Source organism: Toxotes jaculatrix, chromosome 1 (genome assembly GCF_017976425.1).
Source record: "Toxotes jaculatrix isolate fToxJac2 chromosome 1, fToxJac2.pri, whole genome shotgun sequence".
NCBI lineage: Eukaryota > Metazoa > Chordata > Actinopteri > Toxotidae > Toxotes > Toxotes jaculatrix.
In genome coordinates, this window is record NC_054394.1 from 9,849,411 (window position 1) to 9,919,902 (window position 70,492).

At 39.9% G+C, this 70,492-nt stretch overlaps 3 protein-coding genes across 3 annotated transcripts; all 3 read left to right on the forward strand.

Annotated features, from left to right (window-relative positions):
* Positions 1-2,810: 2,810 nt before the first annotated feature.
* On the forward strand, positions 2,811-17,039 carry mmp2 (matrix metallopeptidase 2). The gene is made up of 13 exons (XM_041035688.1): positions 2,811-3,118; positions 3,342-3,568; positions 4,651-4,799; positions 5,613-5,741; positions 6,484-6,657; positions 7,302-7,475; positions 8,291-8,464; positions 8,788-8,943; positions 9,117-9,243; positions 12,971-13,107; positions 13,750-13,909; positions 14,204-14,313; positions 15,610-17,039. Exons 1-13 carry the CDS (start codon positions 2,963-2,965, stop codon positions 15,711-15,713), a joined length of 1,977 nt encoding a protein of 658 aa, XP_040891622.1. The 5' UTR covers positions 2,811-2,962; the 3' UTR covers positions 15,714-17,039.
* An 802-nt stretch (positions 17,040-17,841) lies between these two features.
* lpcat2 (lysophosphatidylcholine acyltransferase 2) lies at positions 17,842-27,202 on the forward strand. Its single transcript, XM_041050578.1, has 14 exons — positions 17,842-18,115; positions 18,496-18,638; positions 20,657-20,874; positions 21,298-21,410; positions 21,744-21,804; positions 22,179-22,237; positions 22,694-22,728; positions 22,935-22,989; positions 23,431-23,513; positions 23,718-23,843; positions 23,967-24,120; positions 24,902-25,000; positions 25,559-25,700; positions 25,897-27,202. Exons 1-14 carry the CDS (start codon positions 18,005-18,007, stop codon positions 26,073-26,075), a joined length of 1,578 nt encoding a protein of 525 aa, XP_040906512.1. The 5' UTR covers positions 17,842-18,004; the 3' UTR covers positions 26,076-27,202.
* Positions 27,203-32,966: 5,764 nt separating this feature from the next.
* On the forward strand, positions 32,967-57,265 carry slc6a2 (solute carrier family 6 member 2). The gene is made up of 15 exons (XM_041050451.1): positions 32,967-33,137; positions 33,564-34,042; positions 35,681-35,812; positions 37,330-37,567; positions 42,737-42,875; positions 43,178-43,312; positions 44,043-44,146; positions 46,005-46,129; positions 46,253-46,365; positions 48,218-48,346; positions 49,220-49,319; positions 50,051-50,151; positions 53,822-53,989; positions 54,999-55,070; positions 55,368-57,265. The coding sequence occupies exons 2-15, from the start codon at positions 33,745-33,747 to the stop codon at positions 55,389-55,391; spliced, it is 1,878 nt and encodes a 625-aa protein (XP_040906385.1). The 5' UTR covers positions 32,967-33,137; positions 33,564-33,744; the 3' UTR covers positions 55,392-57,265.
* The last annotated feature ends 13,227 nt before the right edge of the window (positions 57,266-70,492 follow it).

Consider the following 70,492-nt stretch of genomic DNA (forward strand, 5'->3'; position numbering starts at 1 on the left):
TTAATTACATGAGTTTGTATGGTGCAGGACCAGAGCGAGCATATTGCAGCTTCGCACAAAGTTGCATTTGTAACACGTGTAGAAATCTCCCGATCAAACTAAAAAGAAATTGTTTATAATGAAGGTGTTGTGTATAAATTTTATGTTGTGGTGTAAATGTTGAAGAACAAATCAGATGTACGAGTGTAAAGCATTCCATAAAACCACGCTTGTGTTTAAATCAGCTATCTCTGCAACAAATACAAATAGAAGAGATGCATTTGCAATCAACAGCAACAAGAAACACCTTTTTTTAAAAGCCAACACATCAAATCACACACACACGCGCGCGGTGAGGTGTTCCACTCTAGACAAAGCTTAAGCATTCAACAGAGGCAAAAAAAAAAAAAAGGAAAACAATTTACATGCAAATCAAACCTTATCATCTCAATCCCTTTATGCCACTTTCGCCTGCAAAATTGCATTCATATGCACAAAGGCATTCAATTACTGTAGTTGTGGCTCAACTTTTCACATCTCAGCATTTTCTATTTGGAGAGGCAGGCCCATGTACATTTAATAGGTAGCCATTCTGTTCTCCAGCTCTGCGAGGGATCACTGCGAGCGTGTCAGTTAGAGGAGATGGCAGCATGTATCAGTGCATGAAATAAAGCTCCTGCTCCAAAGTGACAGGCCCTGGATATTGTTGGCAAATGGATGTTAAATTCACTCTGCAACCACCAGCAGCAGCCCCGGCTATGAAAAATTAACTGTACTCTGGCTAAAGGGAAGGGAAATTGCTTTGCTAGATATACCACAGAATCATGTTTGTGAACTATCCATCTGTCAGATCTCTTTGCAAAAAAAGTCCTTCAGCTCTCTCTATTAAAGAGTCCACTCTCATATGGTGTTCAGAGCAAACCAGTACGAGAGTGGAAACAAAGACATGTCAAAGAGAGTTAGAGTAAATCCTAAATCTGCACCGTAGACAGCAACTCAGTGAAGAAGACCGGCTCCATGGGCGTCAGAACAGACAGAGATGCTGATCTTATGTCAGCCAACAGAGGGCAGTGATACTGACAGATCTGTGCTGCACCCTCAACCAACTCAATCAACACAGCTAGTCTCAAAATTTGTCTGTAGTTCAGCAGCTGTGAGTCACTGCACAGTGATCTGAATGTAGGAACTTGTTTCACTGACCTCTGAGAAAGTGATGAGTCAGTGATCTACAGCATGATTTCATGCAGCACATGATAATTAGTTCATTTAACATAGCTCCACAGAGTTAGGTAAAGACAGGGGAAAAACGTATAAAACATCTGTTTAACTTAAGTTTAATAGAAAATGAATAAAAGGTGAGTTAGCTAATGAACAGAGATGCTCACTGCATTTACTGTGCATTCTGGAAACATTCTTGGAAGCCCAGGCTCCAGTGCACTGGGATGATTCTGGTAATATTTCATCTGCAAATATTGATGCCTCTAAACACTGTTTTTTTTTCTTCTTCTTTTTTGTTTTTCAAGCACACACATTAAGTGACAGAAATATCTTTAGTTATCTCACAAGGTTTGACATGATTTTCAATTGCATCCTTTTTGGTGTAGGTGTAAATAAATAGTAAAATAATCACACATATTTAAGAACTACATATAAATCATGGTGCAAAAACAACTTTTAAAAAAAATGTTAAGTGTTTGTGGTTTTATGGTTACATGTGATTCACTGGGCTCTTTTTCAACCCGATACCGAGGGGAGTTCTCACGTCCTGCCACCAGATGTCAACATAGCACTTTGAATGTGCTCTTGCCTGTCTACAGCTGGGTGTCGCTGTGGTACTGGGCATGTGATACGCCATATGACATTTACATTAAAATTTTAGTTTTGTATTCCCTTTCCTCCTTTGAGGATCCCAGTGCCCAGGAGGAAAAAAAGATATTGGTCCAGTTTAAGTATGAAAGAAATGAGCAACATGTCGTCAGTTTCTCCACCTAAATTGCATTTCAGCAAAATGAAGCAGGCGTCATTATGATTTCAGGACCATATTGTGCCTGCAAGGGGGGGGGGGGGGGGGGGGTTTCCTGCTATGACACAGTAGGCCTACTAAGGACACATGTGTCAGGGTGAAGCAGGGACACGGAAATAAACAGATGTGAGACACCCACTTGCAGTCATTATAAAGCCATTTGCAAACAGTGGTGTGCACATAACACACAAAACAGAAACAGAAGTTTGTAGGATATTATTTTAACTGCAGTATGTTTGAGTAACGGACAAACAAAAACTAAAAAGTGCACACCTGCACATCATGCAAACTAATCAATAAGGAGTCACAGTGTACTAATCTCTCAGTGTGTGTGTGTGTGTGTGTGTTACAGTCTATCTAGGGGATACAATCACGCAAAATGGCAATTTGGTCAAAACACAGCGCAGTATCACATTAAAAGACGCAGAAAATTGGATTTCATTGGCAAGTCTTGATGACAAGTATACGAGGTGTTGAATTAACGTGACAGTGGAAAAGAACAGAGGTTTCATTTGTGGAATTATTTGCTGAGATCACTATATATATATATATATATATATGCAGGTTTTGTGTGTATCAGCATCAGTCAGCTGTCATGTCCGGACATTATGCCCTTTAGTCCCTAGCTATCCTGCTGAAAACTCTTCTTTTATTCATTCCATGTTTCCAATAAAAACAAGAGGGAGTAAGAAATGAGTAAGCACGAAGTTATTCCGGTGTTTGTGGGCTCCCCCGCTCCTCTTTCCCAACCTGGAGACTGCGCAGAAAGCGTCGGGGGAAAAAGTGCATGTGCAAGCAGAACTGAGAAAGTTCATAGAGCCGAGGTGCAGGATGTCCCGTTAAGGAGAAAAAAAAAATTCTCCAGAGGAGCAGAAGCAACACAAGCGGACGGAGTGGAAGGATCGCAGCCCCGGAGTAAACGGCATTTACCACATTTAAAGATACTGTTAACCGAGGAAAATGAGTTTTCCGACGATATTTAGTTGTCGTCGGGTTGTTCTCAAATTGTTTTTGGTTCAGTTCATCGTCTTTCAAGCAATATATGCTGCCCCTTCGCCTATTATCAGGTTTCCTGGAGACGATACTACCCCCAGAACAGACAAAGAAGTTGCTTTGGTAAGTTTATTGGTTGTTTTTCCTGAAACTATGTCTATGTGTGTCAGTCAGCAGTATACGAAAAGTTTTTACTCGTGACGTATAAGAGTTGAACTTCTGGGGAGTAGTTTGCACATTATTATTTATTTATTTATTTATTTATTTATTTATGTATTTATGCATCGGACTAATTCATAGAAACGCTTACTCTAAAACCATTTTCATATCCACTTTTCTCTTCTAGCACTATCTGAATAAGTTCTATGGATGCCCACAAGACAGATGTAACCTTATGGTGCTCAAAGACACACTGAAGAAAATGCAAAAGTTCTTTTCTCTGCAAGAAACTGGAGAGATCGATGCCAAAACTGTGGAGATCATGAAAAAGCCCCGCTGTGGCGTCCCAGATGTGGCCAATTACAACTTCTTCCACAGGAAACCCATGTGGCAGAAGAAAGACATCACCTACAGGTCAGAGAAATAACATTACCTACACATCTCTAAAGAGGCATTGGATTATCCTGCACTTTCAAGTGTTCAGTTAGAATTCCTGCAGAGGGGCATTTTATGATGGGAGTGGGCCCCCAGTTCATTCTGACTCTCGATTATTGTACTCAACTAATGATATCATGGAAGTTATTAACAGTATGGCCTATACAAAAAAGGTAATAACATTACTAACAGACCCAGTGCCATACATGCACGTCATGTATTGCATCAGGGTGTTATATATATCAGAATATATGTCACAGAAGGATAAAATAACTTGATCCCAGCCATCTACTGCCCATAAATCAAAGCACAAGTACTGAGAAAAGAAACTTAGAACATGTCTGAGTCACTCAATAACACTACAGTCTACCAGTTTGAATCTTATTCCCAAAGCAGTGTTTAATGAGTGCAGAGAAGTATAAATTCAAGGCCAGAGTCTGTTTGCAGGCAGGGCCACAGCTTGGCCCTGCCTGACCCCCCCCTCCCAACCTTTTCCACAACCCCCAGTCCACCCCACCCCCATCTACACAGCCATGAGGCACTTGCATCTTGTGTCTTGCTAACACTAGCATTCCTACACAGTATGTGTCAGGTCTTTTGTTTTTGTTCTGTTTGAGGTTTACAACAATGTGGAATTGGTTTATTTATATCAGCGGTTTTGTGTGCCCTGATCATTCCAGCCCGTCTGCCTGTGTGTTTGTAAGGAAGACTGCAAGCCAAAGACAATAACAACTAAGAGATCTCAGACTGTTTTTAGGAGAAGGCCCATGCAGACAGGCATATCACAGAGTTTGTGGCTGAACATTGTTTCGGTTAGCATTTTTACCAGATGACTCATATACTGTTACTGGCTGGCTGTAGCTGGATTTAACTTTTCCATGATCCTAAGTAGAGAAGGAGATGATAGGTCTATGTACCTTGCAAAATGTGACACTGGAAGACTTTCTTGATCACACTGGCTTTTTTTTTTTTTTTTTGTAGTTACTGTGATGAGTTTTGATTTTGAATTTTCCCTGCTTGACTTGGTTTACAACCAAACTTACTTTCTGTTTACCCCGTAGAATTCTGGGATACACTCCTGATCTGGATGAGGAAGTCATAAACGATGCTTTCTTCAGAGCCTTCAAAGTGTGGAGTGACGTCACCCCACTCTCATTCGCCCGCATCATGGACGGAGAGGCTGACATCATGATTAATTTTGGCCGCAACGGTATGCCATGCAGACAGACAAGAGACTATGTAGATGCTTGCGATACTTGCAAAATGCCGTACTTAAAACACAACTGCAGTGAGAGTGCATGCCTGCAACTCAAATTTCATTAACAGATGAAGTTTATTTTATAGAAAAGTGAGCCCATGTGCCCTCAAATAAACCCTGCTTACTGTAACTGTCACATTCTGATCTCCAGTCTTGGGGAATGGGAAACAGCAGTGAACGCCCTTAAAGGTTCTTTCAGTTCTTTCATGACCTTAACTGGGCACAGGAATGATATCTCTCGCAATTTAAGCAACTTATTATAAAGTGAAGTTGCCTTCCACATCCAAGAGGAAAATAGACCCCAAGTTTAGAAACAGTTGAACTTCTCACTGCTGTGTTGACTAATGGCGAAGGAGCAATAACACACACTTTATTACAGTGACTCTACCCTGCTATGTGTTCAAAACAACCATTTGATATTTACTCACATAGTTAAAATATCCCTCTGTCTGGCTGCTGCTGACCCCGTTGAGAAGCAATTCAGCAGTTATGGTGGAACACAAACAAAAACCACCCACCTCAGAGGATCTGAACTGTTGTTTCAGCAACAAAAATATTAAGAAATATCTGATGTTTTAATAAACACACAGATGTCACATCAGAATGAATTTCTCCCACTGTTGTTTTTCTTTAAAACAGTTTATCTTGCCACTTAAGCTACTGGTGTACTGGCTAACTAATATCTGGACCTGTTGTTGCCTGTTGAAAAATTGTTGAAAAATTGTTGCCTCTTGATTCGTTAATATTGAATGATGCCATTAACAGAGCACGGAGATGGTTACCCCTTTGACGGCAAAGATGGCCTCTTGGCTCATGCCTTCGCTCCGGGGCCAGGAATTGGAGGAGACTCCCACTTTGATGATGATGAGCAGTGGACACTGGGAGAGGGCCAAGGTAATGGAGAAACACTGTTTGCAAAAACACAAAAGTGTATTGCAAAAGCTCCACCAATTTCCACTCCAGCTGTCGCAATATAATTTGTTCCAGTTTGTTTAGAGATAGATGGAGTGCAGTGTTTTATTCAAAACAAATTAAAGGGGCCTCTGTAGTACAGATGATGAGAGTTTAATTTTACAGCTTAAGTACTGATCACTTGAGATGACAGGACACAAATTTTGACATTGATAATACTAATATGACTTCCAGATACTTTGTTTCGAATGTCTGAACTTTCTGGCAGTCAGTACGGCAAATCTCAGCCATCTGGAAGCTGAATAGAAAAAAAAAAATCTCTATTGCCTGCATCTAGATTTGCACACATTGACCCAGATAGTTTTGTGTATTTCCCATTATTCACATCCTCTTGTCTGAATTAGTAAAAGTAATCTTTTCTTTCATATCAATGCTTTTACAAGATTTATACTAAAGCTTATTTCTTATACAAAACCTTGCTTTTCAACTTCTGACCATTTTTGAGTGTCATCCCGTAGTCTAGGAAGCAACTTGTTTCTGTTTAGTTCAAAACAATATCAATGTTAACTTGCAGGAACTTTAAGCGTGTTTGAGTAGATGGTCTCTCATACTGAACACCATGCCACCTTTATATGGATGACAGTAATGCAGCGTGTTAAAGAATTACGGTAAACGAGTTGTATCATCGACAAGCATCGGCCTGATCATTTTATCTTTTCAACAGTGGTGAAGGTGAAATTTGGCAATGCTGACGGAGAGTTCTGTAAATTCCCCTTCCTATTCATGGGCACCGAGTACAACAGCTGTACGTCCCAGGGCCGTGATGACGGCTTCCTGTGGTGCTCAACCACCTACAACTTTGATGAAGACGGCAAATATGGATTCTGCCCTCATGAATGTAAGTTTGTACTAAAGCATCTTACTGAACCACAAAAACATGAAGTCGTTTGGTAAAAAAGAGTGAGTGCAAAGTCATACTTCATATCAGATTATTGCTATATTCAAAGCTGCTCTGCTGAGTTTGGACAGAAAGAAAGTAGGTTGGATCGTGAGCCAGGAAACTGTTGTTTTTTTGTTTGGAGTGGAGTATGGAATATTTCTTTTCCAAGTTACTGCCTCAATTTAGAACACTGGGCTTTGTCAAACATTTTGTTTATCTGTGTTATGTTGCTGTCCATGGTACTAACATGATCACATGCCCATTACAACAAACTGCCAAAGTACACATGTACTAAGTTGTTTTGTATGATGAGAACACAACTGATGAGGACTGTTTGTGCTGGAGCCATCTGTTCTTTTAAGCTTTTGTGTTGATGTAAAAACAAAACAAAGTTCAGTTCCACATGTTAATTATAGTTTATCTTCCTCTCTGAGCACCTTTGTCTTAAATCGTCACGCCCTCCAGCTGCTTGGTTGCTTGTAGTGATCATGTAGGAAGCGGAGCTTTTTCTTTCTGATCAATTATTATTTATTAGGCTAGGTTATTAGGTTTTCTATAATATCAATAATCTATATTTCAATTTGTTTTCCTTTCTTCTGCAGTGCTATTCACCCTGGGTGGAAACGCAGAAGGCTCTCCATGTAAATTCCCCTTCACCTTTCAGGGGGAGCAGTATAACGAATGCACCACCCAGGGTAGGGATGACGGTTACCGCTGGTGCGCCACCACTGAGGACTATGACCGTGACACAACCTATGGGTTCTGCCCTGAAACTGGTAGGTGGTGTCATATACTGTCTGCTATGTCAGACTCGTCACGTAATAGGATACTTCCCAGCAAAATCCCAAGTAAAATCCTTTTCTGTCGTAAAGATGCTCACAGTGCATGGGTGTATACCGGTGTATACATTGTCTTCAGTTTAAGTGTCCAGTTTATGTGTGTGCATGACTGCATTTGTGCATTTCACTGTCTGTGATTATTTTGATTTGCACTGTATGGTGCCCCTCCGTGTTCTGGTCTACGGGAACCTTCCAGTTGGGGTTTGCATTCTTACTCGTGGTCTGCCGAACGGCTGTGAAAGTATTTTAATGTGCAGTGGCAGGGCTTATTTTCCATTCTGTCAGTGGGAATGGTTTAAGGGCTGAGGTAGTGTAGTGGGGAGGGAGAGACAGTGAGATAGACAGACAGAGGTACAGCCACTGGGGCTTTCATCTGGTTCTAATTGATTAGGAATGTAGCTTTGTTGTAAAGCCTTGTGCGATAGCTTGTGCTGAATAAGAAATGATTTTTTTTTCCCTTTAAAACAGCACAAAACCAGTCTTGCCAAATTGAAAATGATCTCTCTGAAAGAAAATCAATTTGGGCGGGTGCTTTTTGGTTTCCTGCCCAGTGGATTAGTTATTGATGTTGTGTGTGTTGTGTCAGCTGCTTTCATGATGTTGTTTTCAACATCATCTGCGTTGATTTCATAATATAATACAATCCAAACTCCTCTGGAGAAAAAAAAAAATTGGCATATGAATGAGTTCAGATGAACTAAGTTCACTGCACATTTCACTTTTACAGTTCTACTTTTTGTTTCCCCCTCCAGCGATGTCAACGGTGGGAGGAAACGCAGAAGGAAGCCCCTGTGTCTTCCCCTTCACCTTCCTGGGAAACACCTATGATTCCTGCACCTCATCTGGACGCAGCGACGGCAAGATGTGGTGTGCTACCACCAAGAGCTATGATGATGATCGCAAATGGGGTTTCTGTCCTGACCAAGGTATAAAGGCATGGGCCAGTAGTATTTGTGGACACTTCTTGCTGTAGTTGTGGGAATAGCAGCCAAGTGGATATGCCACAAAGGACAAAGCAATGAGTGCAGACAGTTTAGATTATTTCAAAAACTATGCATTAACCCTTACTAGTTTAAACAACTGCCTGTCAGTCAGAATTTAGTGAATTGAGGTTTTTATTTATTGTGTAAGTTTTTAAAGATTCATTCATTTTGCTCATTTGATTTTGTCGACCTTCAAATGCACCATTTCTGATGTGAAATGGTGCACGTTAAAAACATGTGATGTTCATTGTGTCACGTGTTTTCAGGCTACAGTTTGTTCCTGGTGGCAGCCCATGAGTTTGGTCATGCCCTTGGCTTGGAGCACTCTCAGGACCCCGGAGCATTGATGGCCCCCATTTACACTTTCACTAAAGACTTCAGACTTTCTCAGGATGACATCAAAGGCATCCAGGAGCTCTACGGTGAGACGAAATATTATGTGTGGCTAGTTTCCCGGACAGGGATTAAGTCTAATACGAGAACAAAAAAAAAAAAAAAAAGTTCTCACTATTAGAAGCCAGGAAAGATTAATGTACTATGAGTGCGTAATTGCTCCCTCAAAGATGAAATATTCTGGTAAATCTTTTAAAATCAGGTGTGCCAACAGACAAGCCTCTGCCTCCAACTCAGGGTCCAGTCACTCCAATGGACATCTGTAAGGAGCCAGTTGTCTTTGATGCTGTAGCACAGATCAGAGGCGAGACCTTCTTCTTCAAGGACAGGTAATCACATCAAACAAGAAGTCCTAACATTGTTTTGACCGGGAACTAGACAAGTGTGCATGTGCCACATTAAAACTAAATGTGGAGGGAGCACAAACAAGTAATCCACCCAAAATCCAAAGCTCTTGATCATGTTGTTTGAGTGTGCTAGCTGCAATGTTTTCATTAGCTCCATGTTTGACTTTCTCAAAACTTGCAAGCACTGCCAAAGTCTGGCTGAATTTCCTGTCTGTGATCCACGGGAAGGACGACAAACAAAACCCAATAGCCCACTTCAGTCTACACAAGTCTATGACTTGTGTAAGAGAAATCAGGCAGCCTACACAAGTTGTATTTCATAATCATTTCCCCTCAAACAATGAGCAGTTTGACATGAGGTTTCCTGTTAATTACTGTTTCTCATATTGCAGTCTTGTGCCACTTGAAGATTGTGGTTTAGATGCTTGTTTCGTGATGTGACAATTAGTAAGAGGGAAAAACAAACCATTCCTCTACACATGCAGTGACAACCAAAATAGTTATCAGTCATAAACGCAGTCTACAGTTCTCTCCTCCACCGGCGCCAGTGAATCCAAAAGTCTTGTAAGATTACTGTGTGCCTACTGGCTGACCCTACTTAGAAGAGGAGTTTCGTGAAGTGCTGTGGTTTGGTCTTTGTGAGTCAGTACGTTTTCCCGCACAAATGGGAAAATTTTCAACAACAGCTGAAGCTTGTTACAGTCCAATTCTCACAAGCGTCACTTAAAACAAAAAAAAAACAATAACGTGGGAAAAGGAAGCGATAAAGAACACAAATAGCGTCTCTGTTAGTTATGAGGTGTTAACATTTCTAGATGTGCTGCGAAATATCAACTCCTTGCAATTTCAAGGTTAACAGAGCTGTATATCTGTCATGACCATTTTGGAAAATCATCCAAAGTAAACGAGCCAGCAGACCTCCGTACCAAAGAGTGTAGTCTTTCAGTTCGCCTGGTCTTCCTCCCCCGAAAGCCTGGGCTTAGAAACTGGGAGAGACGAGCCGCAACCCTGCTCACAAATACTGCTTTAATACAGAATTACTTTCACCTTGCTGTGGTTCCTTTCCACACATTCACAGTAATCGACAGAGCAGCGCATGAACTTGCGGGGCGCTCTGTGGACCATGAAAGTTTGGCCCAGTTCTTGGAAATCAAGCTGCTCTGAAATTTAATCCCCTTGAAGCTTCAGACGGAGTTACAGCTATGAAAAAGAAAGATAAACATACCTGATCATCACCTGTGCTGTTCTATGATTGTTAATAATGACATACAGATCCAAACATGCCATCTAGATCATTCTAGGGTATCAGTAGTTGGGATTTTCATTATGTTCCCTATGCTGTCTTTGAATGATGGGACTACACCACTCCTTTCATATCTGGCCTATTTCAACAGATGCTTAAACTATCATAATTCATTGCAACAGTTTGTTCAGCAGTTCACTGAGTTTGTTAGCTCCTGTGTGTAATCTTAAGTCTTTTTACTCTTAGATATTTTCAAGCAATTATTCATTTGATATGCCTCGAATTTCGGTTATTATATGAAAATGTGTCAGTGCTCAAGAAGACTATGAGCCACTCATCTGAATTCTCTCAAGGCACTGGAGTGAACGTACAGTACACTATAACTCTCCAAAGTCTGAGATTAGTGAAGTTTCAGTATGGGCCTGTTGTTCTGACCTTCACAGTGACTTATTGAGTTGCCTGAAGGCCATGTCAGGCGTGTAAGCTGCAGAGCTCTGGTACAAACTAAGCTTTGTAGCTTCAGAGAAAGTGCGGTGCCCTCTGGGCTCTAGGGATAATGCTCACTTGACTCATCCATTGTACAAGTGGGATCACCCCACCCATTTTCTGCCAGTTCAGCAAATTTATGATGTAGGATAAAACTTGACATGATGCAATGAGCAATGCTTGTAGCACTCCCTGAGCTCAGCATTAAAGTGTGTCTGTCTGTCTGGGGGCTTAGGGGGAAGGCAATTATAAAGTCTGTCTCATAGAAACAATTTGGCCAACCCACTAATTAGGTTCCTTGTGTATTTATGACTGTAATTTTACAGAACAAATATCCACAGAAGTAACTCAAGCTCATGTGCTTATATCATAGCATGTGGCCACAGCCAGAGACTGTTTGCAATAGACAGCATTTCCTATAGTTGTCATCCTTAAGATTTCAGTCATGGATGATCTGGAAACACGTGGATTCGAAGGTAACAGAAATCAGCAGCCACTTTGACAGAAAAACATCAGAAAAACAGACTGGTGTATTCTTTTACAGCACAACCAAACATTCTCACATTGTTTTTGTAGAGAAGTCAGTCAAGGCAAGTATTTTTCCACACAGCAGCAGGTCACTGTAAAGTTTGTGACCTTGCTTAGGGGTTTGAGTAATGTAGCCACTGACAAAAATTTCCAAAAATGACTAGTTTCATTTCCTGGGACTGCTTCAGAATAAAAGACACCATTTTCTGCCACTTTTAATGTGAAGCAGAGAAAGTAGGAAATATTTCATGGCATTAGTAATGATTCAGTGTGACTCTAATGGTGTAAAGAACAGTAAATAATGAAGCTGTTACAATAACATAAAATTAACATAACAATCTGAATTTAGAACACACACTACCGACAACGCCCTATCAAGTGCCAGCTGGCCTCTCCACCAAACCTGCCACCCAAACAGGTTTCCACTAGTCAGCAAGGAGACATATACATGTAGGATTTGTTGTGGGTGCTTGAGTTAAACACAGTGTGTTTTTGTCAGTTTAAGGCAAATCACATACATAACACACAGCCATTTTCTAAGGCATCTTATGATTTGGATTTCTGAAAGTATAAACAGTTTCCTAACATAAATCTTGCCTGGGATGCAGAATCTTTAAAGAAACTTAAAAAGAGCATCATGACCGCTGATATTTCTGTAAGAATTACATTCCTGTTGCATCGTAATGCAGTGCAGACCTTTAACATCAGCCTGCTGTAGCAAAGAGGTATAACATTACTGTGTTAGCAACAGATGCAGGATGTATGGATTACTACTTGGTTTGACACCTTAGCAATTATATAGTTATATATTTAAAACAAAACTACTAGAAACCAATGGCTGCCTGAAAGGTAAGACCAAAAAGAATCTAAAACATTACCAGTGCTTTGGAAAAATCTCTCTGTATCCTGTAAGTCTATCTTCTTTGCCAGCCACTTGGGCAGCTATTTGTCTTTTTATTGACTAGATACAAAGAAAAGAGAGGAAAGGATAACATTTAAGGTGTGACACGAACTTAAAGCCCTTGAGATATTGTTGGTACATGACTTAAACTCTTGGAAAGTCTTATCTTCATTTTATCATTATCACAACTCATCTTTGCAATTGGTAGATCTTTCTCTTTTTAAAAAATAGGTCAGTGGAAAAGAGTTTGGGAAGCTGCCGTTGTTGTGCAGCTGTGTATTGGAAATCCGGGCAAGATGGGTCTTGTTCCGCTGGCGTCGGCAGCCTTAGTCCTAATGAGAACCAGATGCTTGTGAATCAGGCCATTGTGGCTGCCTCAGCCAGTGAAGCACTTGCACTAAAACTCCCCCCTCTCTCTCTCACACACACACACACACACACTCTCCCCACCTCCTCACTGACCCCCTCTACCCTTCTTTTACTCTCACTCCCATTTCATCCCCAGCTCATCTACCTTACGATCGCTTATGCATTCATTCTCTGTCTGCCAGGTTCCTGTTCAGGTCAGTCAACTTCAGAAGCAAGCCCAACGGTCCAATGCTAGTGGCCACCTACTGGCCTGACCTGCCTGCCAAGGTGGATGCTGCCTATGAAAACCCAGTGGAGGAAAAAACAGTCTTCTTCTCAGGTATGCTGGAGAAGACGAGTAAACTGTGAAGAAACAGCTGATGTAAACCTTGCTCAGTATTGATGCTACATCACATGAACTGTGCACCCTGGTCACATCATCCCTGTGATTCTGTGGTGATCAGAGAAGCAGATAGTTCCACTTCCGCGAGTACTGAAGAGGCATTTTCACTTTTTTAACATTTGGATGCGTTTCCCTTAAGGGTCAAGCATTTCTACGAACTGAAACACTAGGAGAAGCAGGAGTGTTGGCTGAGCACTCTTGCGTGTGGTGTGCACTCTCAGGAAACTTGAGATGTTCCACCACAGTTATTAGTGGTTTATGATGCGTTCCTTGCATTTTACTAATATGACAATCTTCCTGAATACTGATGAGATTTACATAATATATTTGTCAGCTTTGAAGACATTACCAGCAGAGCTGGTTTGGATATAGGGGGAGATTTACTACCTGGAATGGTAAAGAGATGACCTCACACTCATGATATGACATATATGGTTAACAGATTTGTAGGATTATGGGATAAAAATTTCTTTAACAGTCCCGTGCTAGAAAAAAACAGTTACCTTCCATCTGTATTACGAATGTCTTCAGTGTTATTTTAACCACAGTTCTACTTTTCTGCTTTCTTTTTCCCCCCAGGCAACGAGATGTGGGTTTACAAAGCAGATGAGTTGGAGAGAGGTTACCCCAAGAGGCTCTCCAGCCTTGACCTTCCCGCTGACCTGCAGCAAATCGACGCTGCCTTCAACTTTAGGAAGAACAGAAAGACCTACCTATTTGCTGGGGACAAATTCTGGAGGTAACGTATTCAAACATTTCTGAGCCTAAAACCTTTGTCTGACACACCCTTGCTTGTGCTGCTGTTGTCATTACCTCTTATTGCAATTCTGGGCTACGTCTGGCTTCAGTTAGTGTTTAGTGTGACATAAACTGTTCTGTAAACCACAACAGCTCTGTTAGCCCTTGCACAACATGGGAATTCATAGTGTTGAAGACTAACTGTTTTATCTCCATAGAAAAATGAGTGGTGAGTGTTTTTGTGTATGAGAGGGATCTGACTAAAGGATGCACTTTTACTGTTACGTTTCTACAGATATGATGAGGACAGGAAGAGAATGGACCCTGGCTTCCCCAAACTTATTGCTGAATCCTGGAATGGCATCCCAGACGGCATAGACTCTGCCTTCAGTCTTAATGGCATTGGTGAGTGGGGGAAAAAAATAAATAAATAAAACAAAATGCATATATATATGTATATGACCTCATTGAGGACACTACAAGAAATGTCAGAGGATCACCAAAGTTCATCTTGAGGGGGACATGAATTCACAAACCAAATTTGATGGCGATCCAACCAATGGTGGTCAAAACATTTAACTGAAAACTGCACATCAATTTCATGTTGGCGCTAGATGGAAAGTCAGAGGAACAAAAGAGTCATTCGGATCCATCCTTTGGCAACCATGACGAGAAGAGGTGACAATAACTGTGTGAAAATAAACCAGAATTTATCACTGTTCCGGTTGTAAATCAAAGAATGGACACAAAATTGCAAAAGGCAAGAGTTTTTCTGGCTGTTGTGCTTCGATTATAACATGACTGGTGCTCTGTGCGCTAGTTCGCTGCAGACTGACTTTCCTTCTGGTAAGATTGTAGACAAATCCAATCGGCTCAATCAGCAAGTCTGGCACTGTGCCTCTGTCAATAAAAATCCTCATATACCAGAAGCCAGCAAGCAGTGGTGATGCCATCTAGCCAGAAGAGCTGTTTAGAGGAACTGACTACACAAAGAAAATAAAGTAGAAAAAAGGCCAAAGGGAGTAGTTCTGAAGTTAGGGAGTCATCTGTGGTCTGACGTTGATAGAAGGAGACAGTCAGTGGGAGAGCAGTTGCTTTATATCTCTTACTCAATGCTTGAATTTTCTATGAGTGAATAACACATGACGGGCTGTGTTCACTTTGCTTGTTAGTGAGCAGATCATTGCAGTGCAAATCAAATCCAGTCTGTGGTGATGAATTTTAGGCAGGATGCTGGTAAACTTCCTCTGAGACTTGACACTGTCAGCCATGTATCCTTGGGTTTAGAGGTGTAGATTTGTGTCTATGGCAAGCGGCCAGGGATTTTTCCATTACTGCTCTCCTAACATACACTCAGTACTGTAAGCATCACATAGCCCCTTCCCCACACCGTGAACAAACAAATTTATATAAAGAAAGTCTGTTCCCCTCCACAGAGGTGCCTCTGTATACTTCCTGATTAGCATAATTCAGAGAGAAAGAGAGAGAGAGAGAGAGAGAGAGAGAGAGAGAGAGAGAGAGTCCTGAGGCCTGATTGAGACTGATTATACTGTTCACCTATATGCTTTTATTAGCTGGATTATTTTACTGTGATTACAAGGTAGTTTTTCCCTTGTTTTACACAAACTGTATTTCACGCTGAGGAAGACTAACTTAAACAAATATTTTGAACACTGTGTCCATTGTGCTTGCTTTTAACAGATTACAGCTACTTCTTCAAAGGCAACCACTATTTCAAGCTGGAGGACAGCAGCTTGAAGATCGTCAAGTTGGGTGAAGTCACAAAGGACTGGCTCGGATGTTGAGCATTTCCAAAATGTCTCACAACTTGCAAATTCCTGTAATGATGTCTGGCCTCATGAGGACATTGCTATAGTATTGTACATAACTTGAGGTCGCCGCTGTGCACACTGTTGTAAGTTTTTATCCTGGCAACTATGCACGCTTCTGTGGGAGATATGTCCCTTCCGGCCTGTATAACCAGCCTCCAGCTTTGTAGAAAGTCACCTCGGGACCTTCAACACAGGCTGAACATAGGCAACTGGATATTTGCTATATTACTGTGTGATATTGACATTGTATTTGTTATGCTGATGCAGATCTATTACAATATGTACCCCCTGTTTTATTGTTTTATAGTTTTTTGTCTTCTTTTTTAAACTCAGACATCAGGTATGTCCACACTGCATTAAACGCAGTGATATACTGTGCTGTGAGATATTGCCGTTTTATGCAAATTTGATTCTGAGAGGCTGTTTTACACCATATGAGGAATTCATGTTGGCTTAGAATGACTTCTTTGTCCAGTGTACTAAGTGCAGTTTTATAAATGTATCAGTTTTAAGTAATTAATTTTCTCATTGTTGAGCAATACATTTGAAAAAATGAATTTGCACAATGTGTCTGACCGAAAATGGTGCTTTAGAGATTGCTTTTGCATATAGTCCTACACACACACATATATATATATGTATTTACACAACTTATATTCAGTGTAACTATGTCTGATGGGACTACTTAGTATCCTCTGAATGTCAGAAAGTAGTATTTGCAGGCACACATTATTCTTCATTTGGTTAGCACTTTTTATAGGACTATACAAGGGAACTGCATAAGATGGAGACCAAATTATTGTCATGGCAACTCCATGTTGCATTTCCCTTCACTAATGGTACAGAAAGATTAAAGGCACAGGTTGCCTCCTGAGGCTGTATAGGTTTGCTGCATGATGGAATCATGACAAGAGTACCGCAGTAGTATTGTTTAATAATCTTATTTTTGTTTGTTTGTTTGTTTTTTTATATTCTCTTTTCTTTCTTGGGTTGTAGCAATACAGTCAGTGTGTTTTGTTGTTTTTAATGCTTGTGCACTTTGTTACTGTCATCAATAAAGATGAAAGATGGTCAAAATTATTTGGAACAGTGATAAACAGAGGAAGAGCTCCGTATAATTTGCAGTGTTGTGGGTTGGAAACAATTACAGGCCTGGTAAATATAGCAACCAAATACTAAATAACTATGACAAGAAAAGGTTTCAAATCATTTTCTTCCTGATAAAGTATACCACAATGTACAAGTAACCTATTACAAGTAAAAGTCCTGCATTCAAGTAATTAGTAAGTATTATTAGCACAATGTACTTGTTTCTAAAGTAAAAATACTCATGTTGCAGTAATGATAAATATCATTTGATTACTAACAGAAGAAGCCTGTAAGCAGAGCTCTAAGGTCTGAGCTGGTTGTGGTGGAACAGGTTTCAGCTACTTTGTAAACTGCTGGTGAATTCAATCTATAACAATGCATGGCATTTTATGGCCTGGACATATCTTTTCTGTGGAACATATAAATTTGCATAGTAACTAGCAGTAGTAAAACAAATGTAATGAAAATAAAAAGCACGATATTTCATCCCAAAATGGAGGGAAGTGCCTAAAAATCGTACTCAAGTACACCATTTGCACCTACATGCTCTTACTTAGTTTCCATCCCTGGAGAGAAGCCAGGGCTGTCTTTCCAGGGCATGGTCAAATGAGATTTTCTTTTTAATGAAACTGCGCCATCTTGTGGGCTTTCATGTGAGCTTATAAACAAACATGTCAATGCACCTTATTATTCTCTTGATATCGGTGCTCATTCGCTAAATGTGCACCAGCTCTAGTATCTTAGGACCGGTGTATGTCCTGGGTGGATTTATAATCTCTTTGTTTATCAATGAGTGATTGCCCTGTGTATAGCCTGTGACAACACCGGTCTGCCTCTTTCTTTCATGTGATCTGTGATATTAATTAAAGATAGGTGTATGGGATGACAGCATCCTTGATAATCGTGCATAGAGGGTTCACAGGTTGTAAAAACCGATGAAAATTCGCCGACAAATTCACGGATCGGAACGCGACCCCCGCTGCACCCATGTTGGAGGTGGAGCTTCAAACGCCAGCCCGGTTCCGCTCTCGCTGGTGTGTGTCTGCCCTCGCCAGTGCGATCGTCCGATACGGGGAGGAATGAAAGAGCAGGGCCCCCCCACTGAGGAAGTGAGATGATAACATAACAGCAACCAGACTACAACATTCGTCCGCGTCTTCACTCCCTGGACCGCGATGCCGCCGCAACGAGTATTCGCCCTACCGAGGCAACAATCTCTGCTCCTGCCTGCGGTCATCAACCCGTTTGTGCAGGACACAAAACTAACCAAAGCTGCTATCATTAAAGTGAGTATGGTATTATAAATTTAATGGACATGCTTTTGAAGAATGGTCCACGGTCATGGAAACACGGCGCACACCGCAGTGTTTCATCCGATGTGTGAGATTACACCCACTGGCTGCGGTGTCAACCAGGGCCTATAATCTTCTCCAACCAGGCTTTCACAATCGGCTTGCAACGCCTCGTTATATGCGGCACAAACAATAGGAGCCCTTGTGTGCTTTCTAGAAAGCCGTTCAGTTGATGTGGATTTCCACAATGGTGCATATTTCTGCTCTGTGGAATGTTAAAAGCCAGGCTGTAGTTGACTCTGACAGCAGCCTTCCCTTTATGGTATGGGCCTACTCTTAACTGATAGTGTATGTATGTACCCCTCTCCATGCAGTGTGTCCTCCTGGGAATCTTCCTGGTCCCTCTTCGTGCCATCCTGCTGTCCCTGGTTCTCATGGTGACATGGCCAGTGGCTGTCATAATAACCTTCAGGCATCCTTTGAAAGGAGCTGTGGAGCCAATGACAGGCTGGAGACGGTAACTAGGATACAAACACCACCTCACAGCACCACAGCCTCCCACAGGGCTGCCCAGGCCTCAGGGGGCACCCGGTCCCAGACTGCCATCAAAGGCCACGGCCTTTTGGATATCAGACACACACAAATTTTAAATCACTTAAAAACTTAGCTCTGCATTTTTGACATCTGTTTTGTATACATGCACATTAAATGCATTTTTTTTACCTTGGTTACTCAGAATCAGAAACCCAGCTGATGTTTTTTTTTTACTTCCTTCAACCTACTTATTTAAGTTTAACCTACAAAGAGGGAGATGGCTACTGCACCTGCTCTTTTGCTGCATTAAATAGTTAATTTTGCTAAAGCAAGAAGTAGCAGAATCAGTGTGTTAGCTGGGTTCATAAACTGGACAGTAAAACACAGCAAAGGCAGCATATTCTCAAAATAATAGCTCCTGACATGACTTGAAGAATGTGCAGCTGCTTGCACTTCTGCCGAATCATGCTTCTCTAGATCATATCTGCACCACGAGTATTACTGCAGCTCAGTTCCCCTCAGTTCTCAGAAAAGAAAGAGTCAGTGGTAATGCGTGTGTGTGGGGGGGGGGGGGGGGGGCGTGGGGGAGTTTTAGGGGAACTGAAATAGTGATTTATCGTTTTTAAAAACCAACCAAATTTCTATTATCTAATGCAGCGTTCTCAAGCTTTTTCTGACATATGCCCCCCCAGCCACACAATTTTTATCAATCATTAACAATGATGGGTGAAGCGACTGATAAGAAAGGGAGACAAGTTGAATTTCAGATGAAGAAATGTCAGCACAATAGCATCAGCAACTCTTGTTTCTCTACATGAGTCACGTTCATTCAACTTAGTTTCACTCCCTGATCTAATGCCTATTTTTATCAGTGCATAAATTTATAAATGGGCAATCCAGTGGGACTTTATTAACACTGTATGTCCATTTAAGGTATTTAACATATCATAATTTTTATACTGACATATTAAATGTAAAGTGTCTTGCTGTGGGACAGCATTATTTTACCTGTAAGTACCAAACAGGGTGTAGTATTTTAAACTGTTCAGTTGTGTAGATTGTAGGGGTGGAGTGCACAGTTCACAACAATATTCTTGTGACCTTAGACCACAGCTCTGTGACAGAAACAAGAGGAAGCTTATCTGGTCAACTTCTGACTTCACTCACCCTCAATGGCTGTGAACAGCATCTCAGGGTTGTTAAAGCACTGAAGCTCAGTTTCCACAATGAAAGGCTTAAAAATATGAAAATATGAAAGACTTGCATTGCAGATCCTACAGAGAGTCAAAGTCCAAATGTGCCGACCTGTGTGGTTTTCAACCACTTTCAGCTCATTGGTTTTTGGTTTGCCAGTCAGTATTAGTTTGAGCAGATCTCACTTACCCATGCATACAAAAGTGTGTGAAGCCACTCTCAGCTCACACATTGTATGCTCCTTGCCCAGTGCAGAATGGTGAAAAGGCAAAGTAAAGGGGCATAAAGACCAGTACATTTTGAACTTGTGTTAGACTTGTGGTTAAAAAGGAAAAAAACAAAAAAAAACAAAAAACTCCAAATTCACACCCATGTTGCTCTGGGCCTTCTGCATATTTAAGCCGATAATATCTCATTCATAATAATTTTATAAGCTAATAATATATCAAGATGTTGATTCTTTGTTAAAACTGCTTTACATGGTATTAAGCTCTCTGCCCCATTGAGCAGAAAGAGCAATGTAGCTTTGAATATTCCTAGGTTTGTATACTACAAAAGCTTCAAAAGTTCCACGTTACCATTGATCACTTTGTCATAGTGTCTCAATCTACAACATACTACGACTTCCTACCCTTCCTTTAGACTATGAGGAAGTAGCCGGTCGAGGGAAACTTCTTTGCAATTTCAGGGTTACAGAAAAGTACAAAATGGTGCAACTCTTCCTGTTACTAAAATCTTAAGTCAGTCCATTTGTTTAAAAAAAAAAAAAAGAAATACTGACACATTGTATCATGTTGTCACCCCTAGATTCATGTGTCGGAAGATGATGGCTGCCTTGGGGAGGACTTATTACTTCTGCATGGGCTTCAGAGTGGTGGTTAAGGGCAAGCAAGTCCACAGCAATGAGGCCCCCATCCTGGCTGTAGCCCCCCACTCCACCTTTTTCGATGGGATTGTGTGCATTGTTGCAGGCCTACCCTCCACCGTGTCCCGTGTCGAGAATCTGGCTACGCCCATCTTTGGCAGTGAGACACTTTTTGTTTGTGTCTTTGTTGTGTCAGTACAGGGAAGTTGGTGTATGTTTGTGGGGGCTTTCTTACTCTCTCAAACTCCAGTATGTGTGTGTTTGTGTGAAAATACACAGAGATTTAGCTGAGTGTACACTTTCAAACCCTCTTTGTAAATTGTACTTAATTGCAAAGGTCTTTTAAGACACTTGATGCAAAGTCATTGTCCTGTGCTGCCAATAGGATATCATTCAGTCCAACACTGTGGAAATCCCATTGACATAGACCTTTTTCAGTCAATGTAACGTTTACAAATGTGCTTTGTAATGTAAAAGCTATATGGTATATTTCATCCATTTTTACAAAAAACAATCAGTATTTTCCTCTTCGAAGTGTGTACAGCATGTGAACATACAGTTATGTGTTTTGCTCTCTCTGAAGGGTTCGTGCGCTGTCTCCAGCCAGTGCTGGTGTCCAGACAGGACCCAGACTCACGGAAGAATACAATCCAAGAGATTGACAGCAGAGCCAAGTCAGGAGGCCGCTGGCCACAGGTCTGTGACAACACACAACACAACAAAGAAAACATCCACACAGACTATCACCTTAGACTACTGCATAGTTGCTGAGAAAACATGTCAGCTTGTCAGCTAAGAAAACCAAAGAGCTGTGTCTGATGTTGGTTTAGAAAAATGAAAATAACTCTTCTTTAATGCTGTCATAGAAATGGCCAAAATGCATACAGTATCAGTTAAAATACAAGCACCTTTTTTTCAGAAACTTGCTTTGCATATGGGATGGATGTATGTGATCATTATAGGCATCATCATTGCCTACTGGACAGAAGTTATACAGCATGTGATTTTGACATTTGCTGTGTTCCTCAGGTTCTGATATTTCCAGAGGGAACATGTACAAATCGCTCATGTCTTATCACTTTCAAACAAGGTAAGATATAAAATTGAAATTCCATGTAATATATTGTAAATGTAAGCTGTAGTCTTTTGCAACAAAGCATACTAAAGACATGGAAAATGATAACAGGCAAAAACAAAAAAATACAAACAACTATTTAACAAATATAACATTTTAATCTGTTTCTTACATCTAGCATTTCCATTTCACATATATATAATTCACTGAGCAGGAAGGCTACACAACAAAACACTTCATATTACACAGCGTTGACTTGTTAATTGAAGTACACAAAACTGGTTGGTGGGGATGTCTATTTAGCTTTCATTTGTTTTGAATGAGAAATTACAGTTATCATGTTTTTATTTTTTCTATTCATACTGTGTGTGTTCCCACTCCACCTCTAGGTGCCTTTATCCCAGGAGTCCCTGTGCAGCCTGTGATTATGAGGTATCCTAACAAACTGGTGAGTTATTGTGTTTGTCATACAGCATTAATATATTTCACCTCACGTCCTGAGAGCCAAATATGTTGATGCCACACTGTGCTCTAACAGTTTGCACAACAGTTAAATATATATAGAGGCAGAGGCAAATGAACGATACAACCTGGTAGTATATACACACTACTCAACCACAGGTTTACTTCCTTCCATGCAAAACACATGGTTTATCAGTAAACCATATCTGCGACACTTTTAGGTGCTGTTAGCATCCTTTAATATTCGCCATTTCAGTTGTTTAGTTTTGCTGACTGAACCACCAACAGACTTTTGAATGCAGTCCTTCATAAAGGCAAACTGACAGCGACACAAGAAGCTTAGCTGTATCACACACCTACCATCTAATGTGTAACTATCTCAACCCACTATACAACTGTGTTTTATGAAGCTTTATGTATTCCCCTCTGTTTTATCCTCCAGGATACAGTGACTTGGACTTGGCAGGGTTTCAGCTCGTAAGTATGTCTTCTGCAGTTGTGCATCTTGAGCAGTTTCTCATGTTTCACCTGTAGTAGTGAAGGTGATGTCTGCTCCTACTTTTTCTTAGACAGTAAACACTATTAAAACACAGTAGCATTATTGCCCTGTACTGCAACAACTGCTGGTATAAGTGAAACAACATATGTAACCAGCCTTTGTACTTTGCTTGTATTATGTGCAGGAAGACACTGCTGCTTCTAACCCTGTGCCAGTTGTACACCACAGTAGAGATAGAGGTAACAGGCATTCAGTTTGCTTCATCTAATGTCCAAACTTGGTTTTGTTCTTAGATTTTGCAAAATGGTTTTACATTAATTTAAAAAATGCATTTAATGTAAAGAAGTTGTAAATTAAGAGGCATTTTTACATTTCATTTATTATCATTTATGTATACAAATTGATGTGAATTCCAGTGGTTGTATAGAGCACCTTGTTCAGGAGACCATATGAAATCTGTTTAAATAATTTCAGCTTTACTGGTAGTATCAGTACCACTCTCTGCTATCGCTGGTGAAATATAGTTGGATGTTATGCTACACTCAAAGGTACGATATCAACTGAAGGAGGTGATGTGTTTTCTGCTTGAGGGGATTTGGTTGCTACACAGAGGTTTAGGAGTTCACTTTCTGCTTGACCTTTCTTGTGGCCCCTTTTTATCTGTTTTCTCTACCTTCCAGTTCCTACCACCACATATCCCCACAGAAGAAGAGAAGAAAAGCCCGGCTCTGTTTGCCAACAGAGTCCGAGAAACTATGGCCAGGTAAGTAAAGTCACTGGTCTTAAGTGCACAGTCCATTGTTGAGCATGCAGCAGAGCAAAGTACAGTAGAAAAGCAAAAGTATATGTGCTTATGCAAGTGTACATGTAAGCTGAGGAAACCAATAATTTATGTCCTGCTGCATCCACCTTTTTACAAACATCACAAGCATTTCAGCTGAAAACTGCATGTGCAAACTGTTTACAGGGCTTTGGGAGTGCCAACAACAGACCACACATATGAAGACTGCCGCCTGATGATCTCGGCTGGCGAACTAACACTGCCCATGGAGGCCGGCCTGGTTGAGTTCACCAAAATTAGCCGCAAACTCCAGTAAGAACATCTCATTTAAGTCCACTGTCTGTCACCGGGCAGTGAAATTATGACTGACAAATACTGCTTGAAAGTTTAGTTCAGTATGACATACACCTTCCTCATTATACCCTGCTCACTTAGACTGAAGTGGGACAATGTGAGGAAAGAACTGGAAGGCTTTGCCTCTATGGCCAGTTCCTGTAAGGGAGGACGGATCACCATTGAGGAGTTTGCCGGGTTCCTGAAGCTACCTGTCAGCTCAGCCCTTGAGGAACTGTTTGCGCTGTTTGACAGGGTGAGACACACGTGTCATATATAAAATACTTTCTTTCCTAATAATTTTTAGGGGTGACATGGTGGTTAGCACTTTTGTCTCATAGCAAGACGGTTTTGGGTTTGAATCTGGGAGTTTGTGTGGAGTTTGCATGTTCTCCCCACGTGCTTGCGTGGGTTCCCTCTGGGTTCTCTGGCTTCCTCCCATAGTCAGAAGACATGCATTTCAGGTTAACTCAGTGCTTCTCAATTATTTTCTGTTACGCCCCCCAGGAAGAAGAAAACATAAATATAATGGTTGGCAACATAACAATTTTAATATTTACAGCATCGCATGCATATTACAATGCTGCATATCATGTGTACCAATGAAAGTAAAATAGGGACGGCATCATACTGTGGGTTCAGTATTTATACAAAGGAAACTATGATCAAAGCAGTTTGGCCTCAGTCCCTGGTATGTCCGCAAGAGGTCTGAGCAGGAAGAGAGGACTGAAAACATAAAAACAGCCTCTAACATGCAGTCCAGTGAGCAAAAAAGGAATGCTTTTTCCTCAGAATATGTATGCTTCATAGTTTTGCATTAATAGAGAATTGCTATTACCATCACTCATGCTTTTGTCATTGCCGTTTGTGTTAATGTGTTACCTTTTAAATTCCCCATACTCCCATTAACATTAAAAACCGCTGATATTAGACAAATGTCCATGTTTGTAAGCCATAAAGGGCAAAGTACTGTCCATCATAAAAATTTGTGCATTTAACTCAAATGTTTTTGTTGCTGTCGCTTTAACCTCGCCTAGAACGGAGATGGCACTATAGACTTCAGAGAGTACGTCATCGGTGTGACCATCTTGTGTCGACCAGCTAACACTGAAGACGTTCTTCGAATGGCTTTTCAGGTAGGAAAACACAAACACAAATGTTCTGATATCACTCTGCTTCTATGAAGGGTCTGAAGGAAAATACAGAACTATATTTGGTAAAAAAAATATGACAAATGAACAAATTAAAATAATAAATTATGTGTGTATATCCACTGTTTTCATAATGTTTACTTTTAATACAAAAATGAGGGCAATATTAATTTTCCAATGAAGAGAAGTAGATTTTAAAAGGATTAAATTTAAGATAAATTATCCTGTACTACCTTTAGTTGAAATTAGAGCAGAGCAGAGAGAAGAACAGGAAGAACAGAGGCAGCATTCACAGAGGCTTGGGTAATGTCAAGTTAACTATGTATGTCTGTTGTGGAGAGCATGGAGTCATTTTGCTGGCCATAAGGTCAAATGTGGTTTTGGACAAACAATTCTGGTGTTTATGTAATTGTGACTGGAAAGCAAACATTAAATTCCCCAACTATCCATATTCACACCTTAAATAACCTTTATTTTTCCTGAATGTGCAAACACTTGAAAGGCAAATCACAGATTTCTCTCGTGCCGTCCTCTCTCCTGCAGCTGTTTGACACAGATGAGGATGAGAAAATCACCCGAGAGGAGTTTACTGCCCTGCTGCGCTCCACTCTGGGTGTGTCAGATCTAAACATGGCCAAGCTTTTCAAGGAGATTGATGCTGACAGCTCCGGTTTCATCACCTTCAGTGAGTAGACGTTGCCTTAAGACAAAGGCCTAACGCCAAGCTACATTTTGATCTTTTAACCTCCTTTTGTCTTTCTACCAATATATTATGAAATGGGAATATGTGCAGTAAACAGATGCACACAGTATTTTATCCTTATCATTATCCCAAGCTGCACTGTTTCTTAATGCTCCTCTCTGTGCCTGTGATTCTTCAGATGAATTTCAAGCCTTTGCTATGACCCACCCAGAGTACGCCAAGCTCTTCACCACCTATCTGGAGCTTCAGAGATATCAGGCAATCCAGGAGGCAAGGCCAGGTGACCTGGTACTGGCTGGTCAGACCAGTTTAGGGGAACAACAGGAAGACAGCACCTCTGACAAGAAAGATGACTGAGATGGACGAAAACCGTAAACCCTGACTGACAGAAAACTGTATTCACTGCACTGAGAAAGAAAAGGCAGCAACTTTTAGCAAATTCAAGTCGTTTGCTACAGCGGAGCCATATTTGCATTGGTCGTGTGCTTGCATTTTCTAGACATGGTTTTTAGAGTGCGTATATTTTCGATTTTAGTGCCTTATAGAGATTTTAAAGAACAGCTCCCCAAGTCACTGCACAACAAATGTCTTGTTGAAGACTATTTCCATCTGTAAAGTTTGGTCTGTGTGTGCATGTGTGTGTGTCTGTGTATGTGCGTGCTTTTGTTACGTGTCCAGTGAGGGGGGGGGGTTAGTCAAGCTTGACATGAATATGTCAGAAAACCCAGTGTTTCAATTAACTGTCCAGACCCTGTGGTCTTTGGAGTTCTAATGTTAGTGACGTGTTTTACGAGATCCGTAAATATTTTCTCCAGATCACCTTGAACTGCCTCGCCATGTTTTTGACTTGGATACACCATTCTCTGTAGCCTGAGCTTACCCTTGCTTGGACTTAGGTAAACGTAGATTTGCGTACCTCCTCCTTTGTCTTTGTGGTCTTCTGTAAACGAGTGGAAAAATTGCCAAACCAACACCTTTTTAAATATAAGCATAAGAGTCCTCATGCTTCTGTGTTGCTGTATAATTAGTCTACAGTAAGCTTTATTAAGATCTTTCCAATCTGGCAACATGCAGATGTCCTGTATTAAAGCTATGTCTACCAAGAGCATACATGCTGTGTATTACACTTTTTTCCAGCGCTCAGGGACACAGACCATGTAAGACGGCTGTATAATTAGCCAGAGGTTTGCTTTGCATGTGTATCTATTTGCATTTCTACTGAAGATTGTTTTGCTGAGACAGCAGCACATCTACGCAGCTTTAAGATTACTAAAGCAAATCAGCCATTGAAAATAGGGCAATTTGTGAGCAAAAAGGCAACAGGGCTTCTTCACAACAGTATATTCCAGTGGGGTATGCTTTCAGATTAACTAGCAGCACTGTTATTTATTTAGCAGGGTGGATTGCAATTATGTGATTTTTTTTTCTTTTTTGTTAACTCGGCAAAGTTTGCTTTTTAAAATAAAGCAAGGATACAGTTTTAACTCTTGCCTGACTTTATGTGTTTTTATATTCACCACAGAGGAAACTTGTAACGACTTTCACAGACTTTGTTTATAATGAGGCATAATGCAATGAATGGGCTACAGCTCTACCTCTGGTTCTCTAAACCACCACCAGGTGCCAGCAGTTACCTATGACAATTCTATTGTGTGAGTGCAGGTCTGATATGCAACCCTGAGTGATGCTGTAGATAGGTACTCTACTGTGCATACTGAAGTTTTGTTTTTTCTGATTTAACTTTTAAATTCCTTTGAACTGAATCATAAAATCTGCAGAGCAAATACTGAAGTTGCAGAAAATGTTGCATTTAATCATGTGTGCAATCAGGAACAGCAGGTAAGGTGTGATGTGAATGATTTCTGTAATCATCTTTAATACTTTAATTCCAGGAGAAGATTAAAGTGAATTTTTAATCTTGAACATAAAAAATTCAAGAAATCTTTCTTTTTTTGTTTGTTTAAAGCCCAGAAAAGTTAAGCAATATCTTTGAAAATTATTGCGTTATTATGACTTGCTTAAATGCTTAAATTGCTAAATTAGTCTGCGTTACAAGATTGTGTGTTCCATTCCAGTTCATTTGGCCTCTCTATGACCCAACCTGTTTCCACTTTAAGGTGGGAGTAAAACTGGAACGTGAACAGATACAGTGTTTATGGGCTACACAAACATTTTATCATTTAAAAAACATTATAGAATGGGCTTACATGATGTACTGTATGTGTTGAATGTTCTTGTTGTCACATACCAAACATGTTTATCTATGTGAATATATATTTCCAATGTGTGTATTGAATGTCATGTAAATCAGTGGGCATCCTAGAAATGTTTTCAGTTATTTCTATGGTTTCTTCCTTTTACAACACATGAGTCAACCCTCTGTCTATTGGTCAAAAACATGGAGCTTGCTTTTTCTACTAAACTGCTGTCAGGAGAATAGTTCATCTGTAAGGAGGCTATAGTGCTAATACAACCCTGATATACGCTATTCTAAATACAGCTTACGAGAATGTGCTCACGTGCACAAACACACACACAAAGAAAAAAAAACAAAACAACGCACAGTCTTGGTTCATATGCACAGCGGTGGTTGAAATGAATGATGGAGAGCAGCTCGCTTCATTAAAAGCCTGCTGTTAGACAAAACTGTGATTACCAGCTGTGATTTCCACCTTCAATTTGTTTTAACCTTTTCAAATGTACAGAGGCTCATTTCATTTTAATCAAAATTGATGAGATGGCATGGAATCAATTAAGTCACATTGTTGCCGTGCTTACAACAGTGTGACGACTCCCCTGCCCGCACAGCTCCTGTTCTCCCTCTTTGGCCCCACACTTCTCCATCTTCCCTCTTTCCTTTGCATGGCTGTTGTATATTGCTGTATCCATTTCAGCCCTGCCTGGGGGGTGATCCTGTCGCAGTAGATTGTGGGAGATATGTGTCGGTAATCTGATTTGGTCTCCATAGGACCTGAGTGAGTGAGCAGCCTCTGTTTGTGGACTCATGCTGGACACAGGCCCCATACGGATTGGGGGGGGGGGGGGGGGGGTCACTGTGCCAGGCTGGAAGGAAAGGTCAGAACCGACAGGCCTCGCTGTTAAACTGATGCGACACTACCGTGTGCCTCAATTTAACCAGATAGCCTGAATTTCTCAGGCAAAATGAGGACGAGTCCTGTCTGAGTTCCATTCTGCAAGTTTAGATCCAGTTAGCCATTTATTTCACAAACACAAACTCGGCTTTATTAATTAATTCTAAACCAAAGTAAAAACGCCACCCACTGAGAGTATAAACATAATTTTAAGATCTACATAAATACATTACATGCAAGATGCAAGTTTTACCTGCTCTACTACAAAACCACAATGAGGCACTGTCTAGCTATGAGTTCAATAGTTCAACATACAAAAAAAGTGTTTGGGCTTCATTAGTGTGAGGATGTTTTTGGATTGTTATGTAAGAGGAAGAAATCAAAGTTCTTTTAGCTTTATGTTCCTATAGAATAGACCTTCCTGCTTAAAACAACAGGATACCTGGGTGTGTATGTACACTCTTGTGACCCCCTCCTTTGTCCTGCGTGACGAACATGGATGTACGGCTTCGAGCAGGCAGCACTGTGTGCGTTAACACGAGCCTACAGGTTAGACAAGCGCGTATTAGTTGCTGGCTGGAAATTCTAAGTGAAATAAAATACTATAAATGTCAGAAAAGTCAAGCAAATATTAAGCATAGTGAAGGATTTCTGTCCTATGCCTCACACAACTGGAACAATGCAAATATTCAAACCAAAAGTGTTGGTAGTGGTTGTATTAATCATCTAATAGAAATACTGAAGATGTCTTGCACCTAATTTTAAAGCTACTTCCCTTTAATTCATGATATAATAGGTATTTTGGCAAACTTTGAATTTCCAGTATAATTTACAATTAAATGCTTGGCAGCTTGACATATTGTACCTTTGCGAGGAAGGAGGGAAAAAGATTGAAGATGGACCCACTGTTTTCTCCGCTGTCAGAGCAAATGTGGCTTCCATCCAGCTGCTCAGTGCAAAGAGTTCATTTAACTTTGATGGGTGTTTACTTCTATAGACACCGGCATGGTGTGGATTTTTACACATGTTGTTGTAAGTCACGCACTCACAAACTCACACCCTCACAGTACACACATCACCCCTTGACTCCTGCAGGCTTGAGCCTCGCAGCTCGTCTCCTTCGGCTCTTCGGGGAGTTCCTCCAAACCTCATTGTTACGTTTCCTTATCGCACCAGATGACACCTTGTTGATTTTCTCTCTCCCATTATTCTCTCAGGAAAGTGATTGTTCCTCATTTCCCATGTGATGGTTTATAGGAACAGTGAAGGTCCTGGGGAGGGCAAGGCTTGGGGAGCTGTATGAAACATCAGTGGTCTAACAGCGATATCTGCACCGGTATCTGAGGCCCGGGTTTGTTTTCTCGCTTAGTATTTTGGGTGTTTCACATCTCTGTGTTTGATTCTCTTCCAGATGGTTTTTTGATGACGGGCAACAACTTTTCCTGTGTAATATTTGAGGATGGGTCAGTGTGAGGTTGTGGAAAAGTTATTTGTCTTTTACTTGTCAGTGAGACCGGCCAAATAAGGTTTGGAAGCATTTGTAGGTTCCAAACAAACTCAAGCTCATCTCTCTACACTCTGCGAGACAAGTAAAAACATCTTCACTCACTCCAAGCAGTCTTTCTCCTTTTATTTCTAGGAAACAAGTGAGGGAAAGTATGATGTCTTACAGTGTTTATGACTGTGCACTAACATGTCTTACGCAACACTTACATAAGCGAAAATTAGAAATGTCCTTATGGAAATTAAAAATACGTCTCTTATAGGACTTGTCAGTCAATCACGGCCTCTTTTTCTTTTTTCAAGCACTCTCGCAGCTCAAACAGCAATCATGCCAGTCCTCACACTGTCAAGCCTCCCTCTCTGTGCCCCCTAATTACTACCCACCATTCAAACTCAACTTGCGTGCACCCCCTATTGCGTCCGTCATTCTCCACTCACTTGGGGATTGAAGGGGTGTGACCTACTGAAAGATAAGACTCTTTGATATATGGATGAAGGAGACAGCCAACAAACCTGGTTATTATTTTAAGCATTCTGAGGACAATGGCACCACATTCTCACATGTTTGTTTTGGAATGCAGGTGTTGGTTAAAGCACAAGATGAGGTGCTGCTAAACAGTTCCCTTCACTGACATGCACCCTTTGGTGGCAATTATGCACCACGTCTCCTAGATGTGCGGTTGACTTCGGAGAAAACATTGCTTTCTGTAACTGGGCATTTTACTCACACCGCTATTTCTTTTCGCTGAACGTATGTAGGGAACGAGACTTAACATTGCTGAGGTGCTTAAATCTTTGCAGACACTAGTAAAGCCCAGAGAGAAGCTTAATGACACTCTGCCTTTCATGAGGCCTGAAGAGAATTAAACCAGAGAGTTTAGAATGGGGTGGAGAGCAAAACAAACCCCACTCTTTGCTAATACCATGACCTGATTACTGTGCCGTAATGACCTGGTACTTTAAGTCTAAAGAATGACAACTCACACTCATTTGTGAGGACAAAGGTCCTCGATGTAAGAATTTCACTCTCTTAATAAAGGATTGACGAGTACTTTCCAAATTGTAGAGTCCTGGCTCAGACATATGCAGCACAAACTGGAACAACTCATTTCAGTTGTGTCATAAAACATCTGTTAAATGCTGTGATGTAGCTGTTACTGAAACTGGGACTGTGAGGTCATATAAATACTCAGAGCAGATGGGTGAAAGGTCGGGATGGGGCGTGCCGTGCGCATGTGTGCGTGTTAACAGGGTAATGTACAGAAGTAGCAGTGCATGTTAATGCACACATACAGAGAGTCAAAAGGACCGAGAGGAACAGAATCTTTTCTGTGACATCGACCAAATGTTCGGGTTAAATCCACAGGGTCTTACAGTGACTGGGGAGAGGATGTGTCTAGTCTGATTAGCTTCTCATTCTACTGTTGACACGGAGGAGCCCAAACCTTCCGACAGAGCGAGAGGTGAGGTCTTTGGATCTGTTCACAACCAGAAGAAGGGATTAAAGATGATCGAAGTAAAGGGTGAAGGATGATATCCTTTTGCCTTGAGCGGTCCTGTACACCTCCATGGGTACAGCATCACGGTCAAGGTTATGGGCTCAGTTTCCGTTTGTTATCATCTGTTCTCAGCATATAACCTGCAAAATGCACCTGCGCTATAAGCTGCTTCTGAGGGACAGTTTCTATCAAATTGCACATGTTCCTGTCCGTTTACTCATGCCTTGAAAATTGAAGAAGCCCACTTGTTGAATGAAGAAGCACACATTCATAAATACACTCGATATCATGATAGCGTATGATGGTATCACAGCACAACAAACACTTGTTAATTCTTGGCCAGGGAAGTAACCTGAGAAAGTATATTCATATGTATCTGACAACACAAAACAAAGTGCAAACTAATTCAGGAGAAAACATCAGAAATAACACAGTATCCTTCCTTGTTACCTGGTCATTTGCTTTACCATCACTGCAGTTATTCAATCTTCACAAACAAAACGCCCAAAACCAGCCCTATTAGGGTTTTATAAAAACAAGCACTGGAGAGCAAAGAGGACATTCATTGACTTTAATGGGATGAACTGATCAACCATATCTAATAGAAATCATTGCCTCTGGCAAAAGCTGCTGTAGAATTGAATTACACATAGAACACAATGCTTTTACGGCTTCTTAGAAAACTGTAATTCAATCTGTTTAGTACAGAGAAGAAACAGATAAAGTCTAAATTAAAACATTAAAAAACTTTTGTTGTATGTGAAATTCAAATACTCGTGAAGCTGAAGGTAAAGGGACCTTAGGTCTGTTGTCAAACGTGAAATCCAAGCATCAGTCTGACACAAAGACATGGTCTATCTTTATATCCTGCTCTTAACATGGAAAAAAACTATTCTTCAATCATATAAACCTGCCCTAAGCTAATAAAGTTCACATCAAGTTTTGTTTTTCTGAACAAAATAGTTGATTAATAGAAAAGGTAAGTCTAATATCATGTGCCACTCTACATGGATTAATCTAAAAACCACTGCACTCCCGGCTGATTGTTCCACTGCCAAGTCAGGAGCAGAGGCACAAGTTTATGGGAACTAGAGCTCAGACAAAAAAGCGATCATGCCAAGTCAACATCAAACCGGAGAGAAAGCGTTTAATTATAAAATATCACGTGGAAGAGAGAGAGGAAACCGATTTAAAAGCTCGCATTTTATATCGTCTCTGCTGGAGAAGGCGAGTCTTATAGTTCCTTCAGAATGGGCAGTCTTCTCTCAGACGCATCTGGACAACAGCAGCATCGGGTCATGGAGAGGTGTCCCTAGCTTTACCAAGTACGGAGGAAAACCTTTCAGTTGCAGGGCTTTAAACTAATTTAACAACGGTGACATATTCAAATAACCATTTCTCTTTCCCATTATCCTTATGAGTGATATTTTAGGCAGGTAATCGTTTGATTGTTCAGCGCACAATGCGCTCGGTGCGCGTGGTGACGTAGAGGGGAAATCGCTCTGAAGTGTCTTTCACTTGACACCTGCTACTGCTGTGCATCAGACTACAGATACAATGTTTTCTCTTAATGCTGTACTTCTATTAAGAACACGCAGACATTAGGTCTGTCTGCTATAGGAGGAATAATGTCACCTATCTCCCCCCTGGCAGTCCTAACCTGTATTTCTCGCTGTGCGTAAGTGTATAGAAACTTTACGCACAAACACCAAACCTATACAAACTCTCTGTTTCTCTTCCCTCCTCTCCAGCCCATGCACGCGGAGGTCTCTGTTGTAGTTTCGGCAGAGAACGCTCGCTTATCCGGTTTTTGTCAGCGGGATTGCCGTCCTCATTCAAGCGCACCGACTCAGACCATCGGCTCCGCCAGAACCCGCAGGGGGCCGTGAGAGCACCGGGCCAGCGTGGGCTTCGTACGCACCGCAAGAGAAGATGAATATCCAGGTTCTGCCAGAACACAAGCTCTCGTCGGTGGCCCCGCTGAAACAGTGCAATGTGGAGAAAAAGGAGGTAGAACTGATACTGGTGAAGGACCAGAATGGCGTCCAGTACACCAGTTCCTCCATCATTCCCACCCCTGGCCACCGCGTAGGTCCTCCCGGATCCACCTCTGACGAAGAACGAGAAACTTGGGGCAAGAAAATAGACTTTCTCCTGTCGGTCATTGGCTTCGCGGTGGACCTGGCCAATGTTTGGAGATTTCCTTACTTGTGCTACAAAAATGGAGGAGGTGAGTAAAAGCATCTATTTCTGATCGATAGATGTGCGTACACAGATGTTTAAACTTTTAGGAGAGGTCACTTAACATGGCGCACCGCAAGGTTCAGGCACTAAATTCTTACAGTAATACGACAAAAAATAAACTGATGTTCTTTCTTCTTTCATTTAGGGCTCAGGTGCCAATGCGTTTCTACTTGTACTTTGAAATGTTTGAAGAATGTGTTGAAACCGTTTCACACAGCCCTCAGATATTGAATAAGATTAGAGTTAGTTATTTGGCTGCGTTGTTGTTCTAATTTTAGCCTCTTTAATCTCCTTTAATAAGCTTTTTAATAGTCCCAGATGTATGTAGGAAGTGCGTTTAGCTTACATGATGAAGGAAATACCTCATTTCACCAAGGCATGCACATTTCTTAACTGAACCATGACACATAAAAAATTAAATATCCTGCAATATTTATTTGTAGATATAAACACTGGATATACAGGTGTTCTGGCTCATGATTCTTCTGCGGGTCTAAGATAACCACCCTTAGAACTATAGAAAATTGAAGGTGCACTAAAGTGGGCAGGGGAAAACAGCACAGTGTGTGTAGTTGAATCACTAACAGGTAGTTTTAAACTTTTCACTCATCACTGTATTTTTGTTTTCCATGTAAATGTTTCAAAATATAGGGGGAAAACTAAATCCTTTCATGAGTAATGAGAGAGCATTTAAGCTTACTTAATGAACAAAAGGTCTCCTTTCATAAAGGCATGTAGATGTGTAAAACCACTGCAGCTCTAAAACTGACCACTAACGTTTCATATTATCAGACGCTTCATGAAAAGTTTCAGCATCTGCTAGAAAATCCTTTTAATTCTCTTTGTTGAAAGCTGTTTTAAATATGTGAAAATATACTACAAAATTTGAAAACAAGTATCTGAGCTCTGGGTTACTCAGTAACTGTGTGAACACAACAGAGTAACAGTCGCACTGTTTTCAAAACTAGTGAACACTGAAGCTGCAGCTGTAGTGAGAGAGAGAGAGAGAGAGAGAGAGAGAGAGAGAGAGAAAAGTACAGTGTGTGTGGTTGAATCAACAAAGGATGGTTTTAAACAGTGTTGTTTTACCCCCAACACTCATGACAACAGAGTGTTCACTAGAAGGTGTGCTGTGTCCTCTGTTTGCCTGCATGTCCATTCTCATGGCGAAAATCAACATGTTGTGCTTAGTGCCCCAAAGGGTCAACTCCACCACTGGCCTGTCAATCATATTGGCCCTCAGCAAAATGTATTCATTACTGTAGATAATGTGTCATTTGTGATGGACAATGTCAAGAACAATTCAATTATGAGAGGTCATTTCCTTGTTGGTGGATGTGCAACTGAGGCACAGCATGAAAATAGCTGTGAGCCTTCCTGCTTGTATGTTGTGGTGTGTTCTTTTTCCAAGAATGTCAAGACCCCCCACCCCTCTTTTTTTCCCCTTTTCTTTTTTTGGGTATTTTGTTTTGTCTAGCACTTATTTCCATATTAAGCACCTACCCCTAAGCATTACTTTTTTTTTTTTTACTGTAAGCAAAAAAGAAGTCATGCTAGCAAGGAAGTAGCTGAAAACTACTCAAAATATAAAGTGCAATATGTAACTGTTCCTTTCTTTCTTCAGGTGCCTTTTTGATCCCTTACATTCTTTTCTTGGTGATTGCGGGGATGCCATTGTTCTACATGGAACTTGCCTTGGGCCAGTATAACAGGGAAGGGGCAGCTACAGTTTGGAAAATATGCCCTGTCTTTAAAGGTGAACTGTAACACAAACACACACTCAAACACATGTGGACCTGCGTGTCTGTTTACTTCAGCTTCCCTCTAACCTCTTAAGCTGTGCCACTCACTGCTCTGTCATGCTCCTGTTTGTCTCTCTCTTCAGTGTCTTGCCCTTTCATTTCATCCCTTCGCTCTTGGCCTTTCACCCTCGTAGGTTCATAAGTGTCACTGTGTAATTAACCTCTCTGCATTTTTGTTTTTTCAAATTTCGCTCTGCTAGCACCTGCAACCTTATAACCCTGTGAAAGTTTGTGCAAATGTCGATTTCAAATGAGTGAAACAAAACCAAACCAGGATAGTGTCCATGGCACGCTGGGGAGCACGGTGGGGGTAAATTTAACTGTAAGTCAAAGAAAAATCCCAAATAAAACAAGATCTACTATGTTCTTTATTACAGCGAAATAAAAAAACTGATGTAGAATTATGTTGTGTGAACTTAAACTGAAGCCTACTTTGAGTTAATTATAGCAACTGTGCGTTAAGACTGTTTTCTTTCTTCTGTGTTATGAAGTTTACTATGAATCTCCAAAAATCCAGACCTGCATTAGATTCGTGAGAAAGAGTGATCTAACAATATGTATCTCAAAAGCTGTAAATTTACATAAGACCTGGCTTTTTCTTACTTTGTAGTGTCTTAGTCAACCAATTATTCTTTGATATTGTCAGATAAGCACCTCTGTCTGCACTATTTAATCAGCACCAGTCACTGCTTTTGTTGGCTGCAGCGCTAAGAAGGGTTTGCTATTTTCCTGTCTAGAATGAGTGGGTGATGGGTTTATGGACTTCTCTGTTTTCATGTAAGGACATCACATTCCAGTGGAGACAAAACATCTCATCCCAGAATATGTCAAAAAAAAAGTGCAAAATGAGGGAAAGTATGCATTAACGTCCACTAGATGTGTGTGAATTTTGAGTGGTTGGTTAGTGTTTATCAGCGTGTACCCTCCACCACACAGCTGAGGGAGTTACATGTGCTTATAGTGACAGTGACAGGGTGTTGTTGCAAGGCCCACAAGGCCTCAGATGTAAGACAAAAATGACAACCGTTTATCTAGTCAACAAAGTTGTACAGAACTTAACTATGGGAAATTTTTTCTTTCCAAAATATATAAACCACAGCTAGTGATGGGAGATGTTCTCAGATCTGTGGGTTCTAATAAATGATGATGATGTGAATGAGTTGCTTTGACCTTGCAATCCATACCTGCTATTCATGATTTGTTGACTACGCTGCTATTTATTTAGTAATGGCTGAAATGCATCTGGTTTTAGTTTTACATTTTACTGCATACTGGGATGCAGAATGTATTTATACAAACTACGCATGGTCACCTCTAGAGAGTGTGTGTCACGTATACTTGCACTTCGCTGATGTTCTTCTAAAACATTGAAAAGAAATTTGTGTTGTACAGAAAGGTGTGTACATGACTAACACAGTGTGAAGATAAACAATCTTTTTTTCTCCCTAACTAATAACCCTGTGTTCTTCAGGTGTGGGCTACACTGTAATCCTCATAGCTCTGTATGTAGGCTTCTACTACAATGTCATCATTGCCTGGTCCCTCCACTACCTGTTCTCCTCCATGACCAGCGAGCTGCCATGGCTCAGATGTGGCAACAGCTGGAACAGTCCGAACTGCACCGACCCCAAATCCATCAACGGATCCGTCCTCGGCAATGGAACTTCTTATGCCAAGTACAAGATCACCCCGGCAGCAGAGTACTACGAGTAAGTGATTTCAGAAAATCAGAACAAGGCATTTATCGAATAGTGACCCCGTGTAGGTCATTGCATGATGTAGACTGTGCAAGTAGAGCTTTTCAAGTTTTTTTATTCAAGCATCAGATGTAGTTAAAGTCCTTTGCAATAGATAAAGTAACCAACAGTTACACAGCTGTATAGTATCTGCTGCTTCCATGCAAACGTCTGGCAATGACAGCTGATTCTATACTGAGATCACTTAAAAATCCAAACTCAAGCTATCCAGTAAATGTCACAACGCGGAGCACTTACTCACTGTTACACGGATAGACACCATACTGATGATCACAGTATTTCCGTGATTGCAGAAAGATCAAAAGTATTGGCCTGCAAGTAAATGTAAGTAAATGTAGCCCCTGTCTTCACAAGATTAACTTTGCATATTTTGTTCACAGTCTATTTGTTTCATTTGGATGGTTAGAACTGATACAGTTTGGCTGAGTCAGTATCGAGTTCAGTCCAACCAACAACAGCATCACATGGCAGTGATGCTTTCTTGCTCTGTCACTGTTGTCTGAATAATGCTAGCACAGTATGTACCTGTCTGTGGAACCACTGTCCATGTGAAGAGTGACAGGTCACTGAAAAGTGTGTAGAGAGCTCCAAAACTCTTCAGCCAAAAAATGTTTGCACTGTAATAGGTGTATACATAAAAAGTTCAAATGTCCTCTTTGAAGTGCATGAAAAAAGCTCCATCTGTTTATACTTCAAAGACAGCCAGTTCTTCCCCAGCTTCTGTGAAGACTGACTGTGCAGCCCAGAGGAAGTCTGTGAAATGACTTGGACAATACAAGGGACACATGCTAAGCGTGACGCACTGAATACATTGAGCATGCAGCCCAGCCAATACTTGAGCTTGCAAAAGTTCCACTCCCATTCTGCTGGGCTAGGCTGGAGCGTCCCGTACAGTATGTTTATTTAATCAGTATCCCTGGATATGTTTCAACTTCCAGGAACCCTCACACTTGATAAATTATAAGCAAGTAAACCCTTTCACTTAACATGAGAAGGTCAGCACACACATGAGAGCTACAGCCCTGTGAATTACTGCAGACTTTCAAAAAAGTGATGCAATATTGCTCAAAAAGTAGACATGATCCATAAACTCAGAAGGCAGGTGGATGATTATGCTATTAAGTCATAGGGAAGATAGAGGTGCATAGACTGACAACAATAGGGTACTTCAAGACAGATCTTGCCTGGGGTTAAGCTCTGTAGGGGACAATAAATCCTCTTTCTTACAGCTAGCTTTGAGCACAGGAGCAATGCCAAGGCACAGCATGAGGGAGTGAGGCCAACTGAGTGAACAATTCTCTTGCTTCACCTCTTAGACTCTTTTTACACCCGCAGACTCCTTAAGCCGACTGTGCTCAACTATCATGAGCATAGTTTATAGCAAAATCCAACAGTAACAAACTGTATAGTGGAATCTTCTTTCAGTCTTAGTTTTACACCTAAGCTGGTTTGTTTTGCTTGTTAGTGGCATCTAGGCTCCCTAGCCATGGTACTTAATACAGTATATAGTTTTATTATTATTATTATTATTATTATTATTATTATTATTATTATTATTATATTCCAGCTGATGAGTTACTAGCAAAATAGAATTGTGTTTTCAGTCTCCACCAGCGACTGAAGTATTTATCTGGTTCTTCAGCTGCATTATGCTGCACACTGTTCACCAGCAAGTTGTCTGTTTGCCTGTTTGGTGCAGGGCAAACAATGTACAGTGGGTTTATCAGAGTTTTTCCACTGAAAACATGTTCCGGCTGCACGTCGCAAAGAGATCCAGTGCAGGCCATGAAACTAAAACAGTGAGCTGAAAGATGCTACAACACTCTTTGTAACTGAGGAGTACAACTACAAGTTAAAGTTTAAACCGTGCTACTGTCTGTAGCACCAAACCGTAAACTACAGTCAAAATCACTGTAGCAGAGAATAAGCATGGGGGATTTTAAGATCATGTGTAAGAATTTAACAACAATGCAATGATAATACAGTGTAAAACTCCATATGACCTGACTCAGTGTGAGTGATATGAGAGTGAACTTTAATTCGTGTGACAGGGCTTGTTTGTAAGATGTGCAGTGGAAGGGGCTATGTGAGGACGGCCGAAAACATGGCCTCTGCCAAAAAACTGACCTGGAAACAGAAGATTTGGGCATTTCAATGTGATTAACTTGATAACTTGTGCAGCCTTGAGAGATCAAAGAAACCCCCCAGATGTTAAACTTCCAAATCACAGCATCATGTCTTTACAGAGTAAGGTCGTCTCATTGCTTGAAGGCAGACATGAAGCAGTTGGGAGTCAGAGTTCTTAGGATTTGAAAACCCCCTCCTGAACACCTTTCCGACACCAGAACTGGGACTTTTGTGTCAAACAATTTGTTTAACTCTCTGAAACCGACAATCCGACACTAACGTCCATTACAAGCAGTGATTGGCTAGATGTGTGAAGGTGAGAAAACAAGCACGGTTTGAACTGTAAATGTAACTTTTCAGGAACAGAAAAAAAACTGTCCTTATTTTAGCTTTTCCTTCAGAGTATTTAATTCTACTAATTTAAAAAGTAATTTATGACCCAAAGAATAACGGTTATACAAATTTCTCAAACCCTCTGAAGATGAACTTATCAACTACAGTAGAAACTAAAAAATAAACAAAAAAAGACAGTGACAAGAACGCATTCCTTTTGCGCGCATCCATATCCTTTCTTTTCCGCATGAGCCTGAAGCAACCACATCTGATTTCATGTCAAGGATAACTAGACTTGATAAATAGCCCTCATTTAACCTGAAAGATCTAATTACAAAGACACTTGAGAAGATTGCCTTCGCTTCAGCCTCACACACAATTTAGCATATTTGTTGAAATAATTACTTTAAAAACAACTAGGACAGAATCATTTGTAATTAATTAAATAAATCAGGTTGAAATTAGAACCCCTCAGCTGTGTTTTCATACTCAGGTCTACAGTCCTTTTTATTTATTTATTCTTCGCATGCCCCGTTTCTCGTTCTGTAACCAACATTAAGACAGTCCTACACGCAATAGTGTGCCAGCCTTAAGTATACAAAGAGCAGCTAATGGCAGCACTGAGTGTTAGGACAGCAGCATATAACCAGCTCGTGGAGTGACAAAAAGAGTAAATGTGTTTAGAGTAACTGGGCCAAAGGGATTTGGATTGATGTTGTAGTGAGCATTTACTGGCAGTGCATTATCAATGCTATCAGATGAACAAGGAGGCCTTGGGGCATTACAACACACCATCAGGCCTCCAGGTCATGCACAGACTTTAAATTTCTCTCCAAATAAACTGATCTCTTCACGCTGCTATCTGCCTCCCCAAAGACTATATAGCTTTGAATTTATTATCAGTGAAAGATAAGTAAATCCTAAAGAGGAGTTTCACAGATCCTGTGGTCCCTTCGGATTGTGTGTCTGGACATATTTCAGTTTGCATGTTCCTGTGGGGTTTTTTTGTGTCTGGCTGTTGTGTAAGCAACCTGAGTATCAGATCCTCATCCAGTTCCGCTGTTTATCCACCCATAACATCACATGCCAACTAAATTGAATCTTTCTTGAGGAAAGTCTTAGGACAAACGTGAAGGGAACAAGAGTGCTTTTAAATGTTTTACTGCAGGATACTGATATCCAAATAAAACACGGCTCACTCCGAGTGTTTCTCAGCTCTGGAGGGACATCTCAGAATTTAAAACATCACGTAGTCTGTGTTTGTTGTTGGATTCATGTTTGCCCATCATGAGTCCTGGATAGACAGATCTTTTTATCTGCGCAGGCCTTGTGAATACACTGTTTTACACTGCAGTTTCAGCCAGCATCTTTTTTGGCCTTGGAACAGTCTTACCCAGTATTTTTGAACAGTAACAGCAGAAAGAAAGATTTCGACAGAACTGTGATATTGATTCGAAATGGAAACCAGGAGCTGCTGACCACAACCAATAATGGCCAAACGTGGCCAGTATTGGTGTATAGTCCCTGTAATGGGCTCAAAGGTGTATCATCATTAACAGAAAATGGAACTCTCCATCTATACCCAAATATCACATAAGACAAACTGTTTAATATTCATCTGTACAGAACAAAAAGAGAGAAGCTGACAACAAATAAACATATTTCTGCAAAGTACTGAACTACTCCCTACAAACATTTCAATTTTCTGTAGCAGTGCTCTTTAAATGAGCTGAACAACATTTTGAGAAGACAGTAAAGGCTCCAGTACTGTCACCAGCTGACGGGACAACATACTGACGGCATCTTCTGACCAAACTGGCCAGAACAATTGTATGTAATGTATGAACTTCGCCCCTAGTCCACTATTGTGATGTGAAGCTGTGCGCTTCCTTCCCACTACTCAGAGCAGACGTTTAAAGAATGAGCATGCAGCTGGAAACAATATTTAGCCCGGGAAGGAAGAGACTACATTTGTCTCCCCTTGTTTCATTATGTCATAATAAAACACTTGAACCTTTGAACACCCACCTTGATCTGACATTAAGTGTTTGGATCGAGGTTGGCTCATAACAGCAGAACAATACCAGAGGTCATTATTGACAGTTTCAAAGAATCTGTGGGTAGTGAAGTGAGAGAGAAAAAGAAAAGTGGTTACTTCACTTTAAAAGCCAGGCAACAAATGACAGTTTATCATTCGTTTGGATAGCTCTAATTTAGGTAAAAGATAATGAATCTACATTGAATAACTAAATGCATTTGTGTTCAGTGATAAACTGAGGTGTGTAACATGATGTATGTCCTGACAGACTCTGTCCCATACTTCATCTCTCACCTTCACCTCAGGCACTGCAGTGTGGGCTGCTGTGTTTAGACTCTCCCTGCTGCTGTAGAGCCTGGGTGGGTCTGTTCAACTAAAACATGCCTAAAATGCACTGATGATGAAGTTATCTTCAGTATTTACTATAGAACTACAAATCATGATGCACAGCTTTGCCAGGTGTTAACAATACAATGCTCTTATGTGGGCAGATTTATGTCAGCAAAATATCTGAAATAGTGTTATCAGCTGAAAATGTGAGTATACAGTATATCTTTCTTAAAGAGGGCCTTCAAGATATGAAGATACATTATTTTCCATTTTGTTTGTGTGTCCTTGTGCAGACGGGGTGTGTTGCATCTCCATGAGAGTAAGGGTATCCAGGATCTAGGCCTGCCTCGCTGGGAGCTGACCTTGTGTCTGGTTGTGGTGGTCTTCATTCTCTACTTCAGCCTGTGGAAAGGTGTCAAGTCCTCAGGGAAGGTATAGGCCTGGACCACCAAACAACAATAGCTGCTGCTTTCTCAATGTTTTCTTGTTTTGATACAAGTCTGAATTATTTCATGGCAACAACAAACCGTAACAAACATTATGATTTTATAAGATGGAACTAGTAACTGTAGAGTCAGTCAGTAAGAGAGGGGGAGTGGGATTTTTTTTTCTTAATATGCACCGTCAACCACATTTTGTGTGCATTTATTGATAGAATGTTTAAGTGAAAAAAAAAAGATGCAATATGCTGTATTTTTTCCCCTTTTACCTGTTTGTTCTGCATGTGTATTCAGGTGGTGTACATTACAGCCACGATGCCCTATGTGGTGCTTTTTGTGTTGCTGATCCGAGGCATAACTCTGCCAGGGTCCATGGATGGCATCAGGGCCTACCTCCACATCGATTTCAAGCGGCTCAACAATCTAGAGGTTAGAGACTTTGCTTGTTAGCCACAACCCATCCATGAGCATTGAGATATTTGAATGGGTTGAGGTTGGGGTCACTAGCAAGTAAAAAAATAACGAAAGAAAAAAGGAATGGTTGTTTGAGTATGAAATCCCAGGTTTCAACGCTGGACATTCAGTTTCGTGTTATTTGTTGACCTCCAATTTAGTGTTAACCTTAGGGACTTTCAGATCTATCCATTTACCTTACGTTACAAGTAACATTTACGTCAATGTGGATGTACAGAGCCCTCTGTCTGTTTATGCAATTCTTTGGGTGGAGTATCTCAAGCTTTGAGGGTTAAAGGTTAGATTCCCATTGGTGCCTCCCATACTAAATGTATGTGCATGAAGGATTGCACACTATAGACACTTACATAAGACGTCTTCCTCTAGCTGAGATAATGTACATGGGCTAGGGTTGAGAAAGTTCATGTTCTGCAGAACATTTGTACACTTAATACTTAAAACTTAATTCGCATTTTGCAAAGCAGAGACAGGCGCCAGGCTAATAAAAAAATGTATGGGTTAATACAGGTGTGTTTTCCAAAGATAGGTAATTATTTAATAATGAAAATAATGGTCTAAACAATGAAAATCAGCATTTATATTCAGGTCAGTCCCTGTATGTGTAGTATTTTAGCCTGGAACCATTTTTTGGGGGGGAAATTAAAAAAATATATTATTTCTTTTTTCTTTTTTTTTTTTTTTGTAGGTGTGGATTGATGCTGCCACCCAGATATTCTACTCACTAGGAGCAGGATTTGGTGTGCTTATTGCGTTTGCCAGCTATAACAAATTTGACAACAACTGCTACAGGTAAGCATTTGCACTGTATTTGTCATCTTTGATACTGCAAAACAAGCCCACAGCAACATAACATCCTGCTGTTTTTAAGCACTTGGCTATTTCCAACGTGTAACTGGATCACAGAGTAGCAGAGGTGATGCTAATCTGTCCAGCTGACCCCGATGGCCAGGTGTTAACAGAAAAGATAAAGTACAGGCCAGGAAGGGTTGCCAGATTATAGCCAAAGGCTGTATGTTGACTGGTTTGTCATAGTGCTGCTCTTCCTCAGAAAAAGCAGGCATGAAGTTGGCTAACCTTTTTCCACATTAACAGGCTGCAGTGGTGCGGTTAGTGGCAGATGCTGTTGGCAAAACAGCAGTTTAACCTGTCGTGGTTGCAAATAGCAGACACAATTTAACTTCTTGTTGTTATAGAAATCACTACAATAGTTAATTCTGAAACGTTTTTGCCACTGCAACACCCTAAGTTCGTATCAAATAAATGATAACAGATGAAATATAATGTAAAGTGTCATTACAAAAGTTTGCAAACTAAGCAAAATTAGTGCTGTACTGTATGTTATAAGCATTCAAACCTGACCTAGGTAAAAGGCAGCAGCATAGAAGACCTGGTGATTTTAGGAAGGCAAGTACTGAACTCAGGCTTTTGTTTGAATACCCACACAGATGGATCAAATCTGTAAGAGTGGTGCAGGAAATGAGTAACAGTGTGTCCTGTGTGTTTCAAATCCTACATCAGAAGAGTGCAAGAGGAGGACAAAGCACTGCTGCCTTTCTTTGTCAGATATGTTTAGATTATGTTAAATGTCTGCTTTCACAAGGACCTGTGGACAGTGGGACAGAAAATTCAAAATGCATCTCTGATTTATCATTTAATCATTTATCAATACTTTTCTAAATTAAGCTAAAATTTTAAGTTATTGTTATGAATGTATACGTTTGTCATACTGATAGTTTTAAGTGAGGCACAGTTTCTGGTGATGTGTAGCAGCAGTGTGTGTGTGCAGGTGTGTCAGGGCTTGTTTTTATGTCCTGGTGGGGACTTAAACCTAAATGCACACTAACCCACTGGAACTCTTGTCACTGTGGGGGACAAAAAATCAGGTTACCACAGGTAGAGACTACTTTTTGAGGGTTAAGACTTGGTATTAGGGCTCAGGTTAGAATTAGATTTAGGTTAAGTTTAGGGTAAGGGTTAAGTTAAGGGGGTGTCCCCCATGTGAAACAAGAATGTATGTGGGTGTTTGTGTTTTTGTAATGACTGAAGAGCAGAATCAAAACTGAAAAGCTTCTATCACAGCCTGCAGACAATACAAAAGAAAAGAAAAATCAGAGGGAAGAAAATCCTTCACTGAGAGGTTTCTGCTCCCTCAGCTCAGGAGGTGGCCGAGGTCAGGCTGACCTTGTTCATTCTGTCAGACAACCACAGGTGTGTGGCCGCAGAGCAGCGCACTAATTGCCGATCAAACCACCAACCATGAACAGTGAACAAAAGCTCCTCATTAACCTGAATATCCCATCTAAAGCACAATGTTTGGCTAAAGATCAACTCATCAACTTAAAAAGATATCCAGTAACACATGACCCCATTTTGACTTTACTTATGTGACCCAGTACAATGGAAAATTGGCTTCAAGTATCACACTTGAACTACTATAAACAGCAGCGCTGATTTTAGCAGTTGTTCAACAATGTTAGTAACACAAACAGCTTCATGCTCAGCTCAAAAGAATGAAACTGAGTCAACAGCCTCTGTTAAATAAAGTTAGTTGGACAGAGGAGGATTTTACAAACGGAAAATGTATATAAAAAGGAACAGTTCTTTCTTTTCAACTATTTTTTTTCCCCTGTGCATTTTCTTTATCCAGGGATGCTCTCCTGACCAGCACTGTGAACTGCATCACCAGTTTCTTCTCAGGGTTTGCCATCTTCTCTGTTCTTGGATACATGGCTTACAAACATGGGGTGAGAATAGAAGATGTGGCAACAGAGGGTGAGCACAGTTCTTCTCACTTGCTATGACATTACAGAGATAAAAATATTTGGTCATGCATATAAATTTTGACTATGTAAATGTGTTACTTTTGTGTACGCATGTCTCTGTGTGTACATACAGGAGCAGGATTGGTGTTTATCATCTATCCTGAGGCAATTTCTACACTGCCAGGATCAACATTTTGGGCTATTGTGTTCTTCATCATGTTGCTGACTCTGGGAATTGACAGCTCGGTGAGTCCCTAAAACCACTAAGATCTCTGGAAGCTGTATAGGTGAGATCATATCCTTATAACCACAAGTGTGAATGTTTTTAGCAGGATGGAAGGGACAGAGATCCTGCTCTGTACATGGATCAATAATGAACAGATACAAAAATTGCAGGTAGTGCATGAATAAATGCAAGAATAAAATGTAATTTAACTGATGAAATACATACATACATACATACATCATATGCTTGTATGCAAGTACTGAATATAGGTGTCAGTCTGTCCTTGTTTATCATCCAAAGCTCAGAAAAACAGTTCTACCTTCACTGTGCATGTACAGAACAGAGCAGACATTGTGTATGTGAAGACCCCTTCGGGACAGTAGTGATATCCACCAGTCATGTTGTAAGACTTTCTTTGCTGGGTTTCCCATTAAACTTGATATCTGTTGGAAAACAAGGTTCACTGAATACTCACTGCGCAAGTTTCTGAGAGACCTTTAATCTGCTATGATGTAGCAATAACATAGTAGAATGTCTTCTGAATCAAGGTTACTAAATAATGTCAGGCGTTTTTTTCTTTTCTTTTCTTATTTTTTCCCTCCTGGTAGCAGCCTTTACAATTTTTACAACTCAGGTTCTGAATGATGTTAAAAAGGCTGTTAAGTAAAAAATATGTCTTGTTAACATAAACAAACATGCAGACTGACTTTATTGCTTAATAAGTTTTATTCAACATGATAAAACCAGCGACTTTCACTTTTGAGATGGCTGCTTGCCAACTGTTCCGTGAGCCCAAATGATTAAGTGAATGAAAGACCCTAGTCCAGCACCGCTGTGGAGTGATGACTCATGTCATGCTGAGGGGAAATTGTAGAATTTAAGTAATAAGAGTAAAGTAAACATGGGTAAACTGTGTTTCACCTATGTGGTCAGCGTTAAAATGACTTTAAAATGGTCTGTGGCAACAAAAACTTCCTTCTCTGACATTTCAAAAACCAGCAGTAATTTAATCAAACATCTTCGCAATGACTCACTCAGATGCAAAATAAACAAAGGACAATTAAACTACTTCCTATCTGTCAGCAAATGTCCCAGAGTAATTAACTCATTCTTTCATCCAGTAGATCAGATGAACACCATGTCAGTATTACTGTAATACTGTAATGTATTAAGTATTTTATGATATCGTGCTCTATTTATTGTTATGCTGAGGTAGGACCAAAGACGCATTTCCAACCCTCACTGGATAATAAAGTTCTTTTCAATCTGTCAAATTTGAAGGCAATACTATCAACCTGTTTCAATGGACAAACAATGGTGTAATTACAAAATGACCCAGTTAAATTTAAGTTTGGTTGGATATTAAAAAGTTTCATTTACCCATTAAAATCATTTTTAAGCATTGTACATCACAAAATCACATTTTCATCCACTTTAAATGTCTCTAAATTGACGTTTACAGTAATGGGTAAAGTGATATATAGTTTTCTTTTTTTTTTTTTAAAATGATACATTTGAAATGCACAGTTATTAAATGAGTGTTGTTCAATGCTATTTTTGACTAATATTAACTGTTAGTGTGTGTGTGTGTGTGTGTGTGTATATGTATATGTATATGTATATATATATATATATATATATATATATATATATATATATATATATATATATATATATATATATATATATATAAAATGACTTCTGCTGTTCAGTTTAATGTACAGTGTCAGCATACTTATGCATACTTTCAAAGTGTAGTGACCACAAATAATCTTAAACACTTTTGTCATTTCAATTTATGGATCAATATCAATCTAAATATCTAAAGGGATTTCTGAATGGCATGTCCCTTTCTCTGTTTGTGTCCACCAGATGGGAGGCATGGAGGCAGTCATCACAGGCCTGACGGATGACTTTAAGATCCTCAAGAGAAACAGGAAACTCTTCACCTTCATCACAGCCTTTGGAACCTTCCTGGTTGCCCTGCTCTGCATTACTAATGTCAGTATCAAGCGCCATTGTGCCATGAATTTACACTCACTACTTGAATGAAGTACACGTCATTTTCAACAAAATGCTTGCTGATGTTATGTTTCACTTTCTCTTTCACTTTCAAGAGATAAGTAGTTAGAATAATCTAGCTCTGCACTCTCACTCAACCATGATACTGTATGTGTACAAACACTGTGCATAGAAGAACCAGTACAAACTTGGCTGTTGGACAGAAGCAAATATTGTTTTAAAATATATGAATTCACTAATATACACCAAGTAGGGGCAGTCTGCAGTGTCAAAACATGATAAAGTCTCACAATATTACGTGGTCACAGAAAAATTACTTAAAAATTGTAAAATAACTGCACTCTTACATCACACTCTGACAACAAATTACAATTTAATTGCTGGAACAAAGTCTATTTTTCTTTGCAGTCGCTATTCATTCACATGGCATCAGCACTAAGGAGAAATGCTTACGGATTACAGAAAAACAGACTCTGGGAGACAGAAAGCTATTATGTTAGTGATTCACATGGTTTCCTCCCTTAAATCAAATGAATAAAATTATTGAGAAAGTGAATGATTCCTTTCCCATGCTAGTCCCCTGGCACAAGATACAGACTGTACCACTCGGGACACAAAACAAAGGTCAAATGCACATAAAATCCTCCTCTCCCCCTTATCAGCGCTTCAAAGTGCACTTTGAGTCACCTCAAAGTGCAAAACAAGCATGTACAGTATATTATATTAAGTCTGAGAGCAGTGCATATTGACTGCGCAAAGGGGTCCACTTATCTTCAAGGGTGAAGATTTCTATACCACAAAAACACATATACTCTTACACACAATAAATTCTCTCTGTCTCTTTGCCTGTAGGGTGGGATCTATGTGCTGACCTTGCTAGATAAGTATGCAGCAGGGACTTCTATACTATTTGGTGTGCTGATTGAGGCCATCGGAGTGTCATGGTTTTATGGTAAGAAAGTTCAGTATGTTTACTTTAAATCGTTTTTCCAAATTCACTGATATTGATATTATGAACTGACTTTTTGTCTCACTACAAATGACATTAGCAGCATTAGTCTTTTTGTAATGATATTACCATGACAATGAAATCTCAGCCATTGTCACTCTTAATATAATCTTAGAGAAAAAAAAATACACATTGAAACTTCTATCTGCAGATGATAGAAGAATCATGTGTGACAAAAATGTTGAAGGTAAAAAAACAAAAACAAAACCCGTTTGTAGGTTCACCTCCTGTTCACCTCCTGTATCTAAAACTATCAAACTTAGTGTATATATATTTCATCTGTGGACCCTCAGACGTTAAAATTACAGATGAATTGGAAGAAAACTAGAGGCTTCTTCCATGTCAGGAGGGCAAATGATCCCATAGCAGACAAATTGTGCAACCAGAGCAAAAAAACTAAATAACAAATATGGATAAACAGCATGGCAATCCTGATGAGATAATGAAGCAAATAAGTCAAAGACGCATGATGTGTTACGTCAGCCCCGGTCAGGTTAGAAAAAAACAAAAACAAAAAAACAAAAAAACAAAACAGTGGACTATGAGGGTGTAGACCATCGTGTGTTGTGTTCCCTCCTACTTGGCACAAATAACCAGCTGTAGCCTACACTGGTTAAATGCTGAATGTGTATAACTTTACTCTCCACAGTAACCTTTGTTGTGTAACTTGTCAGGTGTGGACCGCTTCAGCGAAGACATCGAGCGAATGATGGGCTTCAAGCCAGGACTCTACTGGAGGCTGTGCTGGAAATTTGTCAGTCCTGCTTTTCTTCTGGTGAGAGGAATAAAGAATATTCAAGTAGCTACATTTAGGTCTGGTTTCCTGGACAGGAATCATGAAATGTGTCGGGAAAATTTCTTTAACTGTCATTCATAAACGCTTGCAAGATGTGCGACAGTGTAATTTATTCCAGCTTGCAGTAGATATGTAGTTTACGTGTCAGTGATACAGTGCTGGCCTATTGAGCTGCAAGATTTAACACAGAATCAGAAGTTTCATACTCAATAGCTAAAGTAAATTAATGTAATAGTTTGGGTGGCACACAGGGAAACGCATTCACAGAGTACCACAGCATTGGTGCCTCTGGCCTGTTCCCAGGGGGAAGGTGGGATAAGGAGGATAGTCCTTGTACCTTGTGCACATCCTGGTGAGTCTCACTTGCCGGTGAAGTTGCTTGCAACTCCACGTGCTGACTACTTCTGATATCAGGAAATCCTGACTCATAGGAAGTCCTACCGACTTAGTTTTTACTTTGGGTCTGGATTTATCATCTGGTTTTAAGGGACATTTTTATCCCTCATTATCTATAACTTGTTTTTAACTTTTTGTTTTATGTGAACAGGAATGCCCTTAAGTGGAAAATTTGCTCATTATTTGTGGAGTCTGGTGAATCCTTAGTGACTTTAGATAATGTTTGTCCTCTAAAACCTACATTTAAATCCAATTCATGAACTGTCCATCACCTTGGATTACTGGAGAGAATGTGTGGCATGAAAAGGGAGTGTAGGAAAACAGAGACCATAGCACTGCACTAGGAGCATATGAAATTTTTATTACTGTGAAATTAATGCAAGAGCAAAACTTTTTCAGAGTTTATCACCTCCAACCACCACAATCCTAGATTCTTATTTAAAACCACTGATCAATTAGTCAACCCTGGTTCTCCTGATGTCCCCATTTCCTCAGTTTTTAACCTTTTTCATAGATAAAATTGAGGAATAATAAATAAATAATGCCTACCAAATTCTTAATAGAGGCTGTAGCCCCACGCCTACGCTCAATCATCAACAGTTCTTTATTTTCTCACTGTGTTCCGGATTATTTTAAGACTGTTAGTGTCCAGCCTCTGCTCAGAAAACCTGGTTCTGATTCATCTGCCCATAGCTATTGCTGACCAATATCTAAGCTTCCCCTTATAAACAAAATCCTACAGAAAATTGTGCCATAACAATTCAATCAATTACAATATTTTTGTGAAATTTCAGTCAGGTTTCCAACAGCACAGAGACTGTCCAAAGAGTTATCAGTGATTTCTTGATGGAGGCTCACGCAGGTGAATGCTCAATACTGCTTGATCTTGGTGATGCGTTTGACACAGTGATCCAAGCATTATTAATGAAAGGCTGAGAACAATGTTATGTCTGGCTTTACCTCTTGTCAAGCATTGTCTCGGTATGGGGTGCCTCAGGGCTCCACTCTAGGACCAAATTTAATTTCTATATGTTTACTCTCTTTGGGCCAAATTATTACACAGCAAAATGCTTCATTTAATTTCTATGCAGATGATGGTCAGCTGTATTTTTTCAGCAAACCACCTGAATCAGCAACATTATCTTCAATGCATAATTGCAGAGCTGCAGTTAATGGTTGGATGGCAGTAAATTTTGTTCAGCTTAACTCCTCCAAAATGGAATTCTTATTATAGGCCCTGAGCTAACTCGTGGCCCTAAGTTCTGCCTGTTCTTTGATCTCTAGCTCAACATGTGGTGCCCACTGTTATAAACCTTGGAGTTATTTTATACCAGAACCTCACACTTGAATCCCATTTTAAATGGCTATCTCAGCTGTGTTTTTTCAACTTCAGAAATATATCTAGAATTACATCATTTATTTCTTTAAATTCTCTTCAAAGAGTGATCCATGCTTTTATCACTTCTTGTCTGGGTTATTGTAATGCAGTGTTTACATGCCTCAGCCAAAACATGATTACACGGCTTAAAGGTGTCCAAAATGAAGCTTCCCTTCTCTGGAAGCCTGTTTCAGATTTTGTTTTAAAATTTTACTCCTGCTACCTGGCTTCTAAATCATTATTCAACAGCCCGTAGCTTGAGATCTGGAGATAAGACAGATAGTCCCCAGCCAAGGCTGAAGACCAAGGGTTGTAGGGCTTTTGCTGTTAGGGCTCCAACCCTCTGGAATAGCTTATGTGAGGAACTTTGACCAGAAAATTCACCATCTATTTTTAAATCATCTCCCAAAACTTGCTTTTACCATATGGCTTTTGCTTAATTATTTTATCTGTTACTTTTATGTGTTGCTTTTATCCATTATTTTACCATTACTTTTAGTTTTAGGTGTTATTTTATTTGTTGAGTGTCATTTTGTTATTGATTGCTTCCCGGCTTTCTTTTATTTTCCCTTTTTTGTGAAGTAATTTACAGTTAAACTGTTGTTTCCAAAAGTTGTTATTATTATCTTTATTTTTAGAGGAAGCACATAGCCGGGGTCCACTGTTGGCCAAGGGTAGGTGCAGACAGCCATGTGCTTCCTTTAATACAAATGGCTGTCGACACTCTCCCCTGGACAACACTGGAAATTTGCAGTAAGAAGGAGAAGTGGTCATTCCGTATCGTGAGAAAAAGGGACAAATGCAAAAATAAATTACCATTGTTTACAGATATATTTTGGTATAGACGGCACTGCCTCAATGACAAGTGTCTGTATTCTGAAAGAGTACACATCCTAAACCGAAATTGGCAACTTAATGGAGTACATAAACTACGTGTCCTCTTTGTTACAGTAAGTGAGCATTTTCATCATGTGCTATTGTGCTAACAACATAGGGGATGTGTAAAGAGATTGAGAAAATAATGACTCATCACCACACCCTGCCAATTATATTCCACTTCATCCAGTCTTGTTCGTGTCGCATCCATGGATGGACGTGCACTTACAGGAATGAAAATACCTAGTGTACATGTACTCTCGATGTCCATGAGCACATGAAGCAGTGCTTTGTGCTGGGCACTGTGACAGCCAGTAAAAACAAGGCCCTGCGAGTGTGAAGTCCAGCCTTGTGGGCCCTACAAGCCCTGCAGTTTCTAACACCCAAAGAGGTTTGACCTGAGAGGTTTGAATGAATGTACTGACTGACAGTGCTTCTGAGCTCCACATTCACGTTAGCAGGACATAACATGTTTGTATCAACATTTCTAACTAACAGCAGCTCAGTGATCTATAGTACCATCTAAAAATCTCTGGCCTTATCAAAGCTGACATTTTACACGGACAAAGTAGACTGCTATGGCCTTTTGCAGTTAGAAAAAAAAAGAGGGGTAAACTGACCTCTCCATGATACATAACTGCAAATGACGTTTCCAAGGGACAGAGTGCAGGTAGCGCAGTCATGAATTTAGTCTAGAACAGGTGAATCAGGTTACAGAAAGGGAGAAGTTTATTATTGTGTATACAGATGCTCAACTCAATTCAGTTTTATGAATAAAAGAAATTACAGAGGGACTTTAATATTGGGTGTCTGTTCTGATAAAGATGTTTCGGTTCTTGACCTGGGTTTCGCTGTGTCTGTTTTGCTCTTTTCTCCATGTTCCCTCAGCTTCTCTCTCTCAGTCTTTAAATTTAGAGACTTTACAAAAAACAACCACACAAAAAGATGAAACACTGCTAATGTGCCCCCTCCCCCTTTCCTTTCCTCTCTTTTTCACAGTTTGTGGTAATAGCCAGTACTTTGACATCGTCAGGCCTAAAGTATGATGACTACACCTTCCCTAACTGGTCCAACCTAGTTGGCTGGGCTGTGGCCATGTCCTCCATGCTGTTTGTCCCCTTCTACGCTATGTATAAATTCTTCAGCGTACCAGGAACATTCAGAGAGGTCAGTATCAAAACATGTTTGTCACAAAGGCTGAAAAACTGTAACCTGTTTTCTAAGCAGACCTATTTAGTAGATGTTTGTATTCATGGACTTCAATTCCTGTCAAGATAATCACTGAAGAGAATGAAAGTACGGTAGCAACAATTACAACTGACACGAGCACTCTGTAAGAACAGTTTGCACTGGGACATGGTGCAAATAAAATAGGATGTCACACAGTGTAAATGGACCTTGCATAACAGTAGCCAAATGTAATCAGTGGTAAACAGTACAGTTGTGGCTAAAAGGCCTACAGTATGTTCTTCTTTCAAACACAACTTGAAAACAACGATCTGATTTAGGAGTAAACTTCCTCTCTCATCTTGATGACACTGGCACTGTGAGGACATTCAGATGAAATGATTGCTTCAAGGCACTGAGAGTTTTTGATCATAATCATCAGAGCACCGGAGAGCTATTTTCATCCCTCCGCAGTCAACGAGTGTGAGCTTCACTCCATTGTAACAATTCCTGCATCCCATTGAAAATCTAAGGTTCTTGATAATAATTCAGAGATCAGAGATAAAGTCCATAATGACTGTTTAATTAATGTCTGATGATAGATCTGATTACATTCCCTCTTATATCTAAAGTAGTATGTGGACTCTTTCACTCCCCTAAGAATATGCACATGTGAAAAGTCTTTTAAGAAGGCAAGCATTTGATTATAAAGTAAGAAATGAAAATTTTAAGAAAGGTTTTACAACACACCCATACATAAGTGGTAAACTGCCTGAAGCAGGGAAAATGAGTTCACCAAAAACTGAAAAAGTTAATTTCATGTAAAATGGGCCTTTATTAGGGATCAAAGAATGGATTGACTTACACCTTTTCTGCAGCAGTGGAAATAAATTAAGCTTTGAAAGTTCATGCAAACAACTCCTACAGGTGCCCCAACTGTGGTGGAAGATGATACACATGTTGAGAGCTTAGTGTTGACAATGATGTGCTGTAATTACTTGTTTTGCAGAGGATAGCCTATTGCATCACTCCAGAACATGAACATCATTTGGTCGCTGACGGAAATGTACGGCAATTTAAAGTAAGGACATATTTTTGTTCTTTTGTAACAGTGTTAACTTGAACTGGCCAGGAGGCTGCAATTAATCTGGGTTTGAATGCTTGAAATGTGTGCACTATAACTGCTGCTAAAGGGTCAAAATAATAATTTGAAGAGGAAGGAAAAAGACAAGCTTACTTTTGGGCCTATGCCTTTTAAAATGTTGACGATACAACCAGCCTCTCTAAATTACACTTTTAGAAAAGCAGCATCAACCAAGGCAGATAAATGAAATGAAATACATTTGACACCAGGTCAAGACTTCCTTTTGTTTTCCAGCTCAGACACTGGTTGGCCATCTGATGACAAATACCCAGAATTCCCTCATTCATCCTCACATCTGGTGTTTGGAGTTCCCGTGTGCCACGAGTGGTCAGACACACGAGGAGATCAACATGCTCCAACCTCTCTCTCAGCAGACCCCCCCCCCGCCCCCCCGAGTAGATTTACCACCTAAGGCTTTTGTTGTCAATAGCAGCTTCAAGCACTTTGATTTCAGTTATGCCTGTTAATATTCTGAAACCATTCTACAGCTATGGCTCATAAGGGAGGGGCACCCCGTGTGGAAAATCTACTGTTATTTGCCCATGGACATCATTATGGTTTTTATATACTATTTCAATTATTATTATGCTATTTAATTCCTATAGTTTGTGACGTGACTATTACCTCCTAGAAGGGATAGAAAGTAAAATAAAAACCAAAACAATCCCATGTCCCTGTGTATTACTATACAGGAGACCAAAATATTTCAATTTTTTCAAACTTCTTTTTAGGCCTGTGATTATTTATTAATACGTTATTATTGTCACTTGTTGCCACTCTGTTGGCTGAGTGGCTTATTTGTGTCAGTGCCTTATCAAGCGAGACACACTTCTTACAGTCCGTATAGGAAGAAATAAAAATAAACTGTGTTGACTCAGGAACCCACTAAATCAAACCACAGTTTGTGGATGGCTCAGCTCGATTTTGACCTAGTCCTTTGATATTTAACTCAAAGCGCTGGAGGTCAACAGAGCATCAAGGTCAAGCTGCTTAGCAAATAGAAAACAGGCCTGATATAATGCTTTTGTGTCACATTGTGTTACAGAAAAGGGAATAATGCATGCATCACTCCAAAGCTTTAAAGACATAAACTGAGGCAGGCTTCATGCACCTCTTATGCTTTGAAAGGTCAGACTCACAATCAGGCCTTAATCTCAAAGACAGAATAAGGCTGAACCTGATCAGTGCCTGGCTGCTTACTTAAGATGCAGGGGAAAAATTCAGCAAAACAAATGGCATAACTGTTACAAACAGGTTTGTATTATTGTTGCGTGACTTATTTCCCAAATTTTCATCTGCTCAGTCCTTCTAAGGAGCATCTGTGGTTTTCCACTTTCCACACACAAAAGTGAGAGAGAGAGAGAGAGAGAGAGAGAGAGAGAAAGAGAGAGAGAGTGTGTGTGTGTGTGTGTGTGTGTGTGTGTTCAGATTTTGTTGCCAGCCATACAGTATTGCTGTTTGAGTACAGTACACTGAGGAGTGACAACTGTAAAATGCCTCTTTCACTGCACTGTATATCAACTATTATGTTAAGTGCATGACAACACCTCTCATACTTTCATCAACATATCTTGTAATGTTCCTCTTTTTCATCACCATAGAAGTGCCAATATGTTCCTTTAGGAATGTTTTTGATTTTCTTCTTCTGTTTTCTCTTTTTTTTATTATTATTATTATTTATTGGAATGAAGTTGAAGTTGAATTTTAACCTGGAATCATAACAGAACACCCTTACTCTGAAAGGAATAAAGCCACAAAGAAAAAAAATCAAATATATGTGGAATATATAAGAAGATATAAAAATATATAAATATATTCTTTTGTTATATCTAATCTTGTATTTATCAAATTGTTTATAACAAAAACGTGAATGTAAAGTATTTTAAACGTAACTGTCCACAGTCATAACAATGTGTTTGATGTAGAGCTAAGATGAACTATTTAGAAAAAAATATTCTTCAGTGTAACCGTGGGCTACTTTGTCATATACGAATGTGAACAAATAAACCCTGGCTCTCCTGGACTATGTTTACATAAATACTGTGTACAATACCAATGTCCTGTTGAACGTGAGTGACAACTATCTATGAAGAAGTCTGAAGTATTAACACTATGATAATAAAGAATTTCTTCTACACACAAACACAAAGGCTGTGTGTTTTCATTTAACATTTTTCAGAGCCTGTAAAGAAAATCAGCTAACTTTTGAGATCACCTTTCCTTATATCATTGCTCTGATGTTTATATCACAGCAAAGTATTAACAGCACTTCACAACTGGAACATTGTCAGATTCATGGTAGTAATGGTAATAAGAATTACCCTCGGTGCAAATCTAACAGTTCAGCTGGTGATATGAGTGTGTTATGCTGGTAACAGTTAATGTCACCTTGAGTTTCTAGCTTCCAGCAGAGATGAGGAGCAGGCTATAGATTTCTGGAAAGCTCAGTTCTTTTTAACTCCACAGCCCCAGATATTTTTCCACTTTCAGACTTTGTTCTTCAGCTACAGCTCACTTTGCCTCAAGAGACATAACTTCAGGCAGTGTTTTTCTTTCCAGATTTTGCAAACAGATTTTGATATGTAAAATTGGTGGAGTTCCCCTTTAACAAGATATTACCAGCAGTGAGCAGCAATAAATATCACTGACTAACTGACTAATGAGCAACGTAAGTAATATTTACTTTTAGTGCTTATTTGACGGTTGGTGTTTTTGTTATGATAAAACAGAGCTCTACTATTAGGTGCTTGAAATCCTCTTTTTGTCATTCTGATGGCCTGTCCCACCTCCCTCCTTTTTCCTCTAGCATCAGAAATTTGACTAACTCTGTTGAGTTTTACTGCTGACTGAGAGCTTCTCATAGTGGCTGACTGTGCCTTTCCACTGCCTCTCCCTTTGTTAGCCTGCTGTACCACTGGCACGCGGGCCTTCAGTGTCCATTCTTTGTGCCTTTGCTGGCTAAACTACTATTGTTCACAGTCCTCTGCTTCACGCATGCCAGGTTTCCCAGTTCATAAATTACTCCTGAAGAAATAATTTCCAAAAAGCTGTACATTGTACACACAATGTGCTTTACAGTGGTTTAAAGTCTGGTTCTGCTTAGGTCTTTACTGGCAAAAATTAAGTGTAGTGGCTGAAAGTGATTCCAGTGACTCAGCCATGCCTTAAATGTGCACTATACCAAGGATATACAGCATAAACTAAACTACATTCAAAATTTCCAATCAGTTTCTGGACTCACATCAAAACTAAAACTGTGCTTTTAGAACTGAAAGAGAAAGCAAAATGTTTTACCAGAGATCCAGTACTTTGCTTTTTATTCTCAACTGTATCGTCAGAGCTGTATCACCACCATCCAATATCTTTCGCAATTTTTCCAGCTGTGAGAAGCCCCTCCATCTTTGTTGTGGGACAATGACACATCGCCACAGTCAAAAGGTAGTCCAGTTTAATTCTCTATGCCTTCATCCATAAGGTGCGGCTGTGCAATGGCTTAGTGGTGTAGTGGTCAACACTGTAACTTCATAGCAAGAAGGCCCTGGGTTTAAACTAGGAGCCTCACATCATCACTACACTGCCCATTAAAATAACAGTAACCTTTATTTGTATACCACCTCTCTTAACAAGGTTACAAGGTGCTGCACAAGTAAAATCTTATAAAATAAAACCTTGTCACATGGTTTGCTGTAGGTACAACCAGTAAAGCCAGCAGTGAGGACCTCAGGTTACAGGCAGGTACATACAGGGTCAAAATGTCATTAATATAAGATGGAGCAAGACCATAAATGGTTTATATGTTAATAAGAAATTCAAATCAAATCTTAAAATCAGTGGAAGCTAGTGGAAGGCAACTAAAATAGAAGTACTATGCTCACAATTCCTCATCCCAGTGAGAAGCCATACAGCCACATTCTGTGCCAGCTGAACGTGGAGTAGGCTATTTTTGCTCAGCCCAGAATTTAATGCATATATAAAATCCAGTTAAGACAAAAAAAGGAATTTACTACCTTTCTTAGGTCAGCTTAGGAAAGGAATGCAATTATTCCTCCAATTTTCCTAAACTGAAAAAAGCAAGATTCAACAATTACTTTTACTGAAAGTCAACCATTTATCTTTTGAAGCTGCTTGCCATGTCTGCTGCTACCTTCAAGTCAATATCACAAGAGCAGAGGGCAGACTTGACTAAAATAAGCAAATACATACATACATATATACACACACACACAAACTGGTCTGGAGAATTTCTACGGAAACATTTATTCACTCTGTGCTCTGTTGCACCAGTAACCACACCCAACAGTTAGAAGAATCTTGAATTTACCTGTGTATGAATGGTTTACTTGAGAACCATAAGTACACCAACAGTCTATTTTGTAAAATGAGACACAGTGTAATAATGTTCACATTGGCTATGTAGCAGCATTAGGTTCAATATTTTTGTTCTCATGGGTTTTGTTCTGATGTGCAACAAATGTTCTCGGCTTCACCCGTTAAGGGTCGCCTCAACAGATCACCATCCATATGTTTGATGTGGCGTAGGCCGTTGATTACTTTGACTAGGAGCATCGAATTTCCTGATGGTCCCTGAAAGTGTCTGTCAATTTAGTGCGATGGAGTTGGCCAGGGTTAATAAAACATATAATGAAGGAAACACAGCATAGTGTCAACAGGATGTGATGGATATAAAGTGATAAGGACAGTTAATTGAAAAAAGATATTTGCAGCCTGGAAATAACATAATTTCACTGGGTAAGAAGGTAGAGTTTTCTCCTTTAGAACCACCTAATTTGATAATGTACACTGTGATAACCTCTCTTACTCTCTTTAATTTGTTGTTCTGAAGTAGGGCTGGAATTGTCTGCCTTTTCCGTCTCATCTCTGCCCTGATTCTCAATGCCTCCAGTTCTACCTTAATGCAGCAAAAAGGTCAAAACCACAAACTTTCCTCAAATTTGTTTAGCCAATAAAAGTCAAACCGGACCACCATAGACTGCTTCTTAATTGGCAGCTCTGTGCAGCACTAATGTGATTGGGGCAAAGGAGAGCCATTTTTTAATGCGCCTCTTTAGACTGAGGACTTGTTCTATACTTATAATCCAATTGTCAGGGAATAATCCATGTGACTGAGCAGCAAAATCCTTTTGTGGTTGGCAGGAACACTTTATGAAGAGAATCCTGACACAAGGAGAGCGAAGTTGCAGTTACAGAAACATCAGATCCTCTGTGGCAAATGCTACAGAAAGATTATACGTGTACAAAGTCCTTGTGAAAAGCAACTGTTATGAGCTGTACAGATGCAACAGAGTGTTCGATTTCACATCAGTTGTTAGTGTCAACTCTCTGATTGCACCCCATGAGATCTGCCTACTGTATACGCAGTACCGTAATGTGAGCGCTATTCTTTGTTCGCAGATCTGTGTACGCAGCTTGAAGATCACAGATGTATACCTCAGTGCTGATTCTTTGTTGACTGATAAAGTGTCAGTGTAATGGTTACTCTGGGGTTTAAATCCAAAGCTGGGTGGATTTAACTGAGAACGTCAGGCATCAGTGCTTCTCTCTGGTACAGAAAAGACTTTCTTGTTTTTCTTGGAAATCAGAAGGAAACTCAGTGAGCGATGAGCTTTTCCACCATGATGTCCAACTGTGACAACAACAATCTTTAAAAGCTTGGGGTTTAACAAAAATATTTGCTGGTACTTTAACATGTGACTTTTTCTATTTTGATGGATGGAATGTCTCATTAGGCGTTTTCCATTTCTGAATGCCAAACTTAATTATTATGCATTTTTTTATTCTGCAGCTGTTTTGTTCTTATCTGTCACAACTGGTAATAGCACGGAAACAGGAACAAAGGGAACAGGACCCAAATGCAGATGCTGAGGCAGAGCTTATGAAGTTCAGTGATTTCTTAAACAAGTGGAACAAAGGCTTATGGGACAGTGAGGCAGGTGAGGGTCAAAACCAGAGAAGCAGCCCAAATAGGAAAACAAGCCCAGTGAAACACAAGTAGGAATCCAAAATTTTCCAATTAATAGTCAAAAGATCAAGACATAGTTAAAGATGGCAGAAAGACGGAACCAAGACGTCAAGACGTGAAGCACACCATAACAACATATTACTGCAACTAATTAACGTCGATCGGCGTGTAGGCAGGACGTAAAACAACGGGCACAGCGTAACAACAGACTTAGCATAAAAAAATTCAAAATAAAACAGGAAATAAATTTAGTCCAGACAGGGACTCACATAGAGGGGCAGATCGTGACATGTCTAAAAAGTTATTCCCCTCTTTTTCGAATGGGGTCTCTGAAGGCTTGGCAGTCTGTGAGCACGTGGCTAAGTTGATATTCAGCAGCCACAGAGCAGCTGTGGGCATGGTATGATGGCCAGCATTCCTCAGAGAGAGGAAACTCCTCTCTTCCCACGGGATCACTCTGTGGATGATGAATCTCCTGTTTATTTTTTTGGGCCACCCCTACAACTGCGAATACCACAAAGAGCCTGGATGTCGAACGTCTTCACAAGAATGAGAAAACTGTGAAGGCAATGTGAGTCTTTCCTCCACATTTGTGGTTTCAGTCCATTTGTCCAAGAATTTCCATAACAAGTAGAGCCTGTTTCCTGTCCCCCAAGCAAAAGCAGACATGAATCTAATAGATGCCATATTCTGATTCTCACATAAGATATGGTTACATATGGCCACAGCTTCTCAGAACGCCTGTTAAGCACGTTTTATTTGATGTCAACATTTTCAAGGCACGTGACCAAAGAAATGCATCATGATTGGATGAAATACATGTGAAGAGGTGAAATGCTTTGTGGGAAATGTATTTCATTGGGGTTGTTTTTTTCAGCACCCAAAATGGCATGAGCAAGGCAAGGTGTTTTTTTTTATGTTTAGGGCAAACGAAATTGTTTTCAATAAAAGCGAAAAGGTTTGAGCTCTCAAATGGTTTTATTTCATGTTTATATCTGCTTCAGATGTTGAGAAATAAAGGTTTTGGAGAAACAATGCATACCTTTTAGAATTCTTTTTTAGATGGTGCCTTAATGGGTAAAATGAGCTCATGTCTAAGAAACAGAAAATGTGTACCTGACGGTAAGAGAATGAAAGAAATATGCTGTAGGAGCTGTTTAAGCCATAATCTGTTCCCCTTTCTCTGTGGGATAAATCACACATCAAGTTATTTTTATAATGTAGGCCTTTCCACAATCAATGCAAATATTGTCTTGCAAGCCACAAATTAATAAGGCAAACTATGTCAGTTTTGAGTCACACTATAGAACACCTTATATTTTAAATTAGTTTCAGAATTTTTAGTTTGTTTAGGTTTTGCATTTATACAACACTAATGGCAGTACACTGTTAAACCACACACCGACATACTACATACATCACTTTGATGGCAGGGGAAAGATTTAGCTGCTTTTAGGTTTATCAGCATCTGTAGAACTCCTCAGGCTACCAAATGTAAGCATACTTTCACAGGAACACAGGCACACACACAGACACTGAAGACCACAAAAATCTGATAGAAATCCTTCTGGGAGTGTTACTATGAGGTTCATGTTTAAAAATAGGCACAGTGTTGCTTTACAAATTCTCCACGAAAAAAAAATGCATTCAGAAAATAAGCCGGAAAATCACTTAAACTGAGGTACATTTTCAAATATCGGTCTGCTCACACAGACATTCATTTTTATACATGGGACATGTTTCTGTGTGTATGTAACACTGTATTTCATGACATTTCCAGGGGAGATAACATTGATTTCAATATTAGATAACCTTGAATTGATTATTTGAATATGTTTAACTTCTGTTCTTGTTCTGTTGTTATGTTTCCTTTTATTGTTGTAGTGACTGTAATCCATCATGTCATTACTAAACAAAGTTTAATGTAATAATTGCAAGTGATAAATTCACTGGTTATCGTCAGTAGATCTTTGTGACCTTCATAATCGGAGAAAGTTAATTTGGTAATTTACGACAGGTCTTTCCAAATCTTCACAGTGAGGACAAGTCTTGGGGCTCTACGTGCAGTCCACACTTGTAAGCATGGTGTATATCGCAATCTGAACAAAATGTTGACTGCTGAACAGATGACATTCATGTTTGTTCAATCATTAAAAAAATTAATCAAAACAAGAACTGACTGGGGAGAGTGAGTTATGCTGACCCCAAATATCAGTTCACATCCACGCTTATCTCTAAAACATCAGTATCAACAGGAACAATTCTGCACTTATCTGCTTTGCTTTGACATTGAAACAAAAACTAATCAAATTAGAACCAGATCCAACTGGACTTGGAAAACAAAGTGCAGACAGGAAACATACTGAAAAATAAAATCCTTTGATTTTTTTTCCTACAGTTTTGTGAATAAGAATTGATGTTTTACATTAAAGTAGGAATTTTGTCTCCTCTGGTCTATGAGGCTATGGATCACAGTGCAGTTACACTGCTTCCTGTGCATAAAGGGACTGTTTGTTTATGTATATGTGTTTACATTTAATGTTTGTGTCCAACAGCATGTGTGTATATATATGGGTGTGTACATGTGTTAAGCAATAATTGCCTCTTTATTTAGAGCTAGTGTAATATGGTTTACATTTGGCAGGTCTTTGTAAGTGCTTTTACACCAGTGATAATCAGTGGCAGCTCTGGGCCATATAAACTGCAGGGGCCAGACTTGGCCCAGTTGTTCTTTTAGAGGGGCCAGTTAAATTAACCCTGAAACTAAATGATGAACTGAGTGTTCATTATAGCAGCAGCTTGGGATGAGAGAAAATAGTAAGGAAGCCAAATGAGATGGGTCAGATCCTCCAAAAATAAGTGTGACACACACATAAGGATGTAATAATTTCAAGACGCAACAACCTCATACACAGAGTAAAAGAAACAAAAAAATCACAATTATGCACAGCCCAGCAGCCTACCAGATTCATCAATGCAAACTTAGGAAAATTCCAAATTTATTGAAATTCAGCAGGCCCTATCCATGGTGCCTATTGTGTCTGTGTCAACAACACACAATGACAAACAACTTTAACACATCAAACTGTGTATAAGTCAAATAGAAAACAATGCAGCCGTCTGCACAGGCTTTTACTCACCATTACGCACATAACCACAACACAAAACCTACTTTTTTTGTACATTTTCTGTGAATTACTAATGTGACTGCATAATTGGCTTGCTCTGCCAAAAGTGAATGACCTACACATCACATCCTGTGATGGACTGACGCTGCTTCTATTATTCGACTGACATACAGGTTTCGTTATGCAGCCTCAAGCAACAGAACTACATTAACACCTCATTTCAACAGGGAGGGAGAGAGAGAGAGTAGTTTATTTTTATCTGACACAACTCTGGATCAGTAAGATAAATTCATTGTTGGTTCTTGGTTAGGTCATATCATAGGACAATTACAATAAAAATAAATAAAGATAAGCTTCTTGAAATTTAACACAACGCTGTGCAATGTTTGGTTATTTTTGGATCATAGTTTCCTATCTGCACAGAGAGTATGATGGAGTCTCACCACACTCATCAACTATCCTATATAAAACTGTTGTTCAATAAAGACCACCTGGTATCACTGCACCAAAACACAGTCAAAAGGTCAACTGAATATTGCATTTATATGCATTTGTCAACTGCATTTGTAAGTCTAGACAATTAGCCATTAGTACTTGATAAGCTGATGGTATAACATGGCCGTATTGGTTTGTTTGCTTGAGTAAATTGCTTTATGGATCTCTAAGGAAAACTAAATGTTGGGGAGACCTCTGCTATGTAACCTGTCAGTAAAGTTGAACTCGTTGAATCAAACCAAAACATTACATACTGTTCCTATGTGGAGAGGGGGGGGTGTGGTGGGAATAGATGGAAGTGAGTGAAAAAGATAAGCAGCTGCTACAGAAATCCCATGTTAATGCATGCTTGCCACTTAGATTTGTGTTGCACTTTCCATCAATCCTCATGGGGAGTGTTTTGGAAAGTGAAGTGCTATTTTAGCAGTTAAAACCTCTAAGGAAAGGCATTCCAACTGGTTGGAGATTAGTGTACTGTAAAAGAAAACTCTAATCTGTTTCTTCCGTAGCCAAGAATAATTTGCAGGCAAACTGATGTCTTCCCAAATATATCCTTGCTCACTCTGAGAGAAATGTGTTAAGCTGGAGAAGTATTAGCAAGCCTTCAGATCTGATGACCACAGTGTGCGCCTGTTGGAAATACAGCCATAAATGGAAACCTTTACCTGTGATTTTATGTCCAAAAATGCTACTAAACTCTTTATATACAGGTTCCTCATATGGCAAGTTCTGAATCTACATGTATAATAGAGCCTTTGGATCACAATCCATATACAGCACTGATGACTCTTTGCAGAGAAAGTAACACAATGACACCTACTTAAGATTACATGCTACCTGTTCCTTTTAAATATACACTTGTCCAAGGTTGTCAGCTCCAACATCATCAGTGATTTCAGGCACCTAATCAACATCACTTCTTATTCTGCAGGCTAACCAAGACAGAAGTCAAGGCCTGGAAGTTTGGTTAGTTTGGTTCTATGTTTTGGATAGAAAAAAAAAAAAACATGTGGTACTTGCCCACAACTGGAGAAGCTTCATGTTTATAACAACACACGGTTGGCCAACTCTTTGTTTACTATGATGCAGTGATGAAAAGTACTGAGGTTAGACGAGGTGCAATTGGATATCTGCAAAGACCAAGCAGAACAGGACAGGGCAAACACAAACAACTTGTGGTCAATGAGGAGAGAATATTTGATTTCACCTAACCCGGGGTTAATTTCTCTACCTCTTCAGAGGTCTGGTCCTTGATTCTGTCTCACTTTTCTTCCTCTCTCTCTCCCACACTCTGATGTTCTCTGTTTTTACCTCCCCCCTCTCTCTGTATCTCTTCTACCCTCTCATTTGTAATCCTGTTTGAGCTGGTTCCTAGTCTGCAATCTGTCACAGAAGGAGTATGGTCCTGATGTTATCATGTCCATCAGCAGTAGATTTCCTGAGAAGAGAAGATCTTGTGCGTTTGTGTTTGTGTGTGTGTGTGTGTGTGTCTGTGTGTGTCTGTGTGAGAGTCCTTGTGGGCAAAAATAAACGATTCACTAAATTTCTGTGGTATACACAAAAGAAAGAAGGCTGTAGTAGCAGATTTTGAATGATAGTACCTTAATAAAGCACATAACTAATCATATTATAGACAATGAAAAATACACTATATGTCATAGAAAAACTGGAATAATAAGTACACAACAAAATAAACTGTTAAAAAAAAAAGAAAGGTAAAACTTAAATGTACCACTGACATTGTGTATTTTTGGAAAAGACTGGCTCTCCTTTGTAGATATGATCAAACCTACTGTGTATTCCACATCACAGTGAATTATTCTGCTTTGCCATCATATCTCTGTGATAAAACACAGCATGTGCATTAAGTGTGTGTGAGAAGAGACACAGGGCTAAGTTATGTGGGCTGTTTTCTTATCAGGCAAATTTATAGTCTCTGCCAGGGCATCTGGTGTGGGAGCCAAGGTCCACAGAAGTTATGAAGGATTGAGTGGCACACAGAGGGAATTACAGATAACCTGGAGGATATAAAGCAGGTTTTTGACAAGATGGTTCCTAATAAAGTGGAAAATATATAAAATGGGGGTGAAGGGGATTTGTGCTGATTGATGCTCTCAGCTTTTCATTGGCTGCTTTGGGAGAGCTGCTTCTTCTAACTCAGGGGTGTCCAAACTTCCACAAAGGGCCATGTGGCTGCAGCTTTTTGTTCCAACCAATGAAGAGAACACAGTTTGACCAATCAACTGTTGAAGACTGAGATCGATTGATTAAATGAGTCAAGTCTGGTGTACTGGCGCTTGGTTGGAACAAAAACCTGCAGCCACACGGCCCTCTGTGGAACAGTTTGGACACCCCTGTTCTAACTAGTCTAACTTTGTCTAACTTGGGTGCCTCAGTAAGAGAAAGGTATTAAGGGGCCCATAGCATACCATGAAAACATTCCCCACACCATTACACCACCAACAGCAGCCTGGACTGTTCACACAAGGCAGGTTGGGTCCATGAATTCATGCTGATGGTGCCAAATTCTGACCCCACCATCCATGTGACTCCACAGAAATCCAGATTAAACAGACCAAACAAAGTTTTTCCAGTCTTCAGCTGTCCAGTTTTGGTGATCCAGTGCCCACTGCAGCCTCAGATTTCTGCTCGTGGCCGACAGGAGTGGAACCGGACATGGTCTTCTGCGGTTGTGGGCCGCCCACCTCAAGGTTTGACGTGCTGCTCATTCTGAGATGCTTTTTGTGCTTACCACAATTGTAAAGAGTGGCTATCTGAGTTACTGTAGTAGCCATTCTGTCAGCTCCAGCCAAGTCTGGCCATTTTCCTCTGACCTCTCTCATCAACAAGGCGTTTCCCTCTGCAAAACTGCCACTTGGATATTTTTGTTTTTCACACCATTCTGAGTTAAACTCTAGAGATTGTTGAGAATGAAAACTCCAGGAGATCAGCAGTTTCATAAATACGTAAACCAGTCCGCGTGGAGACTGAGATCTGAGAACATTTATGAACATTAAGTAAAGCCTGTATGACCTGTATGTGCATGATTTTATACATTGCATTGCTGCCTCATGACTTGCTGACTGGATAATTGCATGAATATAAACATGTACATGAATATATGTCTCCAAATTGTATAGATATATATTAATGTGCATGAATATACACATGCACATGAATATATATCTATACAACATGGAGATGTGAGGCATATATATTCAGTCCCTATCTAAAATCAGCAGTCAGTGCTAATATTTTTTTTATTATTTATTCATCACCACAGTCTTTCCATGACCTTTACCAGCTGCCTAAACTAACCCATATCTTAACCAAACTTTTCTCTATTCATTATTGGATGTATATGTTTGGAAATCAGAGTATAATCTGTACCACTGCAGTGGTTAGTTTGCCAGGTTGAATGAGCACAAAAAAAAAACACAGGAAATAATTTAAGTCTAAAGCATAGCCAGTAATGTATACTCATTCTTCACTGATGGCCCAGACTCCCCAGCCCTCAAGTTTATAAAAGAAAACAAACATTTAGTCTACACTCATACAGTTTGGTTTGGAGTAATCTGGGATGTGGTCAAACTAGCCTTTATTTATATTGTGTTTACAGAGTGGACACTAAACCCATCATTGAAAATTATTCTGTCACTTGGCCTTTGAGACACCACATGCTGGTGGCGTGGTTACAGTCCTGTAATCAGTCACAGGTTCAAACCCTATAATAATCAATGCCAGCCAAATAATCCTTCATAAATAAAACAAGGTTTCACCACTTTCTGTCATGACAGGACGGACGGGGAAAAGGTGGTGAGCTCTGTTTGCCCCAGTGCTGTCATGCACACAATCCACATTTTTCAGCCAAAATAGACAAAAGATTTGTTTCCTTCAAATTAAAACAAGGCACATTTCATGCAAATATGTGACTTACACGTGTGTTATGTATGTTCTTTAACTTAAATACTGCAAAGTTTATAATTGAATATAAAGTATGCATTAGTGGGGGAATATATATTATAGAAAGAAGATAATAAGATCATATAAATAAAACTGATTACAGTTGGCTATAACGAATCATATCAAAACGTAGAAATGCATGTACAAGATACATGACTTACACACGGCTCCAGTATATCCAAACAAAATTATACTACAGAACATATTCCTAAGCAAGTTACTTAAAATTAAAATTAATAGCAAATTTCAAACAACTTAGGATGAAACATTCCAACAAGCAACCACTGGGCCTCAGTACAGGCCACAATCACAAATCTCACACAGTCAACAGATAACTTAACAGATAATAACAACAAATAAATTTATTCATTTTCATAAATTCATTCAATAATTTGATCAAAGCTCCAGCAGGCCCTGTCCATGGTGCTGAGGGTCTCTGTGCGTGGACAATACACAATTCAAAACTTCAGAGGCCATAACACACACAGGCAGACAGGATGGCCAATAATAACCAGATCAACAACAGGTCTTTTGCACAGCAGGCATTTTGAGTTTCCACACAAAAACACAGGCGTACCAATAACATTAAAGAAGTGTCCCAGTAAACATGGACAGTGTGACAGTGAGCCAACATGGACAGTATATCAGGACCTTCAAACCAAAGCAGCTTAATGGAATACAGCAATTAATTTCATTATTTCCGGAGCGCTTTTTCTTATAGTACGGTGACATGTCAAAAGGCTTATGTTCTCATACAGACACGGCGGCATTTTTTTTTTCTACTCGAGGGAAGCCAGAGAGTGTACAAAGAGAGGAGGCTGTTACTTACAGGAAGAAGCCCATTGTCCACCATGGTGGCAAAGTGTCCAATGACCACGTCACCATTTCCCGCTGGACCGGACTTGTAGTTTTTTCCTCCACTGATACTGTGACCAACTCGCTGGACTGTCCACAGGTTTTCCATCTCCGTCATCATTTTTTGCAGGTGCAGACTCCATATAGCTAACTTGTAGCTTCTTCTCGGCTTCGTACAGTCCACACCCTGTGTTGCTGCTAATTACTTAACTTTTACAAAAGCACCACTATTAATATTATTAGCAACACTGAAAAACTTGTCAACTTTTCTTTTACGTGATGCTGTTAAGTCTGTAACATGTAGCCACACTGTGCTGTTCCCTCAGGCGGAATACAGACAGCTTACAATGTGGCAGAAACAAACTAATCAAGGGAAATAAGCTTCACCTGGCTACACCTGGTCTCCGCGTGGCCGCGCTATGATTTTACGACTCTCAATTGTCACTTTATTAGGCACACCTAGCTAAAAAATGCAGTGTAATACAATCGTATTGCAATAAATCCTACCTTAATAAAGGTTTGTTTTTTTTAATTGAAATTGTTTTAGAGATGTGTTGATTGAACTGCAGTGAATACGTTCATGTAAAGATTGGATGTAATTGGTGCTGTTGCATTAGTTTTAGCTAGATGTACCTAATAAAGTGTACACACACACACACACACACACACGAGACTTTTGGTACCCATTGTATATATGTATATATACACAATATATGTGTGTGTATATATTCAGTTCAATTCAATTTTATTTATATAGCGCCTTCCACAATCAAAATTGTCTTAAAGCGCTTATGTGTGTGTGTGTGTGTGTGTGTGTGTGTGTGTAACTAAATCTGCCCTAGAAACCAGTCTATTTATCTGTACACTGCTGGAAAGTGCTCATGCTATGAAATACACACCCTGACATCATCAATCAGGTTAAAGGCCTGTATTCATAA

Excerpts from the sequence above, each read along its gene's own strand:
- mmp2 (XM_041035688.1), top strand. The coding sequence starts at position 2,963 with ATGAGTTTTCCGACGATATTTAGTTGTCGTCGGGTTGTTCTCAAATTG. Across the intron at positions 3,119-3,341 it reads CAGACAAAGAAGTTGCTTTG|CACTATCTGAATAAGTTCTA; the intron begins GTAAGTTTATTG and ends TTTCTCTTCTAG. Across the intron at positions 8,944-9,116 it reads AGGCATCCAGGAGCTCTACG|GTGTGCCAACAGACAAGCCT; the intron begins GTGAGACGAAAT and ends TTTTAAAATCAG.
- lpcat2 (XM_041050578.1), top strand. The coding sequence starts at position 18,005 with ATGCCGCCGCAACGAGTATTCGCCCTACCGAGGCAACAATCTCTGCTC. Across the intron at positions 18,116-18,495 it reads CCAAAGCTGCTATCATTAAA|TGTGTCCTCCTGGGAATCTT; the intron begins GTGAGTATGGTA and ends CTCTCCATGCAG. Across the intron at positions 18,639-20,656 it reads CCAATGACAGGCTGGAGACG|ATTCATGTGTCGGAAGATGA; the intron begins GTAACTAGGATA and ends TGTCACCCCTAG.
- slc6a2 (XM_041050451.1), top strand. The coding sequence starts at position 33,745 with ATGAATATCCAGGTTCTGCCAGAACACAAGCTCTCGTCGGTGGCCCCG. Across the intron at positions 34,043-35,680 it reads GTGCTACAAAAATGGAGGAG|GTGCCTTTTTGATCCCTTAC; the intron begins GTGAGTAAAAGC and ends TTCTTTCTTCAG. Across the intron at positions 55,071-55,367 it reads GAAATGTACGGCAATTTAAA|CTCAGACACTGGTTGGCCAT; the intron begins GTAAGGACATAT and ends TTTGTTTTCCAG.